At 32.7% G+C, this 72089-nt stretch overlaps 7 protein-coding genes across 7 annotated transcripts; 4 read left to right on the top strand and 3 right to left on the bottom strand.

Moving 5' to 3' along the window:
* Positions 1-18103: 18103 nt before the first annotated feature.
* Positions 18104-19292, bottom strand: LOC122586168 (DEAD-box ATP-dependent RNA helicase 42-like). The gene is made up of 2 exons (XM_043758276.1): positions 19237-19292; positions 18104-19012 (listed from the first exon to the last, which is right to left on the bottom strand). The coding sequence occupies exon 2, from the start codon at positions 18750-18752 to the stop codon at positions 18222-18224; it is 531 nt and encodes a 176-aa protein (XP_043614211.1). The 5' UTR covers positions 18753-19012; positions 19237-19292; the 3' UTR covers positions 18104-18221.
* A 4524-nt stretch (positions 19293-23816) lies between these two features.
* LOC122585141 (autophagy-related protein 8f) lies at positions 23817-28211 on the top strand. The gene is made up of 6 exons (XM_043757246.1): positions 23817-23924; positions 24713-24753; positions 24860-24915; positions 25229-25281; positions 27348-27466; positions 27932-28211. Exons 2-6 carry the CDS (start codon positions 24717-24719, stop codon positions 28024-28026), a joined length of 360 nt encoding a protein of 119 aa, XP_043613181.1. The 5' UTR covers positions 23817-23924; positions 24713-24716; the 3' UTR covers positions 28027-28211.
* A 4854-nt stretch (positions 28212-33065) lies between these two features.
* LOC122609981 (L-lactate dehydrogenase A) lies at positions 33066-34716 on the top strand. Its single transcript, XM_043782948.1, has 2 exons — positions 33066-33707; positions 34089-34716. The coding sequence occupies exons 1-2, from the start codon at positions 33099-33101 to the stop codon at positions 34530-34532; spliced, it is 1053 nt and encodes a 350-aa protein (XP_043638883.1). The 5' UTR covers positions 33066-33098; the 3' UTR covers positions 34533-34716.
* A 1344-nt stretch (positions 34717-36060) lies between these two features.
* On the top strand, positions 36061-42547 carry LOC122582684 (NADH dehydrogenase [ubiquinone] 1 beta subcomplex subunit 8, mitochondrial). The gene is made up of 4 exons (XM_043755113.1): positions 36061-36333; positions 36425-36511; positions 36595-36690; positions 42293-42547. Exons 1-4 carry the CDS (start codon positions 36196-36198, stop codon positions 42347-42349), a joined length of 378 nt encoding a protein of 125 aa, XP_043611048.1. The 5' UTR covers positions 36061-36195; the 3' UTR covers positions 42350-42547.
* A 1875-nt stretch (positions 42548-44422) lies between these two features.
* Positions 44423-44937, top strand: LOC122585546. The gene has a single exon (XM_043757674.1). The coding sequence runs from the start codon at positions 44626-44628 to the stop codon at positions 44815-44817; it is 192 nt and encodes a 63-aa protein (XP_043613609.1). The 5' UTR covers positions 44423-44625; the 3' UTR covers positions 44818-44937.
* A 4129-nt stretch (positions 44938-49066) lies between these two features.
* On the bottom strand, positions 49067-49786 carry LOC122584854 (14 kDa proline-rich protein DC2.15-like). The gene has a single exon (XM_043756924.1). It carries the CDS (start codon positions 49671-49673, stop codon positions 49317-49319), a length of 357 nt encoding a protein of 118 aa, XP_043612859.1. The 5' UTR covers positions 49674-49786; the 3' UTR covers positions 49067-49316.
* A 19110-nt stretch (positions 49787-68896) lies between these two features.
* Positions 68897-69247, bottom strand: LOC122585582 (14 kDa proline-rich protein DC2.15-like). The gene has a single exon (XM_043757706.1). The coding sequence runs from the start codon at positions 69245-69247 to the stop codon at positions 68897-68899; it is 351 nt and encodes a 116-aa protein (XP_043613641.1).
* Between the last annotated feature and the right edge of the window lie 2842 nt (positions 69248-72089).

Below are 72089 nucleotides of genomic sequence, written 5' to 3'. Positions count from 1 at the left end.
AAAAGGTATAAGTTCTAATTTTTAAGAACTCGTTGTTTACTGTTTAGCTTCAACTAATTTTACCAACCATGGTTTATATATATTCAGAATTAGTGTTAGAATTTAACTGACAAGTTGCATAAAATCTACTATTAAAGAATTAGAATATTAGATAAGCTCAGAAAGATATGTATTACGATGAGCCCAAATTCTATATGAATGTTTGCATCGTTTCAAGAGGAAAACTAGTGTCAATCGATATTAAAGCTTGTAAACCTTTTATTGTGTATTAATAACTTCACTAGATTTCACCTAATGTTTTTGATCGGATGTTTTGCCTGAACATTTCCATTCGGGTAATGATCACTCCTCCTAAATTATTAGACTAAAAATACTCCTAATTAATAGGATTGTGACATGTGGAAAATCAGGGGGTGAGATTAGAAAATAGAATTATTGGATTCCATGTGTTAACAAGTAGATATATTATGAGGATTTTTAGGAGGATTGGTTAGGAGTATTTATCATTTTCCTTTCCATTCAAGTGGCTCTTTCTTTTTGTTTTCATACTTATATTGTTATGTTATGTAAAATTCATAAATTGAATGAAAGTATATATTATATCGTTAATTAAAGTTATTTACTTTTTTGTTTTGTCATAAACATAAACTACTTTCATGGTTATCTAGTACATATCATTTTGAAATCTTTACAAAAGGTTTTATTTTCTGTATAAGTATTTTCTTTAAAAGCAAGATCTTTTCTTGATACTCGCCCAATATTTTAATTTACAAATATCTATAATCCCTTATAAAATATCTTATACTCCTTATTTTAGAAAATTTAGCAATCTTTTCATAATTAGACAAATACCCTACCAAGATTTAATTCACACATTACTTCTAATTTTATATTTCTAAACATAATCAGACAAACACCCTACCAAGATCTAATACATAGTCACCGACTCACTTCTTTCTATCCTTATTATTTACACACACACATATCGATTCCTCTCTCACTTTTTTATATTATCATCACCGTTTAATTGCCGCAACGCGCGAGCACCAAAATCTATGAATATTTTATGGTATGTTCACTATGTTGAAAGTATTCAAAATAAATTTACCCAATGATGTGGGGCCATAGTAGTCAAAATGTGTTGTCAACATTTAACCTGGGGCCTGTATCATGGCGCGTTGGTCAAGACAAAGTCGTTGTGGAAAGCAAACAACGGGACCAAAAACTCCGTTAATCTCGTTTGCTTTACAATTACCCGCTAAAATAATACCCGTCATATTGTACTTTTGTATAGCCAGCAGCAGAGTAGTAATATATGATATTTCCGGGCATTGCAACGAAAATAAATATGTTATAGTTTCGTGATTTGATGTGTTACTTATCGGATAATAGTATAATACTGTAATAAAGTTAAAATACTTTATGTATATAAAATTACATTTAAACCTTTTTTTTATCTAAATGTGACGTTCAAGTTTAATATTGGACAGATTTACATGAAATTAATAATTTAAAGTAAATATTTAAGGGTATAACACCTGATCGGCTGATCTTAAAATTTTGAATTTAACAAAAAAATAGTATTTTCCTTTTACTATAAACATATTATCTTACAATGTACGTATTTAAATTATTTTGGTGAACATGCATTTCATTGTAAAAAGAGTTTTGGAGGTTAAAATATAGACACGATTTGATTAGGAATGTTGTGTTTAACATAATTATACGGGCGGGGATTTCCACTAAAAAATAAACACAAGTGATTTTTTTTACAAACTCATTGGAAAAAGATCTACCACCCAAAACCGTCAATTGTTTGGTCTCTGGTTGGAGAAACATGCATGTGTGTGGATTTAACAGTAGTCACTCATATTGTGGCTTAGGGTGCAACTTCACATCCGGTCGTCCTGCTATAAAAGTTGCTTCATGATTTCATGTAAATTGGTCAAACAGAAGAAAGCATGTCTCGACAACGAACACATGTTTGTACACGTTTTGCATTATTTGATATCTTTTATTTTCTTGCACCTGAGGTAGGGCTACTTGGAATGAGCCAAAGAGTCGTGCATATTTGCTATACAAAGAGGAGTGACGAAGCAATTTGTTGCCCATCTGCCTTTTATTTTTTTGTAATGACTTATGCCAAAAGTTAGAAGAAGAATAAAAGACTAATCTAATTTATAAAAATATTGACAAATTTTTATATTGCAGTTTCAATATAACCTACCTAGAGGACTATGTACTATGTAGTGTTGTCACTATAGAGTACAAAATGTAATGTTCGAGATACTGATGATGCACAAAGCATTTTATATGGCTTGGGAGTGTTGTTGAGTACCGTAAATTCCTGGGGTATAATTGTAAAAAGCACAATAAAATAAAATATTGACCAAATACTATGATACCGTGACAGATAAACTTCGTCGCTATTATTTTACTTGTTTTTTGCATTTGCTTATTATCACTTTTTCTGTAAAGGTCTTGGGACAGTTAAAAAAAATACACCAAAAGGACACTGTGTAAGTGAGGATCTAGCGGGGGCGAGGGGCCCTATTCTTATTTACATAATAGCCTTACTGTATAATGTATTCACAGGCTTTTAGTCAATTTGTGTATACTTTTAGGGGCTTTCCGGTCATTTAAAAGACATGAGTAAAAACAGAATTAAACTAATTTTTTATCCGGGCGTTGCCCCGGAAAATTTAACAATACGTAAAATTTGTAAAGCATATAAGGTGGTTCATACGTATAAGCGATAAACGTATATTACAAAAACATATCATAAATCTAAAAAAGCACAACACAAAAAAAAGAAAAAAGTAGTGTAAAAGTCTATTTAAAGTGTATAAATCAATTCTAAAATTTAACGACACGTAAAATTTGTAAAGCATATAAGGTGGTTGATACATATAAACGATAAATGTATATTACAAAACATATCATAAATCTAAAAAAACACAATGCAAAAAAGAAAAAATTAGTTTAAAAAGTCTATTTAAAATGTATAAATCAATTCTTAAAATAGCTATACTATCATCGATCTTTTACATGAGTTAAGTTTACATTAGTACTTACACCACTCGTTGTCGCCTCCATCACCACACCACCACCACTACCACTATCGCCGCATTAAGTTAAAAATACCTAAAGTTTACTATAAAAAGGTAGAAAGTAAATAAAATAAAATAAAAAAGATGGTAAAAATTAGAAACCTAAAAATAGGGGTAGAAAGTAAAAAAATAATAATAATTTGGTGGCCAAAGTTGAAAAACCCAAAAACTTGGTGGTAGAAATTAAAAACCTTCAAAGTTAAAAGTGAAGTGACAAATTTAGAAGAAACTAAAAGCTTATGGGCCAAAACATAAAAACCTAAAAAGTGGTGTCCAAAATCAGAAACCCCAAAAGTTTACTGTAGATAGGAATGTCCTAAAATGTATATATATTATAATATAATACACAGCAAACTCAATAGCGTTAAAAAAATTTTTACTCGTATATTATAATAACATAATTATTTATACTTCTTCTTCCATATTATATATAAAAAAAAAACTCTCCTTGTTAAAAGTTACATAAAAGAAATTGTCCAAAATGACCTTAATGTTTAAAGTACACTACGACGAGTCATTTATCTTTCAAAATATCTTTAGTAACCCTTTACATCATCAATTATGTATACCACTCAACAACACCTCTACCACCAATAGTCGCCTACACCACCAGACCGTCGTCATCATTATCACCGCCGCATTGCGCGGATAACGTGCCTGTAATGTATATGTTTAAAAATTAATCTAAAAATGAAAATAATATCTGCAATCTACTTTTATCAATCTTTGGTTTACCATTTGTTGCAATCTATTTATTGACTTATTTTCAAGCCTATGTTTAGAATTATTCAATCATGTTCATTGAATAAAACACATACTATTATTATTATTATTATTATTATTATTATTATTATTATTACATATCAAGTCTTCGATCAGTTATATATATACATGTTTTCACAACAAAAACATTTAAATTAAATTATATATATATATATCAACCTTCACCAACTTTTTTGCAATGATGGTTGTACGAAAGTGTCGAGCAAATAAATTAAACTTGTTATATAAAATCCATTGTACAAGTATTTTGTTAAAGCTTTCAGTTTTAACGAATTAAACTACGTCATTTTAATTGGTCCCATACAAAAATATTGAAAGTAAATAACTTTTTGGTCAAAAGAAATACGTAAAACATAAAAGAGAGTAGGAAACCAAAAAACCCCAAAGGATATAAACAAGTTGTAGTAATCAACTTTATATATGTATTCAAAAGGAGACATTTAGGTTGCAGGCCACAAAACTTAATTCCAAAATAAAGATTCTATTATATTCTTATTTTTATATAAATAGATAAATTAATATATTCTTATATTTTCACAAATAAAAAAGTTTATAAAAATTTGTTGAAGTTACTTGAAAATGAGATTTTTTTATTTTGGTCAAATGGCAGTGCTTTTTTGAAAGGATTTTACGAAAAATGACATTTTAATAAACCCCTGAAAAACTTAAATACCTTGTGTTTTTAATATCGAGCTTTGTTGAACAATTAAACACCGAGGTATCAACTTATGACCTTTCCACATGGCATGTATTCACTTTATAATTACACTTTTCATCCCTAAAGTTGACACGTTTTTCACTTTTGATCCCTAAACTTTAAAAATTACAATTTTGACCCTAAAGTTGGTCAATTTTTTCAATAATCGTCATTTGGCCTTACGGCATTAAAAAATGGTCGTTAACGTACGCACGTGCTAGACACGTGAGGGCACTAATGTCATTTCACCTTACATCGAGGGACGAAAAGTGAAAAAATAGCTATTTGAGGGACGCAAAGTGAAAAAATAGTTACTTAAGGGACGAAAAATGAAAATCATACAAATAAATTTATTCTTCCATTTTTTCTTTTCCGATCATCTTCTCCGATCATTTTTACCGATGGAATTTTCGACTAGACATTTATTTTTCGATGATACCTAATAAAAACTCGACTTTGAATCCAAATCTAAACTACAAACAAAATCATTTACTCAAATTCATGACATTCAAAACACAACCAATCAAACAAATTATAGTTCAAACATGTCAGTCATCTTTTTTTTTTCTTTTCTAAATTTTGATTGTAATTGAAAGCGGGACGGTGGATGGTGGTGATTTTAGGTGGCGGCGGTGGTTGGTGGTGATTCTAGTCGGCGGCGGTTGGTTGGTGGTGACTGTAGACGGCGGTGGTTGGAGGTGACTGTAGACGGCGGTGTTTGGTGGTAATTGTAGGCAGCGGTGGCTGGTGGTGATTGTAGGCGGTGGTGGCTATTGTTGATTGTAGTGGCAGTGGTTGTTGGTAATTATAGGCGGCAGTGGCCGGAGGTGGCGATGGGTAGCAGCGGCGGTGGCTGGTGTTGGTTACAGACGGCGGTGGCTGGTAACGGCGACTGTGGTTGGTGGTTATTAGGTGGTGGTGATTGGAGAGGCTTGGAGGTAAAGGGAAAATAAATGTCTAGTCGGAAAATTCATCGGAAAAGACGATCGGAAAGATGATCGGAAATGAAATAAATGTCCCTCAAGTAGCTATTTTTCATTTTACGTCCCTTAAGTAGCAATTTTTTCACTTTTCGTCCCCCGGTGTAAGGTGAAATGACATTACTGCCCTCACGTGTCTAGCACGTGCGTACGTTAACGGCCATTTTTTAACGCCGTAAGGCCAAATGAAGATTATTGAAAAAATTGACCAACTTTAGGGTCAAAATTATAATTTTTAAAGTTTAGGGATCAAAAGTGAAAAATGTGCCAACTTTAAGGACAAAAAGTATAATTTACTCTTGCATTAATGTGCATAAGTGAATGGTCAAATGTCATCTTGATAACCCCGTCGTTAAAAACACATGTTTTTGCAAAATCCTTCCAAATAAGCTACTTTCTCAAAAAATCATTAAGACTAGCACGGCCGTGAAATGTGGCGGAGATGACGGCGGCGACTGGTGATGATTGTGGCGACTTTTGGTGATGGTGCCGACATCGAGTGATGTAAGTTAATGTAAAGGTCATGCTGGATAAATTTTAAAAGTTACTCGTAAAACTTAAGAGTTTATGCCGTAAATTAGTAAGATAAATATTTAAGGTGTAATTAGTGTAATAAAAGTAATATTACGTAATTTCTTATAAATCTTTTTTAGGGAAAAAGTTCATTTTTAAGGTCTCATTTTAATTATTTTGAAAAAGAAAGAAAGAAATTAAACTTTTATAAAGTAGTATAGATGAAGAACTTTTAAGTTTGATATAAAAATATATATAAAAATCATGACATAATCAAGATTTTTTGAGAGTTTTCAAATCTTTTTCCTATCAATCCATACGATAATTACTTACGAAAGAAAAAAAAAAAAAAAACCTTTTATGCTTATATTAGGACCTCATTACATACATTGATGGTGATTATAATTTTTTTTATTCGTATCTTCTAATTTGAGGGATTCAATAATATATGTCAAATACTGGCTCAACAAAAAAAAAGCAGAAAAAGATTAGAAAAAAAAAAAACTTACAAGGCTAAGGCCGCTAAGCTATGATAAACTAGATATTGAAAGTTCTGGATCTAGATGTTAAAATATTGGAAAGGTGGAAATATAGGATTAGCGCCTTAGCGGCTGCGAGTTCGTTAAAAAGTAAAACTAAGCTGGGAGCATTTGCTCTTTTAGAGGGGGTAAAGTTGATTATTTGTCTGACCAATTTCTTTTTCCTCTGTTTTTCACTTTCTTCCCTGCAGATTTTCAAATCACGATACACCCCTTTACTTTTTTGCTCTGTTTAATGTCTACTTTCTCTAAAGAAAACCTTTATATTTATTTAATTTTTTACTTTTTGTTAAAGCAACAAGATCTTAATTTCTGTCACATGGAAAAACAAGTTAAGACTTTGTAAATTAAGTTCACAAAATTTGAATAATGGTTTAAAACAATGAGATCAGGATTTCTATGTTTATTAGTAAAGTTTATCTATCACCTAATACAGAATACTTATATATATAATTTTTGGATAGATCAAAAAGAAATTTATCGGGAGATTTGGATGTCATGATTATATAAGTGGCATTTAACAAGAAAATTTCTTTTAAAAGCAATTATGTTAAGTGATAAATAAATATTAATTGAAAAACTTGGACTTTATGGCTGCGTAAAAGATCAAGGGAGTCCGAACGTCAAAAAGAAGATCGAGTTCACTCCGGTACTCCCCATGACCTAAGAGCAATACAACCGGAAACAACGGCAACAACAGTATGTGCGACAACACTCTACTTATGCAAGCTACTTTGGTTTTTATTTAACCAAAAAATTAATTGTTATCCGGAAAAACTATTTGGGTTTTTCTTAATCAACCCAAGATGTTTAAACCTCAATATAATGGTCATTTGAATGAGACTCGTTACCCAACTAAGTTCTTATTGTTATCTCGCTGTAATGAAATAAAACGTAATCATAATATTGATTACTAATGTTTGTGTTCTGAGAAGATCATATATATTGAAAGTAATCATATTTCGTGTATTGTCATAACTTTTTTAATTCACATGTAACTCCATTTTAACTTGAATTTTTTTTTAGAACCAAGTTTCAAACCACAATAATGTTTTGCATTGATAAATTAAACTATAGGATAGGTCAATACTCAATAATGTTGCGTATATACTCCCTTTAAAAGAGTGTCAAAATGGTTTACGAGTCTGTATTATAAAAATATCAAATTGGCCACCAATCATTGTTTCTGTTAAAACCATAGGATATATATATATATTTATTTGTTTTAGTTGCTCATACTACATTTCGGTGTTTTAGTAAAAGTACTAATTTTTTCTTATTTACAGATGGTTTTCATATCGTGTTATTACTTAAATAAATAAATAATAATATAATCTCTATATATAATAAAACAAGATTGTGTTTATAGGTATTTTTAGAAAGTTTTTGATGTGGCAAATCCATATTTTACCTTAAAACTCTTTTTATTTAATTATGATGTTATATATAAATAAAATAAAAAATATCCTTTTTTACATGTTTAATAAGAATATCAATCATTTATATAAAGAATAAAAATAAAAATTCTCTCTTATATAATATTACAAACAAAATGTTTTTTTTTTATTTAGTTGATTTATTAACTAGATAATTATTGTGTTAATAGAATTATTAGATTTATATCAAGTTATAATGTTTTAAGAACAAACATTAAATAAATTTTTTTAATATATTTTATAATTTTTAAATTTTAATTAACATGTCCGGGTTAAACCCGGGTTAATTAACTAGTACGAGTAGTACATATGAATTCCTAACCGTAATTTATACACTTGTCGTTTCAATTGACAAGTTACTTTACTCGTGTCACACTATCTATTTTGAATTTGTAATGAAAAAAATTACAGAGTAATGAACTAATTAAAAGTTACATACTTTTTTGTATTTTCTAATAACCATAATTATTATAGCTATATATTGGGGGAAAAGGAATATCAGGTTGTTAGGTATTTAAGTTTGGTGAAAAACTCCTCACAAACTTTTTTTAAACCTTAAAAATCATGGGGGTCATGCATTTATTAAAAATATTATAAAAATAATATGTGAAGGGGTTTTTTTTACCCAAATTGAGTGCATAACAGTCCCATACTCACTTTTTCACTATATATTATAGGGGGAAATCGAATATGCTGTTGACTGCAGCTTCCATGGCTACAGTCACACACACATACAATTAAATGATTGATCTATTACAAAAATGCTGATATAATTTTCATGGTAAAAAATCAACTGTGTGTATGATGCAGCCCGCTGCACCAACCTTTCCCCATATTATATATGTAGAAAAGGTAGTATATATCTTAAGTCTAGAATATAGAAACATTGACCTACAACAAGAGGTGCCCAATTGTCTAAGGCATAGGGGCAAAGTAAGTGGATGGCAAGGGGACATGCTTGAATTGTTTAGGAAAAAACATGATTGATTTGTAAAATTTTTGTATGATTGAGGGATCCCCCATGTGAGGACTAACTCGTATATGAAGTTGATTCTCATCAACACAAAGCGGTTTACGAATAATAAATGTGTTTTTATAGACTATCAAAAAGTGATCATTCCGTGTAAAATGTACGTTCTAGTTGGTGATCACTAATACATTATTTGACACTTGTATTCATCATTTGCCCTGCTTATTCCAATTTATTCAAACTTGTCATGAATCACGATTATCTTGTCGACACAATCTTAATTATATTTTGTAGCCACAAATATTATTACTTATTACATTTTATGATATTTATCATTATCTCTATTTAAACCATTAACCATCAAAAACTATTTGAGTGAACTTATTATATGGGTATTATTTTATTACGACTATTATGTTAAGGAAGAGCAAAGCAAATAGATTTATATATATACTCGTAATAATATTTGGTTTTAAACTTTTGAAATCTAATTCCGAAATGGTGATGTTGAATTCCATGGTTGCAATTTATCCAAATATGGGCAAACATTTAAGCCATTGAAAGAGACGGATCAACACAATATTTCATCAACGACTTGTAACCATTCATGGTGGTGTCACACCTTGGCCAATGGCCAACATTTAAGGGCCTAGAGTAGTATAGCACCCTTTTTGACATCCATTATCCTTTTTTTTTTTTTTTAATATATACATATATAAATATAGATGTGGGTCGGATTAGGGTAAGATTTAAGTATTTATGTCAAATCGATGATGGGAGGATGTTGTGACATTTTTGTAATTAACTCGCTCGAACGTTAATTTTTCTTTCATTCTGTCGAGTTCTTAATCGTCACAAAAGGTTGAGTTCAGTCCATGCATTGATCACTTTGTTTTAATCATCACATTTACAACATTTGTTTTATGTTATAACGACCACTTTCGGGCGTCATCAATTTACCATCCAAGTTTATATGCTTTTAGGCTACTTGATTGTTCACCTCCAATATAGTGCTAGTTTTGTAAATTTGAAGGATAATAACCTGATCTCACATATTGTCATTTAAAAAAATAAAAAATCAATAAAACTTTCAACATCTCGCTATTTATGTGTAAGGGATGAATTTTGGATTTTCCCATATTAGTATCAGTTGTGTATATGTTGTTACTATATATGGATTGATAGAACTAGCATATGTTGAAATCAATCTAATCTATCATTTTGTCTGTCCGTCTGATATACAAAACCTTGTTGAGGACTTGAGGTTAAGATATAACATGTATTATGATGATGTAAACGAGACGCCACACTTAAATTCTCAGTTACAGTTTAGCACAGGGACGGAGCTAGACTTTTTGTTAGGAAGGGGCAAATTTAAAAGTTGTATGTCATTTTATCAAAACCGTATAGTATATATTTTATAAAAATTTGTAGCTTGTCTCGAGGAAAAAGAAATGGACCCTAAAAATATTGTTTTCACATAGACAATTTTACTTTAAATACTATACTACGGTATACTCTAAGTTACATTAACTCTTTTCAAATGTAGAGCTTACATACATACATACATACATATAGAGAACAATATATATGTGGCTGTTAGACATTAAACTCAGGTATATAATACCTTACATATTAATTTTATTAATATTTATTCTATAATATATAAATAGTTGGCCCCTTGTATTTTTTATGGATTAAAAAATCGATATCTGATCGGTTTTACACCTAAGCTTATGTTTTCTTATATTCACTTTCTTCGTGTGTGTGTATATATACATAGTATTACTTTTAAATAAAAATGTAAAAAGAATATTAAAATTTGAATCTAATGAAAAATGTATGGCTAATAAAGTTTTGATTGAATTTCTTTATTATACGACTCACAATTTGATAGTAAAAGACAAGTTTGAACAAAGGGCAAATTAGTAAATAAGCGTTTCAATCTTCCTAATACATTTCACCTTGTATCTGCAAATCAACAGATCTAGAAATATTTGTGACATCCGTCACCAAAATCGACAATTTATTATAGTCTCTAACTTACATTTCAAATTTTTTGACTAGTCAATAATTCTATGTAGTATAACAAGCATAGAAATATGGTGATCGTTCCAATATGTGGCTTCTATTACTTGGATTCTAAAGGTTTAGGATTTAGTCACTCTACGTTGATATTTAGATATATAGTTATATGTCATTCATATCGAGACATTGATAAATCTCTATACCCTACTTAATGAGTTAAAGTCTATAATCATCAAAGTAAATGATAATATGTAATAGAAATAATAACATTTTCTACTTATAAGTTAAATAGATAAATAAATAAAATAATTAAAAAGAACATATGCAATTGATCTTATATCAAATATCAATACACATTTTTTTTAAAACCTCATGGCATGATTACGACTAAAGGAATTACAATCCCATCCCATTTACAATTCTTGTATACAATAATTTATCAATTCTAATTATAAGTCAATTCAAACACTTATACACATATAAAGTATAGGCAATCTTAATTATTAATAATTTAAAACAAAACTCCTCCTTTCTTAGCTCTGCCGTCGAACAAAGAGGAAAACACCACCACAAAAACAAAATTTTTATCACACAATTGTCAAGCATTCATCTCAAAGGATTTTAAAAGTTTGGTAAGTAAATATAATTTTCATTATGATTTTTTTAGAGGATCTTTTATATAACAATCTACGATTAAAATTCTTATAGATTATATTCTATTTGTCAAAGTATTTAAGGAGTGATAATCAATCTTGGAGTAAAATTACTTATCTTTTCATATATATATATATATATCTTTATATTGTTGATCTTTTATTATAAGTAATCTAATTGATGAATATGTATTATGTCAAAATTTACAAGAACTAATAAAAGACTTTTTAAGGTTGAATCAAGAACTTGGAATTTAGATCACATTAATCATAAAAGTTTACGTATTAATTTTAGTGTAGTAATTAATATAATTTAGGGAAAACTAATTATGGTACCATGGAAATCATAATAACATATTTATATAGGTGTTACACAGATTTAAAAGTTTATATATGAATATTTAGTTGTAATAGTTTTTAAATGTTAAGTTGGAAGTACTTCAGAATTTGGACATATTCAGTTTGTTAACTTTGAAAGGTCGTATCTTGGTCATGAGAGATGGTTAAGTCACGTTTTGGGTGTCTAAAATTAAGTTCAGGAAGTCTACTTTCTGGTGGAATTGGTTTTGTGTCAAAATATGAAGTTTAAGGTTGTCAAACGAATTGTTTAACAAAACTGCACAAAGCTGAGTTTTCCGAACAGATTTGAGTTGACTTCAAATAATTGTAACTTGGATAATTTTAAGATCTGGAAGTCTATGCTTTTCCAGGAACATGTTTGAGGTGTTAAAAGTTTATAGCAAAAAGAATGGATTTTTTTTGAAGCTTTAAAGGTCTTTAACTTTTATAAAACTTTTCCGTGCGCAAACAGTGAATTTTCTGACTAGTCTGTAATTATGGAATTTTTAAAAATAGTTAACGTGCCAAATAAATTATGCAAAAAATTCATGTAAGTATATAACACTCTAAAGTTACAGTGGTTAAGATTTGGAAGCTTGAATTGTTCGTTTCATCCTAATAAAAAATAGATAAAGTTACCAAAAAGTTTTAGTGAATATGAACTTGTAGAAACCAATGGTACATCATTAAAACAAATACACTATATTAAGTTATGTGACTTGTAACTTAATAATACATGACAAAATCAGTTGTGAATATTTTAAAAGTAGCCATATATGTATATCATCAAATATGGGTTACAATGGACGATTATTGTAACTTGTTCATATATATATATATATATATGTTGTGTAGATTCTAGTGATCTTCTTGGACTTTGCACAACTACTTGCTTGTTCAGGTGAGTTTCATGGCTCCTTTTTATTTTATTTCTTTGGGGGAAAATGATGCTCAAAACACTTTTTCTTTTACTAGCTGTGCCAAAACTTGTTTGTTTTATTGGACAAATACATGTAATTATGAAATGTGTATGCTAGCTTGCTTGTGTGTATTCCAATGATGCAATAGATGTCTGTCGATATCTATTGAAGACTATTTGATAACTATTAACCAACTTTATACTCCAGTTGGTAGTTTGTTGGTATTACAATGTGTGATTGAGATGTTGGCAAGTATTGATGTGATTGAGTTGTTGGCAAGTAGTGATGAGTTTATGTTGTTGGATAACTATGATGACATTGATCAGTATTTGGTATGCATACAGGCTACTACATGTTTATATTTACACTATTGTCCATACTTCACATATAGCAAATTCATTTAGTATTACATTAAACCTACGAACTCACCAACATTGTGTTGACATGTTCGAGCATTCATTTTCAGGTAATAACAATGCTTAAGGAGACTGAGCATAAAGACTTTAGGAAGACTAATAAATAGATCATTCATGGACTCTTAGTTGCATTTAAACATTGAACTCTATTTGCTCTTTGCTACATCTTTTGCTGTTTGAGGCGTGTTGCCTAGACTTATCCTGCTTGTGGGAATTATTTTTATTTGAATTTCATTTAGTATGACTCTATTATAAACTCCATGTGCTATGCTATGTCATTTCGTCATATCATACAATTCCGCCTAAGGTGGGGTGTCACAATATCCTTCCTCACAAATCGTAAGGCCACCACAACCACCACCAGATCCACCAGTCCTCCACTGCAGCTGCGCAGCAACCACCTTCACCATCAACATCCTCGAATCCTAAACACTCCGAATCCTAAACACAAACCTTTCCACTTCATCATTGTCACACCCCACCTTAGGCGAAATCGTAGGATATGACGAAAAAATATAGCAATAGCACATGGAATTTGTAATAGAGTTATACTAAATGAAATCCAAATAAATGTAACTCCCACAAGCGGGATAAGTCTAGGCAACACGCCTCAAATAGCAAAAGATGTAACAAATAGCAAATAGAGTTCAATGATTAAATGCAACTAGGAGTCATGAAGGATCTCTTTATTAGTCTTCATAAAGTCCTTATGCTCAATCTCCTTAAGCATTGTTATTACCTGAAAATGAATGCTCAAAAATGTCAACATAACGTTGGTGAGTTCGTAGATTTAAAGGAATACAAATGAGTTTGTTGTGCATGATATATGAGGTTTGGACATTAGTGTAAATATAAACATATAGCAGCCTGTATGCAATCCAAATACGGATCAATGCCATCATAGTTATCCAACAACACAATCCCCATCACTCCTGCCAACAACTCAATCACATCACTTGCCAACAACTCAATCACACACTGTAATACCAACAACTACCAGCTGGAGTATAAAGTTGGTGGATAGATTTCAAATAATCTTCAATAGATATCAACAGACATCTATTGCATCATAGAATCAACACAAACAAGCTAGCATACACATTTCATAATTACACGTACTTGTCCAAGAAAACAAATATGTTTTGGCACAACTAGTAAAGAAATGAAAAGTGTTTTGAGCATCATTTTCCCCCAAAGAAATAAAATAAAAAAGGGCCACGAAACTCACCTCAATTAGAAAGCAGTTATGCAAAGTCCAAAAGATCACTAGAATCTACACAACATATACATGTACAAGTTACAATTATGGACATGGTCAATAACTGTTCATTGTAACCTGCATTTGATGATATACATATATGGCTACTTTCAAAATATTCACAACTGATTTGTCATGTATTATTAAGTTACAAGTCACATAACTTAATATAGTGTATTTGTTTTAATGATATACCATTAGTTTCTACAAGTTCATATTCACTGAAATTTTTTGTAACTTTATCTATTTTTTATCAGGACGAAACGAAAAATTCAAGCTTTCAAATCTTAACCACTGTAACCTTAGAGTGTTATACACTTATATGAATTTTTACATAATTTATTTCGCACGTTAACTATTTTTAAAAATTCCATAATCACATACTAGTCAGAAAATTCACTGTTTGCGCGCAGAAAATTAAAAATTTTTACTGTACACTCTTAACATCTTAAAAATGTTTCTGGCAAAAACTAAACTTCCAGTTCATAAAATCAACCAAGATATGACTATTTGAAGTCGACCTAAATCTGTTCGGAAAACTCAGCTCTGCGCAGTTTTGTTATAAAATTCGTTTGACAACCTTAAACTTCATGCTTTTACACGAAACCAATTCCACCAGAAAGTATAATTCCTAAACTTAATTTTAGACACCAAAAACGTGACTTAACCATCTCCCATGACCAAGATACAACATTTCAAAGTTAACAAACCGAATCTGTCCAGATTCTGAAATAACTCAACTTACTGTTATAAAGACTATTACAACTAAATATTTATAGATAAACTTTCAAATCTTTCTAACACATATTTACATCTGTTATTATGATTTTCATGCCTTCATAATTGGATTTCTTTAATTACATTAATTATTATGCTACAATAAATACGTAAACTTTTAATATTAATATGATTTATATTTCAAGCTTTTGATTTAACCCTAAAAAAAACCTTTCATTCATTATTATAAATTTTTGCCATAATATATATATTTATCAACATAGGTTACTTATAAATAAAGATTAATAAATAAAAAGATATGCTTATATATATATATATATAAAAAGAGAAGACAAGTGATTTACCCCAAGATTGATGATTTCCTTCTTATATACCTTGAGAAAAATAGAATATAATCTCTAAAATTTTATTATTAATTGTAATTTAAATCAAGATTCATAAGAATTATAATTAAGCTTACCAATAAATTATAGCTTTGATCTTGAGAGGGTTTCCCTCTTTTTTTCTCCCTGGGTCGACGCAAGAAGGAGAAGAAGGAAAAAAAAATAGTTTTATTTTTTTGTTTAGGTATTTACTTATATTTATTATAAGGATAAGTGTTTTAGAGTTTGAATGTAATTAGGATATATTAATATATAATTTAAGAAGAGTTCTAATATAAATACAATTTCTCTTTTCTTTCCTTTTTTTTTCTTCTTGGTCGTCCCTCCTCTCAAGTATATTCCACCTTTTTTTTTGTTGCTTTATTTATTTAACTTTTAATTTATTAGTATAATAAAACTATTATTAGTATTACTATATATATAATTATTGAAATTTATTATTATAGACTTTAAGCCACTTTTCAACACTTGTTATACTATATAGGCTCATTGACTAGTAAAGAAATTTGGGATTGAAGTTAGAGACTATAATAAATTACCGGTTTTGGTGACGGATGTCACAATCACCCTCTCCCTCATCTACATCCAATGTTCCAAACACTCTGAATCTTAAATCATATATTCATAAAAAATTTACTTCATACCAAATTTAAATCCGTCCCTCCGACTATAGCATGTATATGATACGGCACACTTAAATTTTTCTTTTGCGTATCAGCATTGTAGTATGATGTAAAACAGTATAATGATCTTATCAATGTCACATAGCATTATAGCAACATTTGCTAATGATATTAACGTTTTACTTCGAATATACTTGCACCTGCTTCCTATACGTTTCTATAAAAAAGAAAAAAAAAAAGAAAAAAAAAAGGTTATAGTGCCTAATGAAGAAGTTAGTATGTAATACAATGATGTTGTGTTTTATAATTTCAAACAAACTTGAGCATATGTTTGACCACCTTTTTCTGGACAAGGTAACAAATTTCACACTCGAAATGTCATCCTCTCCACTCAAAGTCACAAAACACCTTAAGTAGGCCTGGTTAGATTTTTATAGTTGAAGCCCAAAGTTCTAAGTGGGCCATAATGACCCACCTTTTTAATGATTGCCGAAATAGAAGTAGCAAAGTATATAAACAATATAATTTAATTCAGTGCCTTTACCTTTGTTCAACAAAAGTCTATTGTAACCAAAGGGTAATAAACTGATTGGCCAAAATAACTAAAATTGAATTGAAAACTAATAAGAGCTCAAAAGGTCACGGGAAATGTATTAGCTGGTATATTGCCGAAATAAAAGTTCCATTTCATACCCATTTTTTTGAAAATAGATTTAAAAACATGAAGAGCTCAAATGGTCATGGGAGATGTATTAGCTTTATTGGTATATTTAGGAATGTAGTATAGTAGACTGAATTGTAGTATTGAAATGTAGTATATTGGTATATTTTGGTATATTTAGAAATGTAGTATATTTAGGTTGGGTAAATAAATTGATGTAGCAATTGACGGAGTGTTTTGTCTTGTGTTCGTCCAAGTGGTGGTGTTTGCTCATTTGTGTAATAAAACTTAAGCAAACAAACATGAACAAACGTGAGTTGTATTAGTTTGAATTTTTCACAGCCTTAATAATATTCATTATCACATAATCTATCTCTCAGCTGAGAGTCTGAGACACAAGGCTATTAATATTGAAACCAACTACAGAACATACAATAAAACATTGTACACAAGTAAGATTTTTGTAACATCTAGACCTAGTTGGCTAGTTACAATGCACTTGTCGAGTTATCAGGAACACGGCCTACCCAGATAGCTAATAGCCAATGATTTGAACCCCTCAAATGAGTTAGTTTATTTAGCAAAAAAGAAAGAGAGAAACATAATAATAGCTCATACATCATCTGGATCAACTCATTGTGGGCGTCGAGCCTGCTTTATTGCTTCTATCTTTTTCTTTCTGCTTTACATCCGTCTTCTGTATTTCTCCTCAGTTTCTGCACCGTGTGGTTGTTAGTTAAAGAGAAGAGCGGGTCTCATTGGCTTTCTTCTACAATCCAAGGGGAGATATTGCCATTGAGGCAGCCAAGTAAATTGAATAAATGTTGTAGTTGGTTGAATCAACGCATTTACAAGTTTGAGTTACTAACATGTGGTAATGATTTTTTGTGGGGACGACTATTTATTACTCGGGTTGAGACCGAAGATGGCATGACATGTAAATGGTTTAAAAGTATTCAAATATAGAAATATTATTTTATATTTTGCTACTCATACCCGGATGGTTATCCGGTTGATTAATAACATATACGAGTAATAAGATAAAAATATGGCAAATTCAACAGATATCATCCCGAATTGAACAGATATCATAAATGCAACATGTTTATGTAAAACAAAATAAAAGAAGATAAATTGCATAGAATGAATGAACTACGTCAGTTGGGAGATAGAATTAAGCAAATGCATGGGGAGGAGGCGGAAAATCAAGCCAATAAGTTTCATAAAGACTTTTAAATTCTGGTTTTAAGGGTTTGGCAATCTCATGAACCCTGGCCTTGAAAGCATCGGATAGAGCCATCAAATCATCAGGGACAGCCTGATTAGTCAATTCCAAAGCCTTGACAAGATGGGGAGCATATCGTTCCTCTTGCGTTGATAAGAAGGCGACGGCACAACCATTCCTGGCTGCATGTCTCACTTTACGAGCATAATTATAATAACAAGACGAAGCCGCATCATCATAATTGATCACAAGTTGAAAAAAATCCGCCAGGCCCCTAGCAAAGTGCATAGGTGTTGCAATCACCAGCTGCTGATTGCAAATGTTGTTTTTGATATCATCGGTAGAAGAATTGGACAGCCAAGCTGGAGGAAGCAGCAAAGAGGGATATCCATGTTCCAGCAAATCCTCGCGAAAAGCATCAGCGTGATGGGATTTGAGAAATATCAGAATCTTTGCACCCGCTTTTAATTTGATCATCATACCATTCTCCAGGTAGCTGCAACAATCTGGAAAAGCGTTCACCGCCACCAGGCCTCACCACCTCCACCAGCTGGGTTATGTTTCTATCATTTATTTCGGATACCAAGCCAGGTATATGGTCTGCTAATTTGGCACCACCGTCGTCCACGTGATGAACATTAATATCTTGCTCTAACCGCACATCCCACTTACTCTTCTTCAACTGCGGATGGGACTCCTCCTCAGATAACCTATGCTGCTTCAAATCTTCCATATATGTCCTAATAATAAAACAAATTTAATAACTAACAAATTAACTATCTTAAATATTTATGATCTTAATGATATATGATTGAGCGAGCGTAGTTGTTAACTTTGTACAACAAATAACTACATATATATATATTCCAATTCCAATTAATAGATACTTCAATTCAATCCAAAAAATTATATATATAGATCGATCGATATATATATATATATCTATAATAGAATTTCGAATTACCTAAATAAATAGAGAAGAATTGCTTTGCTTCCTTCGATGCCAATCGCAGATTGCTCAACTATCTAGGCTTTTTTGATTTATATGCGGTTAGAGATCCGATCCATCCCGTTTTATAGGTTTTCTCTATGTAGGTTTTGTAATTGGTTATAACTAGGAAAGTGTTTCCCTGGGCTTTGGTTTTGTCGGTCTAATCTTTTACTTATAAAAGCCCAATTTTAGGAAGCTGAAAAGTTTGAGTTGGCCTTTTGAGAATAAAGAAAAGAAAAATATAAGTTTCGGAGAATAGATTTCTTGCTAGTAATTATAACCGCATATTATCACGAAACATAAGATCAAAGTTTTGGATACAAACGATATGTAGTATATTAGTGTAATACAGATAACAAAACGTGTAACAATAAAATCTACCAACCTATATACAACATTCCAAAACCTTAATCTCCAATTAATTAGCTCAAATGTTGATTATCAACTCCTATCTCGATGTAAAAAAAAAAGGGTTGATTATAAATGCTTCCCTATATATTTCCACTACTACATATTGTTGACTTTTTTTACTTAACTTTTACAAGAAATTTGCATTCCAATTCTTCTTTATTCATTTATTAACCCATTATCAATGGGTCATTAGGTTGTACCTGTAAGATTTTACAAATGGACACAGTGTCCACGAGTCTTACCCAAACCGTTTCAGCATGCACTATAATTTAGTTGTTTCCACTTATGAACAACTATTTCAACTTGCAAACCTTGAGGGTTTAATTGTTACTCTGATAATATGATAAAATCGTCACTCTCTGTGTACAAAGCAGATTCCAAAACTCACAATTTGAAACATGTATGCCTTTGCTATCAAGCTTCATTTAGAAAGCCCATCTAACAACAGCTTTCTCCGCTTTTTCAGCATCTAAATCAAGATCCTTTAACAAATAATGGTCCACAGATCCATCATCTTCACCAGCATGTATTTGCCTACGCGCATACCTAAACACAAGTGAATAGTCGCATTATCGGAAGCTGATTTTAAACAAGACAAAATAAACACAACTCAAACAACCACATCAGCTTAGGTGACAAATGGGTAGCCAGGGTTCTTTTTTGGGCAAAAGGTTATACCCCGTGTGAATTATATAAATTACTCAAAAACGTTGAGACAATATGACATATAGTCATATTGACTCTGACATATAGTCATATTGACTAGTACATACAACTGCACCATTGTGCCAAAAAAAACTATGGTACCTAATTTGCCATGCCCGCATAATCTAACCAATTGCAAACACAAACTAGGGCATCACATTAACCTACTTTTCGTTAACAAGAGAATAAGGAAGATTCCAAACTTCAAGAGCCTTCTCAACTTGGCTCGTTTTCTTGAATCTAAAAGTAAGCAACTTAAGACGAATGGTATTCAACACTTCCTCAGCCAATTGAAAGCTTGCTTTCTTTTTCTTTTTGAAGATCCTATCATTCCTTTCTCGCCATAAGTAGTAGACCGACGCTGCAAGAACCAATTTAAAGATGATGACACGAACAACTCTTTTCCTTGGTAATAAACTAGCAATGGCGATAATAGAATCCCAATTAGAAGATAAACCTTGTATACCAGTTTTTTGCGTGACCAAAGTCCAAACCCGAGTGGAGAAACTACACTCGAAAAATAAATGAGGATGAGAGTCAGGCATCAGCTCACAAAAAGGACAAACCATGGGTTCATTTTGAGACCGATGCTGCAGATCCCAATGACATAAAAGATCCTGAGTTTTGAGCTTCTTCTTCATTACTAACCAAAGCATAAAAGCGTGTTTAGGGATACATTGAGTGAACCAAACCAAATCAAACCAAGGAATAGGTGTTTGACGGGGCTTAAGATCTTCTCATGCAATCCCAACCGTAAAGTCATGTACAACTCCATTCTTGTCCCTCCACATAATAGCAACTTTTTTGTTTTCAACTATATAAGGAACAACAACAAGTGGACATTTGGAAATCCACTTCGGGGGCCATCTCCAATTGCCATTCTGAATAATGTCCGAAACTCTTGCATTCAGTTGAAAACCGGCACTAGAAATCATTCTAGGAGTTAAGCAGGTTATTAAAGGGCCTTGGGTACTCCAAGTATCGAACCAAGCAGAAGCTGTCTTGCCATCACCAATATCAAACCAAAAAAAATCACGAACAATCTGCCTAGCTTTTAGCAATTTGCGCCAGCTCCATGTCATGTTAGGGTTCTTCGAATCAGGAGGTTACCTTTTGACCCTGGAAACAAGCTACCTTGGTTCTTTTTTATAATAAAATCATGTCTGTTGTAAAATATGATTACTGAAGTCGGATTATATCAAAAGTTGATGAACATGAAGAAATACATTGTAGCCAAAAGGAAACCAAAAAACAATAACATGACTAAAGGAGAAACATATAAATAACTATACAAAAAATCAAGATAAAAAATCCAAAGAAAAGAATGCATAGAAGTTGATTAATACTGAGCGAGGCGCAAAGGACTCAGCATATAAACTAGAAAATAGACAACTTATCAACCCTATTAAAAAGTCATGATACCTTCACCGATAGAATTCTACCAAATTTTGAACATTCCTCTCGAACATCTGCTTCTAATTCAAATTCAAGGTCCGGATTAGCCTGCAATTATTGAGAAAATTAAAGGAGAATTCTGATATGTGAAACCTCACATAAATTGTAAGTAATTCGGCCCACGTACTTATAAAAGGGTTGCTTTAGGTCATGTTTCAAAACATATAAAATTAAAAAACATATAGCTAACTATAGAACTGTACGAGTGTTTTTATCAAATACATCGTTCTTCATCGCTTAATCAGATTTTAGATTACTGGTATGATATCTAATATATTTATTTATTTATTTCTAAGAAAACAATCAAGGAAATGACACAAAGATATTGTAAGTCACGAGTTGTTTTGTCCTGAACTAAAACCTATACGTATCGACCCCTACACAACCCGCCACCCATTTTTCCATCTAAATTACCTCATGGCCAGGGTTGAATAGATAAGAAAAGTAAAGATGTCTACTAAACATTACCCTGATTTCTGGAAGAGAGAACATATGTCTGAGGACAACAGTTGTTGAAGTCGGACATTTTGAATCATCATTGCCACCTAAATCATATAAGATAATGATGTACATAACACATACTCTTGTTCATTTCATCATTTCACGCATATATATACTCACATATAGCATTTATAAACCTTCCACGATCAAGTAAGTTGTATTCAAAGATTCTTAGGTCGTGTTTAGGAAAAGAAAACACTGCTAGCTTGTTTCCTAGAAACTTTTTCCAACAAGTATATATTTGGACATGCTTTCGAATTTTCTGATATGAAAAATGAAAATCGCATATTCTAATGCTGAACACGTTTTCATAATTGTCCTTTATTTCCATTTTGTAGAAAATTGGAAATGGTCATTTTCTACAACTATACGCAACCTTAAGTTATCTCTTCTTTTTGTTGTCCACTGTGTTTGCTATGAATTTCTCCAGCGTGGAAAACAACTTGAAGTTCACAACTAGAGTAAACACGGTGCTACAAATACCCCCAAACATGAGCGAGAAGCTTGAGAGTTAAGATCTTTTTCCTATTCACCATATCCCCCACTGGCTTAGCCCCATTTCTATTTGTATTTCTGATACTATCGATTATAAAAAAAAAAGCATACTATTCAATTCATTTCTCTTTTTTTATTTTCAACCTCTAACTTTAAAATATATATTCTCATTTCTGAACTTTGGACCCTCTTACTTTTAGGCACCTCTAATCTTACCTTTCTGCTTAAAAATAGCTCGTGTAACTGAAATAACCTTTGTTTGGAACATCAGTGAATTATGTTAATGATAGAATGAAATAACCTCTTACTACTTTTAAATAATAAAGTAATGGAAATAATGAGATACAATACATCTTTGTCTAGCCTAGAATACTTTAAACATTCACAACCTCAATTATGTGATTTCAATGTTTTTCAAGGAGTGAAAAAAAAAAAAAAAAAAACCAAACTGACAATTAAAGCCGGACATAAATTAAAAAAAATTAACCACAAAAACCCAATGATAATTTAGTTTAAACTGATTATTAATCACTTGAATAGAACTATACAAAGACTCAATAAACATGAATGTGTCTCTTATAAACAATCACGAGTATACTTGTTTGCTATTTTTTTTCATTTTCATCAAACACATAACGTAAACAAACATAAGATATCTGAAGTATATATAATGTTCGTTTCGCTTTATGTATTACTCCATACTATGATATAAAAGAAGAAAAAATTACATGTATAAACTTATCGAACATTCATTTACATAAACAAAAGAATGAGACATATGGTCGTGTTCGGTACGAACATAAGTATGTTTTTTCATTAACTAAAACATTCCACGACATCTAACCTGATAATTGGAGGGTCTCGATGTCAAATGGCAAAACACATAATCCAAATTCATAAAAAGTTGTAGACGACTTGCACTAAAATACAAATATAACCCCTTCAATCTCTTTCTTTGGAGTACAAAAACAATCTGATCAAAAACCAAACTAGTTTATTTATATATATTCTACGAGTAATATTTATCCCCAAAAATCAATTCATACCCACTATCCAGTTTCTCTCTCTAATCAAAATTTCCTATTTAAAAAAAGGTTAGTTTTTCTTGATTATTCGCTGCAGAATCTTAATTAATTACTCTAATCAACGATGATAGTATTATATGTAGTCTCTGTTTGTGTTCTTGTTGAGCAAAAAAATTGCATAATTTTTGTTGGGTATTTGTGGGTTTTTATAAAGTTAACATCTTTATATAATAGATGATTGAAAGTTTTAATTTTGATGTATATAGAGTTGGCGAGTTGCTTACTTCAAAGATTACTATCAGCTTTTTTTTGTTTGTTAATTTTATATATGAATATTTTGTATTGTATATTTGTATGTATAAATGAATTTGTATGTATTTGGATTATGAATTTATGATGATGAAGAATTGGAAAAGATTATACTCAATTTAATATAGATTTTTGCCATTTTTTTTTGAAGGTGTAAATATGGCTGAACTTTGATCGTGATAAAAAAAACTGTGTTTTGTTAAAATAACTATATTAGTAAAACGGGTAAATGTAAGAGGTTGTTCTTGTTCAGGTTACATGGGGCTGGGGAGGATAAGTCTTTGCCTAATATGTGGACGGCCTAACCGTAAAAGTCTTTGACTGTTTTGTCTGTTTCCGAACGCTTTCCTCTCGAGGTGATTACTTAGGAAGGTTTGAAACTGAGACCTCTTGTGACGTCGTTAGGACGCTCTGACCATTGGTGATGGTTAAATGTAGTTTTTAAAATTAAGTTTTGAACCAAATGCTTGATTACAGAACCTATATTCCCTGTTACGTGTTTGTGCATTGATATGTTTATTATAAGTTTTATTTCTGTTTGACTATAGGGAAATGGCAAAGAGTTTATTCAAGCAAGAGCATGATCTTGGCAAGTGTTCCATTTATTAATTGTTCATACATATTTAATTTTTGTTTTTTGTTATTCTACTGAGAATGATCTCAGTGAAATTGAGTTGTATATCGGTTTGTTTCAGAAAAAAGGCGTGCAGAGGCTGCTAGGATTAGAGAGAAATATCCTGATAGAATTCCAGTAAGTATTGATCTTTCTTTAGATATATCATGCTTCTATAGATAATTTTTGCTTAACCTTTTTTAACTTTTCCAAGCTAAAAAGAATAGTTAATTCGAAACATTTTCTTCTACCAAAAGCTAATAAACTGATAATTAGTTCACGTTCTTCCAACTGCAACTTAAAACAGGGCGGAAAAAGTATTAGTCTTTTTAGTCAGTTTGTTGTTTGGTCTTCTTTTGTTGAAGAAAGTAATTTTTTGTTTGTGGGCAATATTTTTTAAGTAAACTTCTCGAATTTGGTTTGTCCTCAACCTTGATTTGGTCATGTTCAGGTGATTGTGGAGAAGGGGGAGAGGAGTGATGTTCCCAACATTGATAAGAAAAAGTACGTTACATGCTATAACTTTTCCTACTTCAATCTTCATTTACATAAGAGTGTGCTAATTGCTAGATTTAGGTTACATTTAGGTTTTTTGCAAAATGGTTGGTGTACAACTATGTTGAATAGAATGGAACGCAAATCGGATAAAATTGCAAGCCTTTCTTCCTGAATTAGTAAGGGAGGTAGGATATGTAACCAAAAAATTATATAGAGCAATGCAACCTAAAGCAAACATAAATAGGTGAATCGTTTGGGTGTTTGGGATTTGAATACGTATGTCTGGTCATGCAATCTTGAGTATGCACAACTTTGTTGGTTATATACCATTGTTGAAGAAAGAAACCATCTCTTTTCATGGTTTTTATGATTTTATCTAAAATGTTATGATGTATGTGCATAATCCTATATGAGGGGATGTCTCAAAGTTTTTGGTATACCAACATAACAATATAAGAAAAACTAGCATATGTGATGAATTAAGCTAGCCTGATACTTAGTAATAAGAATTTTAGAACCGCCCGGCTTACTTGATATGAATTACTGGTAATAGACTTATAGATTTAGGGGAGAGTAATGTCTTATTTTAATAGAAGATACTCTATTTTGTTGGTTTTTGCTTTTCTGGCTTCCAATACTGCATGAAAATGAGGGAGCACACTATGTCTACTAAGCTCACAAAAAAGAAAATATGGATAAACTAATATACGCGTTAGACAGTTGACATCTGTTATACATACAACTATCAAGTCATGTTCTTTTTCTTCAACTTCGTTCTCACCTTTTCATGTGATAGTAATAAAGGGACTATGTTACTGCTGATTCTGATTCTTTTAGCGAAACACTTCTCAGGAATGTATAGTTGGGTTTACATACGTTAGTAAATTAGTACTGTAACATGTTATACTAAAATGTTATCTAGGGGTATACAGTATTTGTTTTGGAACTGAAAACTCAATAATTGATTTGAAATCGAGTTCTGAAGTTCAAATTCATTTCTATGTCTTGAGGAGTGTTCGAGTTGAAATGGAATTCAGCTTTTGGTTTGGGGAATCCCTGTTCCATATGCACGAAAAGTAGTTTTCTCACCAGGACCCAAACTTACATAAGTATTCTATATTTGAACTCGAGTTCTGAAGTTCAAATTCATTTTTATGTTTTGAGGAGTGTTCTTCGGCTTTTGGTTTGGGTGATTTTCTTCAGACTGAATTAAATACCTGATTAATATGCCACTCACACGAAAAAGTGGTTTTCTCACCAGAATTTCATCTTCTATAATTATTTTATATTTCTATATATGTATATTGTTTGTTTTTCTAACATAAATTGGTATATTATATATTAGTAGTCATTTTTTAAGGGAATCCTAGTTTGTTTGTATTGGATCTAGTTTTATTCAAACTTAATTGTATTTTCTTGTTCAAACTTTACTAGACTGATTATGAACAGTATGCTTACTTCAAGTTCAACTTTAATTAATTTCTATTTGGGTTGAAGAACCCAAACTAAAGAGTCCAAATGAAGAAACCTAATTTTTATCTGATGAACACCCTTAGATTTTTATATACTTGTTCATTGTAGGTCGAAGACTTAATTTATATGTATGTAAAATTCAACAACAAAGCTGAGATTAGATAGTATTAATAGAATGGTATTCTTCGTATGGATGTTTCTGACAAAATTACCGCTTGGTCCTCATGAAGTTATCAGGCCACTTTATTTAAAATTACACATTGCGGAAAGGTTCTAGCCAAAAATTATCCACAAAAACATGTTTGTTGAGGTCAAATGACATGTACATTTGCCAGTTCAAATGACATGTACATTTGCCAGTTCAAAAATAAAATAAAAAAATGACATGTACAAAAAAGTTAGCGAACATCATCGTTAAACATAAATATACGTTTACTTATGTTGAACTTCAATATAAGATATGCAAAATCTCTTGCATCCAAATATGATACCCCTTGAAAAGTAATACAAGTGGAAACGAATATGAAAAAGAAGTTAATAGGAATGACAATTAGGATATGTTTGACCTCGGAGTCTGACTATGAAGTTAAATATTGCAGGTACCTTGTTCCAGCTGACTTGACCGTTGGTCAGTTTGTTTATGTGATACGTAAAAGAATTAAGCTAAGTGCTGAGAAGGCTATATTTATATTTGTTGATAATGCTTTGCCACCAACAGGTAATCCTTGATGTACAGTTATTTTTTAAATTTTATTCAATGCAAAATCCCTTCGTGTACAGTTAATGTTCTACGCTGCTTAGGTTAAGTAAGATGTTCATTTTGAAGATTATGAACTTTGAAACTAATTAAATTTTAGATCATTTACTTGAAACGAGTTAACATGGGACTATGAGAGTAGTACATTGTTGGTTTTGTTAAGAGTCTAAGGTAGTTAGTTTAACCTGAAAAGTCAAATAACAAAGGGGAATGATATATCTACAACAATTATTTGTCATCTACAACAATTTATGTTGTACGCAGTTGTAAGCTGTGCAATAAAACATATACATTTGTTGTAAATGGCTAATAATTATTGTAGATCTATCACTTCCCAATAACAAAAGGGTGTAAAATTTTCTGTTGTACCTATTTTCTTAATAAACGAGTATATCTGATTTTCTGTGCTATTTTGGTGTTTTTTAGGGGCAATTATGTCTGCCATATACGAAGAAAAGAAGGATGATGATGGTTTCTTATATGTTACCTACAGCGGAGAGAACACCTTCGGAGAACATTGACATTTTCGTTCATTTTATGTTTTCCTGTGGTATTTTCTTGCATTTGATTCGTCAATCAAAAAGTATATTTCATGGGATCTTGTTCTTTTATCAAGATGTTAATCGCAATAATACAACTGCAATACTGTATATAGTTTTTAATCTGGAGATTGGTTTGTTGATAAATCATTTTGCTTTTCGTTAAATTTGGTTTGGTGGTCTTCCAGTTGATTTAGGGGTGCTCTTATCTACTGAATTTAAACCGTTTATAACAGGCAGGCGTGTATAGTTCATAGACTGATTGAACGAGAAAGAAGTTGTTAATAGCCGTCATGGCATGTTGTGCTGAACTAGACCTATTGTCAGTTTTTGGAAAATGATACTGGCATGAATAATCGAGTTCTAAAGAGTAAAGTTGATATTAAAATTTATTGATACAAAAAGGTGGTGTTGAAATTAATATCTTTTTGATATTAGAAACACAAATAGTTGAAACTAAGCTCAGATAATGTAATAAAGTCCCTTACTCCCCCTATTAGATAAATCTCAATATACTTCCTAGTTATCAAGTGAGAAGGTCTTGAACTTCAAGAATTGGGAAGTACATAGGAAGTCTTTTTATGAAGTCTTGGCTTGAGTATACCCAGGTTTAAGTCTGAGGAGGCAGGGTTTACACCTATTGATCGTCGTGTTTTCGGGCGGATTAGTAGGGGGTTTTCCCCCCATCGGGTATTTGAAATAGACATTTCTACTTAACGCGAACCCGATTAAGACAACGTATGTTAGACCTCCCACTGTCAAATCGCGATACGAAATCCTCAAACGAAATTCAAATCATATCTAATCTCAATATATAGGCTGTCACTTTATTCAAATTTCCCATTTGCAAGTTACAAGAAATAAAATAAGCAATATCAAATCATATGTTAGAATATGAACACATAAAACATACAAGATCACGAATAAGCGCAACGGAAAAAATCAAAACATATATGTAATCACATTAATTAACAAAGAGAGAATTGAAATGTGTACCTTATATGCAAAGATCCAATTGAGATAATAATAATAAAATTATTATTAATAATTAGGGTTTAAAGCAAAACCCCTCCACGATCGCACACTAGACAACCCGAATAATGTATGCTAGTACCCCGATCACGAACCTAAACAACCCTTTGTTTAAAAACCCTTAAGCTTAAAATCGAAAACCGAAAACCCTTTGGAGAGGGTGTTTCGGCCGAAACAAAGAAAAGAGGGAGAGAGGAAAAGATTTGCTTTGTGAATGAATGAAACCCTTGGAATTAACCCTTGTATTTATAGGGTAATATTAGGTTAACAATTACTTGGAAGTTAAGCAAACATCAAGGCTTTGGAAAGCCTTGATGTAGCCGTCCCATATCATGGACTTAGGTCCAAGTCCACTTTCCAATTTTCACATTTTAATCCTCCTTTTTAATCAATTAAATATAATTAATCCTTTAATTATGTTTAATTAATTATTTCGTGATCAAACTAATTAATATATTACTTTAATATATCAATTGTTATTATCGAGTTACCGTGTCATTTCGTGTGACCCTGTAGGCTTAAATTATTCCCGGACATGCGACTTATAATAATATGATCATATGCCAACAGCTCCCACTTGAGCATGTAATTATAAAAGCAATAACATTGATTGGCGTCTAGCAACACTCCAATGCTCCCGGAAATATTTAAGAATAGATTCTTAAATTGCCAAATCGAAATGATTTAGTCTTTAATATCCCTTTGTTCAGATACCCTTGTTAAATATGAATATGGATCAATGTCATTTCATAATTTTAACGATTATGTTTCTCATTTCTACAATTAATCAAGATTACCAAATTAGTCAAGACTCCTCTTGAGTTCATTTGGGTATGGCCATACAAACACCTTAATTAATTAATGAGGGCGCCAAATGGTATCATACTTCAGTTGCAAATTGAAGGAACAAATCCTATATTGACTACAAGTGTCTGGCCATGTCGTTTCTCAACATTTCTGAAAATAGCCCTGTATTACTGCCTTGTTCAGGACAGTTAGGAACTATATCAAGAAATGCAATCCACACATGCATAACTCACTTGTATCTCAAGTCAAATGATAAATAAAGTAACCATTTCACGAATTTCATTTAATGACGCCGATCCATAAAATGATAATTCGTTCTGTGGGGTAAGTCTAATATTCACCTTTTGAATATCATGTGAGTTTGGTACGATCCACCATCTTCAAAATACTTCCTTAAATATTTTCACCAATCTCTCACAATTGTCTTACTTTAATTATATTCCCATATAATTAATTGACAATAGACTTTTAGAATATTCAACTAATATTCATGGATTTAAACATGCAAATATAGGACACAATTATTATAAAAATGAAACCACTTATACCGCGTATAAAAATTCATTTATTGAAAATAACAATTGTTTAACATCCCATTATCCAAATACTAATCACAAATTTACATGAAATAACTTAGCAATATCTAAGATCTAAGCCTTCTGCATGTTTGTTGAGCTTTCCCTTTGACGATGCCTTTGTAAAAGGATCCGCCAAGTTATTATCTGTGTGAACTTTGAGTAAATTGATTTCACGTGATTCGATTTGCTCTCGAACATAGTGATATCTCCTTTGGTAATGTCTGACACCTTTTTGAACCCCAAGTTCATTGGCAATGACAATTGCTCCAGAACTGTCACAGTACAGATCCATAGGTGTATTATTTGATGGCATCACATCAAGCCCAGAAATAAACTTTCTGATCCAGACAGCTTCCATTGCTGCATCTGAAGCACCTATATACTCAGACTCTGTAGCAGACATAGCAACGATAGATTGCTTCTTGCTCTTCCAATCTATTGCTCCTCTATTTAAAATGAAGACATATCCTAACTGAGACTTGGCATCATCCTTATCAGTCTGAAGTCCAGCATCACAGTATCCAGTGACTTTAAGCTCTTGATCCGGATTTCCTCCATACACCAAAAACAATTCTTTAGTAGCACGCATGTACTTAAGAATGTTTTTCACAGCAGTCCAATGATCTTCTCTGGGATTTTGCTGATATCGGCTTACAATATTTTGCGCGAACGCAATGTCAGGTCTAGTGCATCTAACCGCATACATGATAGAACCCACCGCCGAAGCATAAGAGACTCTCTTCATACGCTCCACCTCTTCAGGTGTAAAAGCACCATTCTTGTTGGATAAATTAAGTCCTTCTTGCATAGGCAAGTTCCCGCGCTTAGAATTTTTCATCTTGAATCTCTTCAAGATCTTATCTATATATGCACTTTGACTTAATCCGATCAACCGTTTACTTCTATCTCTATAGATTTTGATTCCAAGTATGAATGCTGCTTCACCCAAGTCTTTCATAGCAAAACACTTTCCAAGATAAGATTTAACGTCTTTCAACATTAGAATGTGATTTCCTATTATCAATATGTCATTGACATACAAGACAAGGAAAGTAACATTACTCCACTAGCTCTGCGATATACACATGGCTCATCAGGATTCTGAACAAAATCAAACTTACGTCTACGTATATGACTTGTAGAAATTTTATCTCGTAACTGACGTCTACGTATTTAAATTATTAATTGACTTTTTGTCAAATCGAATACTTGTCAGATCATGTACCATAAGTTTGCCCATTGTTTTGCTTGAAGCATGCCATGTATTATATGCAGTATTTCGAGTAAAAAAAATTATTTATACAGTATTACGGTAATAATATCCAATGAAATATGGTTAAGACATTTCCGTCAACAAAAATTATATCACATTTTTTTTTTTTTTTTTGAATCTCATGTATATTATTTTTACATCATATATTCATTTTCATGTTAATTTCACATAATTTTCTTTTATAAATTTTTAACTTCTTATTGAAGATACTCTTGATAATGTCTAGAATGAAAATAACCTAACCAATACGTGGGACTGTTTAGAACATAGAATTCAAAGTCCCAAACCTGAAAAAGGGTTTTCCAAACTTGCTTTTAAGACCAAGAATCGCTAGTATTATTTTAATGGAAAATGATAATGACAACCCTAAAGGCTGTTACTAACAACATATTACATGCTTAAAAATTTGTACATTATATATTAAAAACCGCCCCCTGATTTTTCTAACAGCAAGGTACAAATTTTAATGCACCCAATTAGTTTTTACTAAGAGCTGTCACTAACAAAACCCTTATTTAATTTTATTGAACTTATAATAAGTTTATCAAATATATTAAATAGAAATATATATTAGACATATATCTATAAAATTTTTAAAATAATTATGCAATTTGTTCATGCACTAAAAATTCATAATATGTTACTTGATAAATCACCTCAAATAATACTATTACACTAATGATCCTTTGATTTTATTAAATCATTTAAAGTTTTTTTCTTTTTTTTTCTTTAAAAAAAACTTTCTTTGAGAGAATGCTCCTTGTTTTTCTAGAAAACAAGTTACATTTTAGACTTTTGTAACACATATCAAATCTAGAAAAACGTTCCCCAGGTTCCATTTTGGCATTTGCCTCACATTTTCATACAAATTTTAATGCAGTGCGCCTAACGTGACCGTACCACCATGTCTCCAATTTACCTAACCATTTTATCTCCTTTCAAAAACTTTTTCTTATTCTTTATCCTATAAATTTATGATCTCTATTTTAAAAGACATAAATTTTCGTTAATTGCTCAATACCTTATGGTATTTCCAAAATTTAATTTCATATATTAAAGAGTAAAAATACATATGATGACTAATTAATAGGCTTAAAAATATGTATAAAATTTTTGTGATAATAAGATTTAAGACAAAATTTACATAAAGTCGTTGTTTTCATACGACTTACAAATATCAAAATTTCAAACATATTTATACGTAGATAACCAAATTAGACATATTATCATTATTCTACATTAAAATATCACAACTTTGAAAATCGCCAACATTTCTATATCTATGTATATCTATATAAACCAACTTCGAGACATAAATCTAGCAACACACACAAAAGAACAAAAAAAAAACAGTTTCTCCAAAGATGCAAAAAACCGCTTCATCTTCAGCTTTAGGTCCAGATGGACTAGACATGTCACAATCATTTTTCAAACCGATCCAATATGCATCCCCACCATCACCTAATAGTCGCAACACCAAAATTTCGGTCATAGGTGTTGGTAACGTTGGCATGGCTATAGCCCAAACCATTTTAACACAAGGTCTAGCGGACGAAATTTCCCTAGTTGATGTTAATGCCGACAAGTTACGTGGCGAAATGCTGGATTTACAACATGCCGCAGCATTTCTGCCGCGTACAAAAATAAGTGCGTCAGTTGACTATTCTAGCACCCTCGGTTCTGATCTTGTGATCGTTACCGCGGGTGCTAGACAGATTCCTGGGGAATCTAGGTTGAATTTATTGCAAAGGAATCTAGATCTTTTTAGGAAAATGATCCCTCCTCTGGCGGCGGGATCACCTGATTCTATTATTTTGGTTGTTTCTAACCCTGTTGATGTTTTGACTTATGTTGCTTGGAAACTTTCCGGGTTTCCTTCGAATCGGGTTATTGGGTCTGGTACTAATTTGGATTCTTCAAGGTTTAGGTTTTTGATTGCTGATCATCTGGATCTGAATGCCCAAGATGTGCAGGTAACAGTTGGATCATATTCTTCTTTATTACTAGTTGTGTTAATTAATAATAAAATGTACTCGTAAAAAGATGTGTGGCTAATTTTTAACCTGCATTTGTGGGACCATGTACCTAACCAATAGACAATTTAGCCATATGAATATATGATTTATTTCATCGACATCCTACAATACTCGTATTTGTTACTGTTATATTTTTTCTTTTAAAAAAGGGAAATTTGCCTAAAAGGAAACGATAGATTACTGTTTGTTCTAGAACAAGTGTCACGACATTATTTTATATGCAAATGATCACTATTGTTATTGATACAAATGAAGTATGTCGATTTGATTAAGTTTTTTAATGTTAAGAATTGTATGTTATGTGATTTTCCCGTTTAGGCTTACATAGTGGGGGAGCATGGGGACTCATCGGTGGCATTATGGTCGAGCATAAGTGTTGGAGGGGTACCGATACTTAGTTTCTTAGAGAGGCAACAAATCGCTTACGAGAAGAAAACACTTGAGAAAATCCACAAAGAAGTTGTAGACGGTGCATACGAGGTTATAGGTTTGAAAGGCTACACGTCGTGGGCTATTGGGTACTCGGTTGCCAGCCTAGCTCGAAGTATACTAAGGGACCAACGAAGCATCCACCCTGTTTCGGTCTTGGCTAAAGGGTTCTATGGCATTGATGATGGAGAGCCATTCCTTAGTTTGCCGGCTCAGTTGGGGAGAAGCGGCGTGTTAGGGGTAACAAATATACATCTTACTGATGATGAGGTGAAACGTCTCCGCGAGTCTGCTAAGACCATCTTAGAGTTGCAAAGCCAGTTGGGTGTTTAACTTGTTAACACAACTTTTATATTTTTGATGTTTGAATAAGTCATGTGTTACTTATAAATCTAGAGAAATGTCATGTTATTATCATATGATCCATGGTGAACAAGATGGTGTAGGCTGAATTGGTTTGTTTACACTTTTTTTATGTATTGTTTATTTAGATTTACAGATAAAGATCATTTCTGCAGTTTGGTGATAGTTGATACTTTGATGGAGATAATCTCGCTTTCCTTAAATAGTACTGTATTTAGAGTCGATCTAAGCGTGTAAGGCTACACAATATCTACTGCAACAATATGCAAAGAAATGTAAACCCAGATCTTAAGCAAAAAAATCATAACAAAAGGTAAGATTTTGAAGGTTTTAGCTGTAATTTTAACAGGAAAATACATTAAACCAAACCAAGAAAAAGTTCCTTAATCATCCGAGATGTTAACCATCATAGTAGTCGACTCGTAAATCTCGTCTCGACTCGAATTTGATTTTTCGACTCGTGACTTGATTCGTAAGAGTCATGATATTTGAAAATATGGTATATTTATAATTATGTGTAAGTATTTGAAAATATGGTATATTTATAATTATGTGTAAATATTTATTGTAGACATTTTGTAATGTATTAAGTTAAAAATAGAAAATACTATTAATAACAAATCAAATTTAAAAGCATATAATAGAGTTATGTTTAAAAAAAATAAAAATATTTTGTGACTCGTGACTCGGAACATGACTCGGACCGACTCGCACCACAAAACACGAGTCATGTCATGAGTCTGGAGTAAAGCGAGTCATCCCATCGAGTCGCCTCGTTTTCCCTTTGTTTTGACTCGACTCGTACGAGTTTGACAACTTAGGTTATCTTAATGATGGTTAGTTTCTAGTCTATAAACTTATTTTTTTTATATCTAAACCTGCTAAACTCTAAAAGGAATCCCAAAAAACTACTTTTCCTTTTCCCTATCAAACACATCTTAGCGGGTTTGTAATGGTTCACAGGTGGTGTGGTGTGACACATCAGCAACACACAATTACTTAGCAATTAAACATCCGTAACAATACCATACCATACCACACCATATAAAAACAATTATAAAAAAGGAGAAAAATGGAAAGACACAACAAATATCCAACGTTGATTTCTCCACCTTGAACATTTCACACGAAAAGGAGGACACTGATGTTGTACTGGTTACCACATGGTGCAGTCAAGGTTGTCTACGCCGTTCATACCATGTATCATTACAATTGCTCTTATATATATAAACATACTATAGAACACATGGATATTCAAATTTACTTGTAATATATTTACAGTGATATACAATTACTTGAGGTAATTTTGTTTTTTCACAATATGTTATTCCTATTGGGTATATGACTGCAAAGTTATTTTTTTTTTACAGCTACGCCTACACTAGTACACTAGACAAGAACAAAATATTGTCTATGAAGGGTATATTGGGCTGGGGCGCTGGGCTATTGAGACCAAACCCACTAACAATTCCCAATTTATTTTTCATTTTTTTTTTCAAGCTGATTTACTCATTTCATTGCAAGTAAACAAGTACTGTGAAAGAGAACCGATCTCAAAACTTTCTCATTTCATCAGAAATCAACTTGAAGCATCTGATCCTAAATTTAATTTTATTATTAATAATAATAAAAGATGTCCAGAAGATTAAGCCACGTGGCATCTCAGATAATGGGCGGAAACGGCGTCGTTGGACGTTCCGTCGCATCCTCTCTCCGTCAACGCTCCGGTATGGGTTTACCCGTCGGTAAGCATATCATTCCCGATAAGCCTGTAAGTTTTTTTTCATTATTTTAATATTTAAATTCATTTATCAATTCAATAGATATTATATATAATGTTATTATTGATTGTGTGAAATTAGTTACCTGTGAATGATGAGCTGGTATGGGACAATGGAACTCCATTTCCGGAACCGTGCATCGATCGAATTGCCGATACCGTTGGAAAGGTAAAAACATTAGGGCCTTACCATTTTTGAAAGTGAAATTGTAATGATGTAGTCAAGCTAAGTGTGTGTGTGTGTGATTACAGTATGAAGCACTTGGTTGGTTATGTGGTGGATTAGGGTTTTTCGCAACGCTTGGATTGATGGCTACTTTGAACGACAAAGCTTCTAAGATACCGTTTGTAAGTTTACACAATCCTGATATAGTATGAGGCCTAATTGGGTAGTTGAGTTGTATATAGTTTTTGCATGTTTAATTTGTGATTATTTGTGTTGTTGTTACAAAATGGTTGCGTCGCAAGCAACTACATGATGCACTTTATTGAATAGTGATGTTTGTGTAGACTGTAGAACCATTTTCTAGTATAACACTTTATAAAGTTTCATTCTAGTTGCAATTATCTTTGAGTAAAATGCTTGATATATAGAGTTTTTGTATCTAAGTTTAGTTCTAAGAGCGGTGGGTGTAGCACGGATAGGAGAGAGCGACTATACTAGTAAAGCGCACCAATAGGTGTAGTAATCAGGACAGCTCACATCTGTCCTTGTTTTATGATCCCAATTCATATGGTATTTACTAGGTTTATTTGGGGTTTGAAGAATCTTGAAGTTCCTGTTCATAAAATTAGACAACGTCATAGATTTTTACGAGCATAGTACCCGCGCAATGCGACAACAGTAGTGGGGAAGGCGGTTTGCTTTATTAGGGATTTTGGGTAGTAAAGAAAAAAAAACAAAAAAGTCCAAGGGCAAATAAGGTATTTCAAACACAGAAATATTTAATAAAAGGGGGGGGGGGATTTGCTTTATTAAGGAGTAGAGATATTGGTTACTATAGTCTTTCTTTCTATGTCAACTTGGTCATGTATGTAGACAACCTCATTAGTTTGTTGTCACAGACCATGTATTCTCCTCGGTTTTGATTATAGTGACCTCTTGCTAAGCTTTGACGGGCTTCTTAGCTTTTTAAGTGTAGCATTAGGATGTGGATCTACTTATGGAAAAGTATTCATGCTTTACTTATGACTTAGTCATCCTTATAATTTTATTAGAAGATTATCTTTTGTTGCTATCTCATTGTGAATAGCGGTGGATCTAGTAATCTGCATAAGGGTACGTTATTCACAATTATAGAAGTTAATGAAGTTGTAAATAACAATAAATTATCAATATTATTAGAGTAAATTGCATTTTTGGTCCCTGTGTTATCACCCAATTTGCAAGCACAGTCCAAAAATACTTATCGTGCAATGGTGGTCCAAAATACAGTTTTTCGTTGCACTCCCGGTCCAAAAAATGATGCTCATCTATTTTTGACCGTTTAGTACATCATGTGCCCCTCATGTGAGGGGCAGCATCGTCGTTTTCTTTATACCTCATGTTTTATTTAATATTAATCAAAACCACACACTTGTCTCTTTCAACAATTTGCATCTCCACTTCATCACCATCCCCATATATCTCTGATCTATATATACTAATATACCTACAATATATTTTTTTACGGATAAGGGTATGTTTGGAGCTGATAGCTGATAGCTGATAGCTGATAGCTGATAGCTGATAGCTGATAGCTGATAGCTGATAGCTGATAGCTGATAGCTGATAGCTGATAGCTGATAGCTGATAGCTGATAGCTGTTAGCTGTAACCAGTAGCTGTGGCTAAAAGCTTTTTGGATATATTTAAGTATTTGGCAAAGTAGCTGTAGCGTTTAATAAAATGCAAAAAATGACAAAAATAGACAATTAAAAAAAAAATTTACTTAAATCTAAACATAGTAATATATGTAATTATTTATTTTAATTTAATATTTGTTTTTCTCAAAATCAAAACCTATATATATTTAAGTTTCACGTAATAATATGTTGTGTGCCTTTAAAAAAAAAGTGGTATAATATTAACTTTTTATATTACATTACAGTGTTGTTAAAGGCGAGTGCCTCTTGCGCCTAGGCGCAAAAGGCGGGCGAGGCGCACCTCCAGCGCCGCCTGAAACCCTAGGCCCAAGTCGACCATGAAAAAGGCGGTCAACAACGGTCAACTGTGGTGGTCAACGACAATCAAAATGGTTTAATTGGTCAAGATTCATTCAAGATCCGGCCGAATCGTGGCTAGATCTAATGAGTGACCATAGTCGTTTAAGAAGATAAAAGAAGATAGTGAAAATATAAAATGGGGGGAAGAAAAAATTATGTTTTTTTTATATATGTTTATAATAGTCTAATAATTTGAAGTTTTTGGTGGAAAAGTTATTTTTTGAATGATATTTGGTTTTATAACTGATATCTGATTTTTTTTTACTATTATTTTTCACTATATATAAATATTTACTCAGTGTGCTTTTTTTTCCCGGGCGTGCGCTTTTTTTGCGCCTCTCGCCTTCGTCCTATCTGGGGTCTTTGCGCTTTGAGGTCGCCTTCGCTTTTGACAACTATGTCATAAATAGTAGTATATTTCAAATTACATTACAAATGGTGTAATATATTATATATGTTTTATTTTATACTACGTAACATTGCTAATTAATTATGGAGGTCACAAGTAATTATGCATTCTAAAAGTTAGGAGCTTTTGGCCAACGCTACATATACAAGCGTTTAGATTATGAGCTTTTTCAATAACCTAAAAGCTTGAAGCTCTTTTAACGAAACGAAGCTTTTTATTAGGTAAGAACTTTTGCTTAAAAGCTTGAAGCTCCAAAAAGCTCTTTGCCAAACACACCCTTAAACTACAACTACAATATGGGTATGTTTGGCAAAACTAGCTGGTAGCTGGTAGCGGTAAGCTGTTAGTTGGTGGCTGTAGCTGAAAGTTGTAACGAAAACTTTTTAAATATATTAAAGTGTTTGGCAGAGTAGCTGAAGCTTTTAATAAAATGCATGAAATGACAAAAATAGACATAAATAAATAATTGTAAACATATATATATATATACACATTTTTAATATTAAAAAAAAATATTGAACATACATACATATATATCATTTCTTAATTAACTACATAAAATAAACCAAATTGTTTTATGTAAATATATATAAAAGAAGAATACTCTAACCTACACATAAAAAAGTACAGTGATAAATAAAAAGGCATTACACCTTACTTGTTAACATATTTGAGTTGCATGGCCATGTTACCTATCTTTTTCTCATGTAATAAATTAAAGGGCTGTATAAGTAATTAAAACATCAAAAGCTAGAAGCTTTTGTGAAACGCTAGACATAACAGCGTTTAGATCACAAGCTTTTCACCAATCATTAAAGCTTGAAGCTTGTTTAATCAAACGGAACTTTTTATTAGGTAGGAGCTTTTTCCTAAAAGCTTAAAGCTTGAAGCTCCTAAAAACTCTAAAAAGCTCCCTCCTAAACATACCCTATATCTATTTCATTACATATATCTATTTCGAATACAACTGCAAAAGAGCTGTCGTGGACAGGGAGAAGAGAATAAACAAATAGTCGACTCTTGCACGGCCAAAACGGCTTGGGTTGATTTCTCGTTGATGACCTCCGATGGTTTGTAGCGGACTAGCGGTGGTCATCAAACTGATAAACCATATCCTCTTTGCCATGAAACCTCGTGGGTGATTTCGTAAAACCCACTGGATTTGTAAGTTGAAAATGGTTAAACAATTAGAAACTATTTTAGTGCGATTGTTGGAAGTCAATTATGAAGGCTGTCAAATTATTTTGGTAGTTTTGAGATGTTCCTTTTGGGATAAATGAGATTAGTTCTTTAGCATAATAATGATACATACATCGATTTTTTTCCTTTTTTGGGTTCGAATTTCATTTAGCTTGTGGGTTTGATTTTACTTTGGTTTGTCAGGTCGATTATGTTATATATTAAAAGTGGGGTTGATTTCATATTGAAAGTGGATATTTTGTTAGGTTGAAATAATGAAAGATAGATAAAGAATATTTTTGAGAATAAGATGGTTAGGAAGACAAAAATGCAACTATAAGGACCATTTGTGTCTTTCTATATTAAATCGCATGAATGGTCCTCTTAATGTACTTAACAGTCAAAAATAGACGAGCATCAATTTTTGGACCGGGAGTGCAACGAAAACCTGTATTTTGGACCACCATTGCACGATAAGTATTTTTGGACCATGCCTGCAAATTGAGTGATAACACAAGGACTAAAAATGCAATTTACTCATACTATTATATAAGGCATCTACCTGGGCCACCTGGCTAACCTTCCTCCTTTTTAAGATTAAAGAGCTCAAATAGGAATGCACCATATCAACATCTTTTCCCAACCAAGTGAGAATGTGACACACCACCCTCTCCCACCCCTCTTACATAACGCCACTCCATTAGGAATGCAGCTTTCTTAAAACATGACTGCTACATGAATAGATGATGCGAATTTTTATTGACTACATAAATTTTAGATGATACTCTCCCAGTCTGAGAGTTTCTGGTTTAAAACATGAAGATTTTCCTACTTACCTTCGCAGGATTAGAGAAAGATCTTCATATAAATAAAATTAAGCAACAAATCAAAAGTTAAAGTATGTGAGAGTGAGACCATACATCAATTTACATGAGAGATGGTGAATACAGTTACCTTTGATTATTGACTAAAAGAAACTTTCAAGCACATTGTCATAGATTCTAATATTAGATGTGTTGGTATTTGATAGTTTGTTATGTTCATTCTCTGACATAAGATCGTGACTATAAAAATGCTATGAAGCTAGAATTTGGTAAAAGTATACATCCCCTAATGGAGATCCCCACCCGACTTGAGGCATGTGGTGGTGGACTTCAGTTTTATTGATATAGCACTGAGCATGTCAATTGTTGGATACCATGATTACAGAAAAGCAAAAAACAGAGATAGTGTCCAATGATGTTAAAGTTGTGAACATAGCTATAGACAATTGGTCAAGATACGATAAAGAGTTCGGATAATGTTCTTGAGTTTTTATAAAGAAAGAAAAGAAACAAAAAGAATACAATGGATTACAAAATAAGTAAGTAAACTTCACTTCTAATCTTTTCCTTTCTTTTATAGAATCAAAGAATTAAAAAGGGCTAAATGACTAAATTGCATATATAATAATTTAGTACAAATAATTCGATATACACTTTATAAGCCAGAGGTATTGAGTATTGCTGTTGTTATTTTTATATTTATGTGATAACATGATACTATGTTCTGACTTAATTCATGGTCTTCACTTTTGAGTTTGATTTTAGTTTAAAAAATCCGAGTTTGTGTTTGGAGTTGGACTGATGGACTGATCTATTAAGCCTAAGATATCCACAGGGCTAATGCAGTGATGCAGTGATGCATACTTTGTAAATAAGGGTTTTTTGGGTACACCAATAACCATTTTCACAGGGGATGCATATGCATTCCATGTCTTTCAACAACTTTCAAGTAAACTGTCCCCTGTTTATAAATTGTCCACAGCTCCATGTATATGATGATTAATGATTAATGATGTGGGCTGTGGCATATGCCAAATTATTAGCTCTACTCCATGGTTTATTCTGCATACATAAGGGTCTAATCACTTGGACAGGCTTGTCCAACCAATACCGTACTCTTTTTCTGCCTAGGTTGATTGATAGCATATGTTTCAGTTTACTGTTGACGAGGATTGGTGATTTTACACTGCAGTATCTAATCTGTATTATGTACGCGTCTTCTGTGAGTCCAACATTATAGGACTGCTTAATTGTCGTTAGCATTCTATCAGTAATAAGTAAATGAGTTATATCGAATAGTGTCTAACCACCGATTTTTTTAATTATATGAACAGACACCAAAAGTTTTTCCATATGACAATCTCCGGGTGGAGCTTGGTGGAGAACCATAGGACATCGGATGCTACCACACCTATCATCTGGTACACTGTGCGTGTCTTTATCTGTCTATTTGTTTGCAGTTGGTGTTTGGAATTGGACTAGAAACTAATAATGTATCATCTTGAAATTTGAACAAGCAGCTGAGATTATTTGTGGTGTAACTCTTTTGTAATGACAAAGTTGGTTGTTTCTATGATCTTTTATATGCACATATTGCATCATATAAACCTGCTCTGCGATTTGGATGCATTAGATATCAGTTTATCACTCATGCCATGATTCATTAGCAAGGTTCAAGTTGTCTTTTATGACAATTGTTTGATTAGTGAGGTGCTTTAACATATAGCCAAGAGTTGCTGGTCGTATAAGAGTTTTAGGTGTATGTGGTGTTTAAATGGGTTTGGGTTCAGATTGGCAATTACATTTTTGTGCGGACCATTGCCGTGTTTGAGTGCTCTATCTACAATTCTACATATTATTACTGACAAGTTATATAGGAGTTTTTTTTGTTATAACATTAACGATATAGTTTTCCGGATTTATGATATCCATCATTATTCTTTAGCTTTTAGTAGATTAGAAGTGGAAATCTGAAGTGTCAATGGCTGTGTAACTGTGTAATGGATCTGAAGTTGGTAACGTTACAGTTTTGTCATTTCATTTGCAGTTCTCATATTATATTTACAAGAGAACATGATCCAATCTTCTGTTCAAGTAGAAATTATATATATCAGATTGTCATTAAGCACTGCTTAGTTGTAGGAAATAAGGTTGGGTACAATGCAAGTGTACCAAAATGGACGGGTCAGGAAAAATGTTAAAACAGGGGAATTTTTGTACAATGGGTGGGATTGGGCCCCAAATAGAGTTTCTTTTGGAAAATTAATGTCGAGTATAATTGCAAGTTACACTTTCCTTGATTAGACTTGGGAAGTTTTATGTAATTAGTAATCGATAACACTTTGGGATGCTTTGGATGTTTTTGAGTTGTCCAGCCTATTTGACTCTTCCTGATATTTTAGAAGTAACTTATATATGTGAAGACTTCTGTATGACCGTGTGAGTAGTTTGCATTCAAACATTTACAAGTATCAACTGCGAGTTTTTATTTATAAAGGAAAGTAATTGCTCTCGATATAAAAGAAAACATTCAAAGCGAAAAATTATATGTTTCGCTAACAAACAAATGCAACATAGTTTTATACGGTTCACTTGAAATATGTAACGTACCAACGTTTATCACAAACCTAATATGCATATTACAATTAGTATTAGTAGTAATAATATAATGGAATCTCTGGTCGCCGCGTAGAGATCTCCTCAAGTTAGGGGTAACTTGAGGGGTAAAAACTTGAGGGGTAAATTTGAGTAGATCACGACCCTTTAATTAAAATTAAGAGTTAAAACTTATATTTGATAATTCAATCATAACCGTTAGATTTTTAATTTAAGGGTCAATAATATTTTAATTTTACCTTTAATTTGAGGGAATCTTTACCCCATGTCACCACAATTTACAAGTATTTATGAAGTTTGTTAAGATTTTAGAGACAAATAAGCGTTTCTTAATCAGAATTATGTCAAAGTTGTTCCACTTAGTACCAAGTATAATTGTACAAAGCAATTTTGGTATAATCTTGTCTTTCTACCGGCTACTCTACTCATATAATTTTTAGCTTTGCACATCTAGATCTGTTAAAGTTATAAATGGATAATGGACCCATTGGTCACACACCTAATTTGGTCTCATGACTTTTAATATTGTGCAGTATGGTTAGAACATAGGGCTGGATATGAACTCATAACCTTAACATTTAATATTTAGATTGTATATTCCTAACACCATGTTATCGTTGTTGGGACAGTTTTTTAAACTTTTCTGACTAGCGGACAATTTTAATTGAATTGAAAACTAACTTTTTATATAACCAAATGATAAAGTTAAATATCTATAGAGGAACATTTCGAGGTACCTTAGCAAATAACACATCCATTTTCCCTTTCTCCGTTACCCAGAAACTGAATTATTATCAAATAAAATATCAAAGGACCAAACATATATATCAACAAAACTCAGGGACAAATTTAGTCATCTACACACACCATAATCCAATCGATGAACTTTTCATGATTCCCTCTTTTGCAAGCCATCTTGGGAAACAAGCTACTATTAACCCTCAATTATAAAATACCAAAAATCCAACTATAAAAATCCCCAAATCTCAAATTCATATCAAACCCACATCAAATCAGTCATCAATTTCCAAACTTGATACCAAAATTCAAGATGGGTCTAATCAAAATTGGCTTTTCATTCATGTTAGGCACAACTTTTGGGATCTATGTTGCTCAAAACTATGATGTTCCGAACATAAACAAGCTTTACAAAACAGGGCTTGTGGTTGCTAAACACTATGAAGAAAATTATCGAAAACCCAAATCAAAATCTGATGTCGTCGATGACCGGAGTGACTCATGATTAGGCTTTTATATTGAAATGTTATTGTAATGAAAGTTGATTGGATCATTAGATTAGATTTAGGATTTGGATTTTGTTATGATAATTAATATCGTTCAATGAAGTAAGTTTCGTTGGAAATTTTTGTTATCTCTATTGAGAATATACCCACTAAGGCACTAACAATCCCTAATTTTGTTTTTATTTTTATTTTTTCAAGCTGATAACTTTTTTTATTCAGTTTATCTATTTTAAATTCATTTATCAGTGTTATTATTGATTTATTTATTTCATTTTGGATTTTATTTTTAAATTATTTAAGTTTGTGTGAAATTAGTTCATTTCCGGAAAACGTTAGGGCTTTACTATTTTTGAAACTAAAAAAATGAAATGATGTAGTAGTTTATTTGTGTTGAAGTTGTGTGTGTGAGTGATCACAGTATGAAGCATTTGGTTAGTTATGTGGTGGATTGGGGCAACGCTTGGATTGATGGCTACTTGGAATGACAAAGCTTCTAAGATACCGTTTGTACGTTTACACGATCCCGATACAAAAGAAGTTTACAAAAGAAGTTTTTAAGTTTTTTTTTTCCCTCGTGGCAGGACGGTTTAGTATATGGTTTAGTGGCCTAATTGGTTAGTTGTATATGGTTTTTGCATGTGTAAGTTGTTAGGATTTGTCTTGTTTTTATGAAATTGTTTCGTCTCTGCAAGCAACTACGGACATAATGCACTTTACTAAATAGTCATGTTTATGCAGAACCGTTGTGTAGATATAACAGTTGATCAATCCAGCCTTCATTTTAGTCGTAATTTCCTTTGAATAGAATGCCTAATTTTTAGTATTTTTTTTATTTAAGTTTAGGTTTAAGAGGGCGTGGGGGTGGCACAGATAGGAGAGAGTGACTATCTAGTAAAGCATAGCTATAGGCACAGTAATTAGGAACGTCCCACATTTGTTCTTATTTTCATGAACTTAATTTCAGATGGTATTTTCTTGGTTTATATAGAATTTGAAGTTTTTGTTGGAAGAATCCTGAAGTTCCTGTTCTCAAAATCAGATGAGGCCATGAAATTTATTTTAGTTACAAAAGGCTTTCTATGTCAACTTTGTCATGTATGTATAGTTCAAACAACCTCATTAGTCCCTTTTCACAGACCATCTATTCTTCTCAACTTTTATTATAGTTACCTCTTTCTAAGTTAAGTCTTTTACATGTAGCATTACTACGTTGATCTACTTATGGAAACGTACTCATGCTTTACTTATGATTATTGATCCTTATTATTTTATTAGAAGATTATGTTCTGTTGCTAACTCAAGTTGAGTTAATAACCCATTGTGAATAGCGGTGGATCTAGGAATCTGCATCAGGGTTTGAACTGCAAATTTTCCATAACAGTTATACAAGATAACAAAGTTGTAAATGACAATGAATTTCGGTACTATCATATAAAGCATCTACCTTTCCCCCATTTTGAGATTAAGGAGCTCAAATAGGAGTGCACCATATCAGCATCCTTTCCCCACTGAGTGAGAATTTGACACATTACCTTCTCTGCAGCTCTTTTAGAACATGATTACTCCCTGAATAGATGATGTGGTTTTTTATTGGCCACACATATCTTGGATGATACTCACCCAGTCTGAGAGTTTCTGGTTTAAAATAAGAAGAGTAACTACTTAGCTTTGAAGGATTAGAGAAAGATTTTCCAATAAACAAAGTTAAACAATAATTTGATTACATACACTTTATAAGCCAGAGGTATTAACTATTGCTGTTGCTATTTTTTTTTTTAAAATAATAATTTGGTAACATAATACCATTTCCTGACCTAATTCTTGGCCTTCACTTTTGAGTTTTGATTGAAAAATCTGAGTTTTGTGTTTGGAAGGGGTCTGATGAACTGATCTGTTAAGCCTAAGATATTCAAAGTGTCAACTAAGGGATGCAGGGATGCATACCTTGTAAATGCATGGTTTTTTCAGGTATCTTAATGACCATATTCACTGGGGATGCATATGCATACCATGTCACCGTCCCCTGTTTTTGAATTGTCCATGGCTCCATGTATATGTTGATTAATAATGATTTAATGATGTGGCATATGCCAAATTTTAGCTCTACTCCACAGTTTATCCTGTATACGTGAGATTCTAATCGTCGGGTGGAGGTTTTAGGCTTGTCCAACCGTACTATTTTTCTGCCTAGGTTGATTGATAGCATATGTTTCAATTTACCGTTGACAAGGATTGGTGATTCTACACTGCAGTCACTGATCTGTATAATGTACCGTCGTCTGTGAGACCAACATTATATCGTCTGTGAGACCAACATTATAGGACTGCTTAATTGTACGTTAGTATTCTACCAGTAATAGGTAAATGAGTTATCTCGAATGGTGACTAACCACTGTTTTTTTAAATTATATTAACAGACTACAAAGGTATCTCCATATGACAATCTCCGAGTGGAGCTTGGTTGAACTATAGGACATCGGATGCTACCACACCTATTATCTGGTACACCGTGTATGTCTTTACCTGTCTATATGTTTGCACTTGGTGTTTGGACTAGCAAGGAATAATTTATCATCTTGAATTTTAAACAAGCAGCTGAGACTATTTGTGATTTTACCTTTTAGTAACAACAAAGTTGATTATATCTATTATCTTTTATATGCATATATTGCACCATATAACCTGCCTTGCGATTTGGATGAATTAGATGTGAATCATGCCATGATTCATTAGTAGGGTTCAAGTCTTGTCTTTTATGGTAATTGTTTGATTAGTAAAGTGCTTTAACATATAGCCAGGATACTGTAACTTTAAGAGTTTTAGGTGAATGTGATGTCTGTGTGGGTTTGGGTTCAGATTGGCAGTTACAATTTTCTGTGGAGCATTGTGGTGTTTGAGAGCTCTATCTATATAGTGACAAAGTGACAAGTAAAATAGGAATATTTTTTTTACATTATTAACGATATAGTTTTCCGGATTTCTGATTTATCACTTCCTTAGCTTTTAGTAGATTTAGAAGTGGAAATATAAAACATCAATGGTTGTGTAATGGATACAATTTTGTCAATTCATTTGCAATTCGCATAATATTTTTACAAGAAAACATGATCCACTCTTATGTCAGGTATCTTAATATATATATGTGTTATATATCGGATTGTCATTAAGCACTGCTTAATTGTAGAAAATAAGGTATGGTACGGAGCAAATGTGACAAATTGGACGTGGTCATGAAATATGTTAAAAACAGGGGAGTTTTTGTACAACGGGTGGGATCGGGTTCTCCCCAAAAGAGTTTTTTTTTTTGGATAATTAATATGTTTAGTATAAATGCAAATTACACTAGTACTAACTAATAAGTTTTTCCTTAAATCTACTTAGGAAGATTTTTGTGCTCAGTAGCTCTCTTGATAACACTTGCCTTTGGGATGTTTTTGACGTGTTTAGCCTATTTGACTCTTCCAGATAATTTTAAAAGTAACTTATTTATGTAGTTTGTTCTTGCTACTCATACTCATGACAGTTTTAGCTTTGCAACTCTGTAAAAGGATTTGTTAAAGTTTTAAATGGTTAATGGACCCGTTGATTACACAGAATTTGGTGTCACGACTAACAATCGTGTAACACACTGTCTAAGGGACATAGGGCAGGATATGAACCCATGACCTTAGCATATAAGTTGTATGTCCCCAGCACTAGGTTACCATCATTGGGACAATCTTGTAAGCATTTAGGCATCGGTTCTAAACGTTCGCAGGTAATTTTTAGTATTAGCATTGGCATTTTACACATAAAATATTGAAGTGAAGACCACAATATAGAAGTGCACAAACTGATTTGTACGATCACAATCACTGCCAAACCCTCTAGCTGGCTCCACCAAAAAGCTATGTAAGTTTCATGCTTACTGATAATGGTTATCATACATATATGATAACTGATACAGAGACCCTTATAAAGTATGTCTCGAATTTTGTATGCTGTCTTAGTTTTGAACCATCAACTATATCATTGATAGCATGCGGCATCTGCCTTACATTGGTTATTTTTCTAAATAGTTGATATAAAAAAAGTTTAATGCTTGACGTTAGATTAAGGACTTGCCCATTTATATAACACTCAACTGGTAATAAGCTTAACGCCTTTTATGATCGTTGGTGGCATCTGTTTAGTGAATAATGATTAGAGTATATACACCTCTGTTTTCTTTTTTTTTTCCCACACATTTAAGCACTTGATCTCCACATATTGGATCTTAATTTCATATTGCATTTTCCATCTGAAATTACACCCGAAAGATGAAATAGAGATTGCATACGTGATTATCACACGAGATTAAAATGAAACAAGAAATTACAATGGTACAAGTGAAGTTTGCTAGCTAGCGTTTCACTTCAACCCCAAATACATAAGCCAAAATTCACCCAAACACTCGAAAATCAGATACAAGAGGACATGAACAACAAAAAGAGAACACGCTTCCAAAAACCGAAGATTCTTATGCGCATTGGAAACCAGAAGGGACCTTCTTTCCACAGTAGTTAACCAACAAGCTCAAGGATACCGGTACATTAAGGTTGATACCCAAAATATTAGCTTTGATGGCAGTGCAAAGGCATACTGCTGCCTCGAGGTCAAGAATGCCCTCAATGAGCGTGCAACACGGAGTCACGGGCGGGTCACCTATAACGACTCCGTGTATCAAGTCTTTTAGCACGTTGGCACAAACACCTAACTTGAGAGCATCAATAGGGCAAGTGGCCTTTGGTAAAGTTGGGTTTGAACTTACCAAAGTGAAGAAGAGAAGGTTGAGAGTGAGGAGAAAAGCAGTTGATCCCAAAGCCCTTGAAGCCATTTGTTATAAGTGGTATCAGGAGTCTAAGTGATAACTAACTTACTTGAAAGGATTAAGAAGTAGGAGCTAGTTTGGTGTGTAGATTGATGATATGCCCAATGGTATTTATAGAATAGATTATGTAGTTTATTCGTATTTTTAAATAAGAAGAAAAATGTTACAATACATATTAGTAAAGTAATTCATATGCCTAAAATATGCTTAAAAAGAGAGGAAGACACGTGTCTAGATTGAGGGTGGAGACGAAGAACGTGAATTCGTGAATGAACGAAATCCATGTGTCAAAAGATGATTGATTTAGGCATATTTAATTAGTCCTATTTAGCATTACTCTTTTTAAAAATGAATTATCAGCTATAGAGGATCATATCACGGGCCTTCACATTCACATGATAATATTTTCCCTTAGATTGTTTTGTTAGTGTTTGGGGGTTGAGTGACTCTATATTTCTATGTTGAAAATCAATCTCTATGGAGAGGGCGCTTGAGTGCCTCTGTGAGGTGTTCCCATATGGAGTTGTAGTTGGTTCTACTCTACATGGTCTCTAAACATCATCTTCATTTGCATGACTTGCTAGCTTTTAAGTTTAAAGTGGTTGTTTTAAAATTCCTTAGCTGATGCTGTCATCTAACCGATAGTACTTCAGCAGTTCAACACATATATGTTGCAGAAAGCCTTTTTGTGCTACAGCTAATTAAGAACTTTTACGAAGATCAAATTCACTCAAAGATCTTCAGTTTTTTTAAGGCTTTCCTTTACCTTTGAGCTGTTCAAAAGAAAATGCCTAATACATGTGTCAAATATGGGTAATTTATACATATTTTCAGCTAGGTTGACTTTTTAGCCATATATCATATGCTTGTTGGACTACTATGAAAGTAGTGTTTCTACCATCATGTTTAATTGTTACTGTCTAGACCATAATCCCTCATATTCGACGGGATTGAGTATTGTTGTTGTTTTAGATAGATGTATCTTTTACTCTATTAAAGTACTAAATGACCTTAATTTGAATAAGGGAAATGATAATGGTATAATTTCTTTTAATTAATTTACTAATATAATGTATTAAAAGCTTGTATAATATGCTTTAAAAATTGTACAGTATGGTAAATTAATCAAAAGAGATGGTACGGATATCACTTTCCTTTGAATAATAAGGGCATGAATATTATAGTCATTAATTAAGCTAATCTGAAATCATGCAGGCTTATAATGCATTTTGACATGTAATGCTTCTTAAGGCCCGTGAACCAACAATATTATACTTAAAATATTGCATCAGGTGGGCTTGGCCTTTTGTTTTGATGCCTTCTAGCTGCTTAAGTTATTGGCATGTCGATATCATTTGGAATTAGTTGGTTTTAACATCTTATTGAAGGCATAAGATCGAGGGCCACTGTAGAGAGAGAACATGTGAAATATGTAATCAAGTTGTAACGTACACCTGTCTTTTTAAATGTCATGATTTCTGTACAAAATTTTTAAAACATCTTCTAATTTGTCAATGACTTACTAAGCTAGTTTTTTCATCTTAAACATTTAAAGATATTGTTTTGAAATGCTTAATTAATTAGTTGTTATTGGTCCCCGATCGACGTACGTAGTAGCTGAGCCACATATATGTGTTTCATAAAGCCTTTTTAACAATTCACGTTCATGAAGATAAAATTCACTCAATGAACATTTTATCTTTTTCGTGAAAACGCCTATTACAGTGATACACGCACTAGTGTGTCTTATAGCTGTTGGAATATGATCACGTAAAATGAACATATGTCCGAAAAGTATTTAAGCCTATGGGGTCACACCTCAACGTGAATGTAACTATAAATTAATTAACATATTAAATGTAATTTATTGATTAATTTGATCATGAATAACTAACGGAGATTCGTTAAAAGAGTTAAAAGTTAACGGTACTTAGTTAACGAATTTAACGAAGAAGAGTTGGAATTAGGAAACAATTAGGAAACCCCTCTAGAATGTTCTAGGGGGGGACGGTCGACCAAAGGGTTCCAAAACCCTCAAGACTTGGCCATTAAGTTTCCTAAGCCTATAAATAGAAGCCTAGGTTAATTGTTTTTCACACACAATTAATTAGGTTTTCTAAAACCCTAAAAATCTTTTTTCTCTCTCTCCCCTTGGTTCGTTCGACTACCATAAGAAGAAAAGGGTTTTTGGTTTTTGTTTGGGTCGAAATTCAAGAGTAAAAACAAAGGGTTGTTCGGTTCGTGATCAAGTACTAGCATACATATGTTCCACCGTTGAGTGTGTAATCATAGAGAGGTTAAGTTAAACCTTGTTCTTATCTTCAATCTCTCTATAATAAGGTACAAATTCTATTCTTTGGTTAATTAGTTAAACTACATAAATTTTGTCTTCCGTTGCGTGCTTTGTGATTTGTTGTGATAATTAGTTATAAAACCCAACAATAGCATAACTGGACAAGGACAGAAATGTAGTTAATCTGAAATCGTGGGGGCTATATAAAGTAAAATTTGACATTTGTAATAATTCTTACGGCTCGTGAACCATCAATATAAAGTATTATAGTGGATAAATCAAAAACACATAATGTTTACGCATAAAACTCATATAGATTACTGACATAAGTTGTCCTTAAATAGCCTTACAACCAAGCAGTTACACCCATGATCAAAAACTGACTAGAACATGTGCCAATGACCTGGTAAAGTGGCAAAAGACTCGGACAACATAACTACCTAAAACTGGAATTAACAAACTGGACAAACCAAAATAAGTACTGGACTAACACGACTAACACAAATATAAAGAGCCCAACAAAATAATGACATAGGATCAAAACCCCTAAGCCCATTAAGTTGACCTACTTATTTGACCCACAAAGACAATTAAACAAACGCCATCAAATCCTCCCCTAAACATAAAATCAATATTTTATGTTTAACACCAATCACTTTTCCATCACTCTTCATCTTGCTCAATCTCTGCAATTCCAAAAACATCTCGAATGCGACTGAATGTCTCCTCCTTTAACGGCTTTGTCATAACATCAGCTAGTTGCTCCTTAGTACCACAATACTCCAGCTTTATAGTGTCTTGATTCACAAGCTCACGAAGATAATGGTACCTAACATCTATATGTTTGGTACGACGATGCAATACTGGGTTTTTCGATAACTTTATCGCAGATGTATTATCACAGAAGATAGTAATTGCTTCCTTCACTTTCTCTTCCATATCGCACATCAGTCCCTTTAGCCACACACAATGGCACGCACACACAGCAGCAGCGACGTACTCTGCTTCTGTAGAAGATAGAGTCACAATGTCCTGTTTTCTTGAGCACCAACTAATTGCTGCACCACTTAGGAGACACACATAACCCGAAGTGCACCTTCTATCTTCAATATCTCTCGCATAATCACTATCTGTATATACTCCCAACTTTCCCTCAACGAGTTTGTTGTAACATAAGCCATAGTTGTATGTTCCTTTTACATACCTCAAGATTCGTTTAGCTGCCAACAAATGATCCTCCTTTGGACAAGCCATAAACCTCGAAATTAGACTCACCGCATACATTAAATCTGGTCTTGTGACAGTCAAGTACATGAGACTGCCAAAAACTTTTATAAACAGAGTCGTCCACCTCCTCCCCTACACCAGATTTGGTTAGAATAGTACCTGGTACAATAGGCACCTTAACCGGATTTGACTCCCACATCTTGAACCTCTTTAAAATCTCCTTGGCATACTGACTTTGGCACATTGTAATAGAGTTCTCATTCTGTTGTATCTCCACTCCAAGGAAGAACTTCATCTTGCCCAAATCTGTCATGTCGAATTCTCTTTTCATTGAATTCTTAAAGCCTTCACACATCATTACATCACTACCTGCATATATTAGATCATCCACATATAAACTCACCATCAATGTCTTATTCCATACCTTTTTTATGAATAAGGTATGATCAAAGTCACTCTTCTTGAATCCTTCTCTTTTAAAATATGATTCAATTCTGTTGAACCAGGCCCGGGGTGCCTGTTTTAGTCCATACAAAGCCTTCTTCAACTTGTAAACCTTCGTTTCCTCCCCTGATTTTATGAAACCAACAGGTTGTTCCACATAGACGGTTTCCTTTAGCTCACCATGTAAAAAAGCACTCTTTACATCTAGTTGAAAGACTGTCCACTTTCTTTTTGCAGCTACTGCCAAGAATGTTCTGATGGTATCCCATCTAGCTACAGGAGCAAAGACTTCATTGTAGTCCACCCCTTTCTTTTGAGCATATCCTTTCACTACCAATCGGGCTTTGTATTTCTCTACATTTCCCTTCTCATTGAGTTTGGTTTTATAGATCCATTTAACACCTATGGGCTCAACTTTTGGAGGAGCATCCATTAGCTCCCATGTATCATTCTGTTCAATTGAAGCCATCTCAACTTCCATAGCTTTAACCCACTTCTCATCCTTGCTGGCCTCCTCATAAGTTGTGGGATCATCTAATGAGCTAAACATCACATATCCCACTTCTTCCTCTGTCCAACCTGTGTAGTAATCTTCTAGCCACCCCGGAGGTTTTCTAGCACGTGTTACAGATGACTCGGTTGGCCCAAACGCTTCAGTTATTAGTTCATTAGGGGTAGCATCATTATTAATCATTTGTTGACCTGTTGAATCAACTATTTGGCTGATTTGCATCGGTGATTCCTCATCATGAGTCAATGGTGAGTTACTATCACCCAAATTAGTACCTGTGCAGTTTTCTTCACCTTCACTTACACCCCCTTCATCTACAATCAGATTCTCCTTATGGTTGTTGTTCTCTTGCCAATTCCACTTTCCCTCTTCGTCAAAAGTGACATCTCTACTAATAACTATTTCATCTGCAACTGGGTCATAAAGTTTATATGCCTTGGATTCAGTACTTATTCCAAGAAATATACACTTACGACTTTTGTTGTCCAGTTTGGTTCTCAATTGAGTTGGAATGTGGGCATAGCAGAGGCACCCAAAAACCCTAAAGTAGTCAACTTTAGGTTTGTTTCCCGACCAATATTCTTCAGGGACTTTGTCATCCAGACTTCTACTAACACACCTATTCAACACATGGCAGGACCATTGTACGGCTTCTGACCAAAAAATCCTAGGCATGGATTTTTCAACAAGGAGACACCTCACCATATTCATAAGTGTCCTGTTCCTCCTTTCTGCCACCCCATTTTGTTGGGGTGTATATGCAGTCGTGAGTTGCCTTTTTATGCCATGCTCTTCACAATATATCTTAAAATCATGTGAAGTAAACTCACCACCCCTATCACTTCTTAAGCATTTGATTTTTACCCCTGTTTCATTCTCAACCATAGCTTTGAACACTTTGAAGTGTTCAAATACTTCAGATTTCATGGCCAAACAATATATCCACGTTTTTCTAGAGTAATCGTCTATGAAAACCAAAATATACCTCTTATTTCCTTTTGATGCCGGCTTGATAGGTCCACATATATCAGTGTGGACTAGCTGCAACCTTTCAGTAGCTTGCCAATTGCTGAATTTTGGAATTGCTTCCCTCTGTTGCTTCCCAATTTCACAAACTTCACACACCTTAGTCTTCTCAACAATCTTGGGCAAACCTTCAACCATTCCTCTGTATTGCATTGTCCTAATTGCCTTGTAATTGACGTGTGCCAGTCTCTTATGCCACAATTGAGAATCATTATTGTCACTAATGAGCATACAATTAGCCTGCTCAACAGGTGTGGCATATATAGGAAACATGCGATTCTTTGTCATTTGGGATGTGAAGATCAAGCCCCTTTCAGAGTGATATGCTTTACATACCCTGTTCTTAATGCTGAAAGCTACATTTTTATCCTGAAGTTGCCCTATACTAATGAGGTTTGATGTAAGCTCAGGGGCATAATAAACATTAGATATTACCTGCACAGTTTTGGCAACTGTCATCCTTATATCTCCTATGCCTCTGATCTCCATCTTCTTATCGTTGCCAAGCTTGACAGCATGTGTGAAATTAGTGTTCAGCTTGCTAAACCATGTCATGTTTCCCGTCATGTGGTTAGAACAGGCCGAATCGAGGAACCAGACACTTTCCTTTCCTTGCTTATTTTCTTCGGTTTTGGTCATTAACATCAACTCTTCATTCTTATACTTCTCTACATCAATGACAACTTCTTCTTCCAACTCCGTTGTTGCATCCTCATCTTCCATTTCAACAACAACCATTAGAGCTAATTCTTCATTGTCATCATATTCAGCATAGTTTACAGCCCTCTCTTCATTTTGGCATTCATACTGGAAATGTCCCATCTTGTGACACCTATAGCATTCCACCATGGACTTGTCAAGCTGACCTCTACCACGTCCACGACCTCTTCCTCTCATTCCACCGTATCTGCCTCTCCCTCTGCCCCTGCCATAGTTTCCTTCATGCTCAACCTTTAAGACTTGATCTTCTGAATTTTTTCTCACAATTTTTTGCTCATGTACCAGCAATGAGCTTTCGAGTTCATCAACTGACATCTTGTCTATGTCATTAGACTCTTCAATTGAACACACCACATAATTGAAATTTTCAGTCAATGTTCTCAACACCTTCTCAACGATTTTAACATCTGTCATGTCTTCTCCACTTGTCCTCATATCATTGGCTATTACCATGACTCTTCCTAAGTAGCTAGCAACAGATTCTCCTGACTTCATCTCTAACATTTCAAACTCCCTTCGAAGCCTCTGCAACTGTGCCCTTTTTACCCGTGCATTGCCTTGACACTTGATCTTCATGGCATCCCAGATTTGCTTTGCATTGCTTTTCTGGGTGATGGTTTTTAATACTGTTTTGTCAATCGATTGGAACAGGTAATTTCTTGCCTTGAGATCTTTCAACTTGTTTTCTTCATTCTTTTTCCTTTGGGCTTCTGTCACTTGTTGTCCCTCTTTAATCTCCTCATACCCTTCTTCAATCACTGTCCAGTATTCTTTGGACCTGAATAGATTCTCCATGACCATACTCCAATGGTCATAGTCCCCATCAAATTTGGGTATGCTAGGAGCTTGGAATTTTCCAGCCTCTTCTGCCATTACTTACACTCGTCTTCACTTATTTTAGCCTCACAACCTGGCTCTGATACCACTTATAGTGGATAAATCAAAAACACATAATGTTTACGCATAAAACTCATATAGATTACTGACATAAGTTGTCCTTAAATAGCCTTACGACCAAGCAGTTACACCCATGATCAAAAACTGACTAGAACATGTGCCAATGACCTGGTAAAGTGGCAAAAGACTCGGACAACATAACTACCTAAAACTGGAATTAACAAACTGGACAAACCAAAATAAGTACTGGACTAACACGACTAACACAAATATAAAGAGCCCAACAAAATAATGACATAGGATCAAAACCCCTAAGCCCATTAAGTTGACCTACTTATTTGACCCACAAAGACAATTAAACAAACGCCATCAAGTATTCCATAAGATATCGAGAACAAGTGTAGAGAACATGCATGTGAAATATGATTTTTGTAATAAGCAAGTTCTATCCACACTTCACAGTTCACACTTGTTTTTTAAAATGTAATAACAACTATCTTCATATGCAATACTAACAAAAAAAAAAAAAACCATCAACCGAGTATTAAGTCCGCATAAACGTATTAATAATTTGTTAATGCTCAATGAGTCAATGGTTAGATATTTGTTTTAAAAGACGATTTCACTAAAGAAGCTCAGCTCTAGCAAGACACTAGCACTTAAAGTGGACATGTATACATACAGTAATACTGAAGCGAAGTTCATTTGCTGGTCGGCTAGCTCTTACATAATTTATCACCCTCGCACAAAAGATGTGCCTCAATGGACAAACAAAATGAATGTTCAATTTTTTCTTTATGATCTTAGATGGTCCATTTTTTGTTTTTGTATAGTTATTCTGCTATTTCTAATTAATCATATCCTTAGGTTTTTTTTTTAGTGAAACTTGTGAATTATATTACCATCCAAAAACAATGTACAAATATACAAATAAGAATCTTGGACATACCCAAATACCACAATCTATCTCTAAACTGACATCTAAAAACATACATAAAAAAAAAAAAAACAAATATAGCTAAATGAATACTAGCATGCAGTATATAACACTGCCAAACAACCCATGCAGACCAGCTATACCCCAACCCATTCTCAGACACAAACCAGCACCAGACCATACCATCTCATGACTGCATCAGTATGGGACCAAGTAGTCCCATCTTGCATGACTCACTATTCCCATACGCAAATGCAGTCACTAAAACACACCTCTGCTTCATTACTAAACTCCTGCAATCACTCCCAATCTTGAACTCCTACTCAAGATTTGGCAGAATTTCTTCCATATCTCCTAAATACCACCAAACTCTAACTAAACAAATCCTCCTGTAATGATAATCCTGAACTTCAGAAAGCAACCAATCGATTGTTCCTCCATTTAAGGGACCATTTTTCAGCCATGAGGAACATATTTACAGATTTCCTGACCTTTAAGGATAACAATTTATTCCTTATGCACTCCTGAATATTTTTAAATAAAACTTCCCAACTTCTTTCTTTTTTCTTGAATAGTCTCCAATTCCTTTCCTGCCATATAAAATAAACTGATGCAGCCACAACCAACTTGTTAATAATCAACCAAATATTATTTTTAGTCTTCACTGCAGCAATATCAGCCACTATCTCATACAAAATTTTCCCATTTTTCATCCTGAAAGTCATATCCTTCATATATCTCCACACCTTCTGGGCATACTCACATTGGAAAAATAGGTGTTTATGATTATCAGCCATGCTTTCACAGAAAATGCAAAACAAATTATCATGATTACCCCATCTGCTCATCTTATCTTGTGTCATAAGCCTTTCATGCATGGCCAGCCCCAAAATGAATGAATGTCTAGGAATCAATTGACTATACCAAACCACATGATTCCAGTCCACCATAGGCCAGTCAACCCTTAAGTCCAGCCAGACATGCTTTGTTGAAAAATCCATTTTTTGATTTGATCTAGTAATCCACTGGACTTTATCCTTCTTATTGCCTTGAATAATTGGACTGTTAATTCTATTTAACACTGGAAATTTCTCCAACCAACCATCAGGCCAATTTATACTCCCATTCAAAACTATATCAGCTACCTTACAATTATTTTCCAATCTGGCATCATACAAATCTCTTTTGGTTATGAACTCACTCAATGGGCCTTCATTGCTCCACTTATCATACCACATAGACACCTGTGTTCCATCTCCAATTTCATAAACAATGTGCTTTTTAACTCTATCTCTTATATGAATCAAATTTTTCCAACTCCAACTATTAGTGCTCTCCACAGTAATCTCCCATATACTTTTGTTCTTTAATTTAACCACATTAACCCACTTAGCCTAAAGAGACTCCTTATTCTCCAATATTTTCAGAAATTGTCTTATTAATAGCACTTCATTCCAATTTTTCAAATCCTTGATACCTAGCCCACATTGGGCCTTAGGTTTACAAACATTCTTCCAAGAAATTCTGGCCTTTCCTTTAGCAGATTCCCCTGAATTCCACAAAAAATTTTTAAACAAACCTTCAATCTCTTTGATTACTGCATTAGGTAAAAGAAAAATAGATGCCCAATATGTTTGAATAGAAGCCAAGACAGAAGTAATCAGTTGAATTCTCACAGCATAAGATAACAACTTGTTCCTCCATCCTTCTATTCTATCCTTTACTTTCTCAATTAACACCTTGCAGTTCTTGATTCCCAACTTTTTAGCTAATAAAGGCACCCCCAAGTACTTCACAGGCAATTTACCACATCTGAATGGTAATACATGCAACAACTCCTGTTTGTCCCTTTCAGAGATGCTACCAAAAATATAGTACTCTTGGCCAAGTTTGGCACCAAACCAGAAACACTACTAAACTCATCCAAAGACTTTTTAATAACCATAATAGAGCCAACAGTCCCTTTACTCAATACCAGCAAATCATCAACAAAACACATGTGAGATAATCTAATTTCCTTACACCCAAAATGATATTTAAACTCACTAGACTCTTCAATATTCTTCTTCAAAATTAGATTAAACACCTCCATCACCATAGTGAACAGATATGGAGACATGGGATCTCCTTGTCTTAATCCTCTACCACCTTTAAAATAACCATGAGTTTCTCCATTTAAACAGATGGAAAATTTAGTTGTAGTCACACATGACATTATCCATCTCACCATCTTATCATGAAATCCAAATCTTACTAAAATATCCTCCAAAAACTTCCAACTAACAGTATCATAAGCTTTCTGTATGTCTATCTGTATTGCATACCTCTTAGGCCCATTTTTCCTGTTGTATCCCCTTAACAATTCTTGAGCAATTAAAATATTATCTTGTATATGTCTGCCTAGTATAAAAGCACTCTGATTGATATTAACTACCTTTGCAATCCCTTCCTGAATTCTTTGAGTAATAATCTTACTTATGCATTTGTAAATCACATTGCAACAAGCAATTGGCCTAAATTCAGAGACTTTGTTAGGTGTACTGACCTTTGGAATAAGAGCAATCAATGTGGCATTTATCTCTCCTAGCAGTTTGCCATTAGTAAAAAATTCCTTTTTGTCAAACACACCTCCTGTTTCACCACATCCCATGCTTTTTTATAAAATTCTGCGGTATATCCATCTGGTCCAGCAACTTTATTGCTATCTATACCAAAAATAGCTTCCTTAATCTCAAACTCAGTGACAAGTTTAACCATGACTGCTGCATCTTCACTACTTACCACATTCATAAAGAGCCCCTCCATTACCGGCATCACACAGTCAGTTTTCCCCAAGAAATCTTCAAAATGTTTAACAAACTGTCCAGGGACATTTCCTCCTTCATATCCTTAGGTTTAGTCCATATATCATCGACTATTTTAAGCGATCATTCAATCACATCGTCACACTTTTATTTACCTTTAGTTAAAGAGTATTATTATATAATGATACATATGGTTCTGGTTCAAAGAAAAGTAATAAACTAAAAACTCATATCGCTATACATCAGTGTATTAGTATATTTATATTTATGTTTTATGAATCTTCATATTTTTTATCACGATCCAAATGTAAAATTTTTATTTATTATTTTAAAATTTGTTTTACAATAATTAGTCTCACATATTATTTAAATATTATTTGGGTCTAATACTAAACCTCAATTACATAACGTGGATCCGTATATACAATCTTTAACTTTACAATGTCTTAGCCATACATCTATCTATTAGGAAACTAGATTGGTGCCCGCACAATGCAACGGCGGTAATAATGATGGTGATGATGTGGTTATTGACGTAAAAGTAATTTCATTGCGGTACATGGGATATGAAAGGGGGGAGGAGGGGAGCAAATTTTGAGTTAGGGTTTTTGCTATGTGTTTCTGCGTGAGGGAAATATAAAGATTGAATTTTTTTAAGGACATTTTAGTCACAATTTATAAAATAGAAATAAGGATGTATTAAAATGGATGATAAATATGTCATTTCAGGTTCTTAAAATTATAGAAAGGGGAAAAAAGTTTGTTTTATAAAAGAGTATAGATAAAAGCTTAGATAACCAAGTAACTCATTTGATATTGCATATTTAACTTAACGATTTCGGATTTTTCACTAACTAACGAATTTTGTAAATCTTATCTTCAAACCGCTTGGAGACGCTTTTAGTATAACTTAAATATATTGGGACTGTTAATAAGACTAGTATTTATAATTTTTAAATCCAATTACAATTTAGTATTTTGTTTAGTTAATATATAATAAAATCTTGATATGTTAAGTGTAAAATCTGAATATATGAAGTATACCAATTTCAATTAAAAGGAACATGAGTATAAAACTATAAATTTAAGACAAACTGACTCCCGAATTTCCCATATATAAAAATACATTTGGGCTTTGGTAGTGTTGAACGACTAGGCTCGATTGGTAAGTTGGACCCATGCATTAGAAATAGATAACTGGAGCCCATGATTTGAAGATTAAATGAAGTGCCGTCTTGTCCGTTTATCTTTCGCCCGCGTATGGTCCATGGTCGTATATTATCGAACGCTTGAAGTTATATAAACCTTTCTTGACATTCTAAATCTTCTAATTTGACTATCAGTTTGATAGTACTTTGGTTTATAAATATTTATGTTATATAATATTTGATATAAATATATAAATAAATTGAATTTGAAATATAATTGTCATTGATACGATTTTCATCAAATAAAAAATATATAATGAAAGACAAAAATATTTAAGGTCAACATAAAAGAAAAATACTTAAAAACTAAAGTTAGAATATTTAAAATGAGACTGAAATAATAATAGTTAATAACTAGTTTTAATTTTTAATATAGAATAATTAATAAATTATACGATAAACTAATATTTATTTGTGTAAAACTATCTAACTCTTATATAAAACAAACTATCCATCATTCTTTTTCAATTTTCAGCTTTTAAAATATTTAAACTATCACTATTCTTTATTCACTAATTTATATATCTTCACCTAATATAACTATCATACCTTTAATGAAATTATATACAACATAGGTTTCTCAAAATAATGACAATACTCTCCTTTAAATCAACTACTGAATACCAGTCTAGTTTCATTTAAATGAATCCAATTTATCTTAAAAAAGCAGCTTTTAATGACTCAACAAGATGGAAAATAATACTTTAGAGACTGGTTTAATTGAAAATAGTCTGTTAATTTTTAGAAACATATATGGAAAAGTATGTAGTGATTATAGACAATTAACATATATACTAAACCTATTAGGTAATAACCACAGCATGAAACGATGCTAGACGTAATAAATATAATGATCAGAGAAAAAAAGTGCAACTTTATTTTTTCTATGTTTTACAAACATATGGGTTTTTTTAAAATGCATAATTCTAATATTCACAAGCTTTTTAGTAAGATTTGGAGGAGTAAAAGTAATATAAATTGATAATTAATTACAAAAGATAAAGCAAACCATAAATTTGCCACCAAGATAATAATTTCATGAGCTGCTTCGAATCTTGTCCTGTTCTACTTTGTAATGTAATCGTGGATTGAGGTTTTTATCTGTGGTGGGATTAGGTCTTAATTAAGTTAATCCCTTTTCCTTTTCATTTTTCTAAACAAACCATATGTCATTTTTTTTATATATATTTCTATTATTATAGTGATATTATTTTATCACCCGGTTGATCATTATATCAGTTTTTGTTTTGTTTTTTTTTTTTCTTTTCTTCGACAAGCTTTACAGATTGAAAAGTTATACGTATAGCAATTCTATAATATAATAACTAAAAGATGTTATACAGATTTAACTTTGTATAGATATTATAAACATTTAATAACACATGGTCGGTCGTTTTAAAGGCGTCGTGAGGCCTACAAAGAATGATCTGTTTAAGGTTTGTAGAAGTGACGAAACTACACGTTGTTTTTAAACTTCTAGAGTGGCGCGCATCTATATTCAACATGATTACATGAACAACCCAAAACGGGTAAACAGATGAAATTTTCATTATTTGGGTTATCTGGAAATCGAGTCTTGTTAACTCAATGTAGGCTGTTAATTTAACCATGATATCCGTTACTGTTTCCAAAACTTTGGAGGTGGTTTCAACTAGACGTGGGCAAAATATCCGGTTCCAAAAAAACCGATTTGGATTATTTAGGAACTGGAACCGGTTCCTCGAGAACTGATAGATAGGAATCGGTTCCACTTTCGGATCCAAACGGATCCAAATTGGCTCCAAACCGGTTCTTGGACAAAAAAAACCCTAAAAAAAGGGTCAAACTTTGACCAAGAACCGGTTCCGGTTCCGATCTTTTGCCCACATCTGGTTTCAACAAGAATAGTCCGTGACACTATTTACCATTAATAAATGATCGGTAATCTCTATCTCTACTATTATCTATATCTATATCAATACTACTATATTATAAAGCAAATAAAGTTTCAACTTTAAAAAATGTACACATGATAATGCATGATTTACCATACATCAATGCTCCACAACTTTCAACTTTCATTTTTATCTCTCTCCTCAAATCTCAACCACTTATATTTTTTTCCTTTCCTCTATAAATCATTTTATTACTCTAATTCATTAAAAATCTTTTATCTCAAAAACCATATATCGATTAATCATAAAATTTATATGGGTGTTCTTAAAATTTCATGTTCTTTCATTAGAAATGTCATTCGATATACTTTCGACGAACTTTTAAATCAGAGGGCGGAGCCGGTACGTGTAAGTCATTTGGCTATCACACTCTATGATCTATCATCTCCTATGAATTATCACACTCTATTGCCTATCACCATCACAATCTCACCGTCGCAACGCGCGAGTACTTTCTCTCGTTGTGTTAAGTCTATTTGCTTATTCTCTTTATATAAATACAAAAAAATCTTAACAAATATTGATCGACACATATGGATTGAAATCCTCTAAAGTTATTATTAACTTTATAGGTAAAGGTGAATGATTTTGACCTTTACATTAAAATCAAAGGTCAAGATTTAAATATCAACTTTGAATCTTAACCTTTGATTTTAATCTAAAAATCAATATTCTCTCAACTTCACGTATGAAGTTAATAATAATTTTAGAGGATCTTAATCTGACACATATACGTACCATGGTGAAACTGGAATGGAAAATAATTCATTACACAAATTTCATTATTAATTTACGTTAGTTTTGTAACAAGAAAGGCTAAATTTTTACGAGTATGATTTTTCACGGCTTTAATTTTAGGTATATGTAGTGAGTTTTTAACAATTCTGTGCATTTTTTTAACCCTTTTCGATCATTAATTCCCCATCTGGTTTTTGCCTTATGATTAAGATGGTATTGGTGATAATATTTTTTTTTTTAGTTTCATCTTCTATATATAGTCGTTACCCACCCAAAAAGTGCGTAGTTGGTTAGTGCCTCCTTAAGGGGGCTTAATCAGGGGGCATTGCGCGCCCATTGTAGCAATATATATTCTCTTCGAGCTAGCTAGTATGTATGAAAAATCAATAAACTCATCATGTAGGTGACTCATGTCAGTGAGTAGCTAGATCAACGTCGTACGTTCAAAGCTGACTACATGTGACGACCAAGATGATATATATATATGAGCAGGCGGGGTTCATGCATCGATGAGTTTGGCATGGTGATCATCCACCATGATACTAATAAGTCTTGTGCTTATAAAGGTCAGCTTCTTGGAGCTTCTACCTTGTCACATCAGCATCATATAACTCAGGACTCTTCTCAGAACATCCACTGTCTATAAACAAAAGATTCTTGGAACTTCTTTACACATCATCAATTATTTTATAATTTATCTCACACACACAAATACATATATATATATACCTCACACATATATAAAACAAAAAAATAATAATAAAAAGTTGCTTGATCCTACCATTCCTACCGTCCTTGAATTTCTTGGTGGAGACTAGATATAGTGGGACGTAGCCACAAGGACGACATCCCTCAATAGCCGTCCTCGTCTTTAAGCTTGAAGGACGCTCATTAATTAGAAGATGTATAAGGACCGGCCTAATTAAATCAAGACTCATTAGACGTACACATGGTCGTTTAAATTCTTAGGTGCATGTACGTTCAACGTTCTATATATATGTCGTAATATATACTTGTCCATCGCTGATGATATCGAATGTACATATATAATACATTGTAGTGATCATGATAGTAGTAGGGTTTTTTCTCTTGGGTAAAAGGCTTTTTTATCACCCGGCCGGTAATTAAATATGCATGGATTATGTTAAAAATGATGACGCCTTTTTTATGAGACCTTGTTTAATAATTAGCATTAGAAGTGGAGAGGTTCATATATAGTCAAGTATTGAAGAGCTAGCTAGCTAGTACATGTGTATGTGTTAGGATCTTTCACGTACTATATAGGTAGTGAATTGTTGTGATGAATTTTAGAGTACGTAGTGAATAGAATTTACTTTCAACTACATAGATACGGAACATTAACATGCATATATAATCTATCTATCTTCAATTAAAAATACTCCAAATTATTTGTAGGCTAGGTGACCCAAAAGTAGGCCAAAAGATTGTGACGAATCATAAAATCACAAACTAAGAACAATATTACATAACTCAATAAATAATACAGACCAAATTAATCCCAAACAAATCAAAATCAATGAAGATCAAGATCACACAAACAAATTATTTAAGAACAGAATTGAATGAAACCCACCCCTTGCAAACCTTCAAATATAATATACTCGTAGTTATTAACATTGGAAACCAACGGGGACCTCCTTCCCGCAATGGTTAAGCAACAAACTCAGTCCGACTGACGCATCAAAGTTAACACCCAAAAGATTAGATTTAATGGCTTTGCAAATGCATGATGCCGCCTCCAAGTTAACGAGGCCACCAAAGAGGCTGCAGCAAGGTGATGTTGGTGGTGATCCTACCGAAATGCCGTTTAGCAAGTTGTTTAGTACGCCGGCACAGACACCGTAGTTGAGACCATAAGAAGGGCAACTGGCCCCTTGTGGTAATGGGTCTGAACTTGCTAGAGCAAAGAAGAGAAGGTTGATAGTGAGGACACATGCAATTGCCTTTAATGCCATTTTTGAAAAGAGAGGAAATTAAACTAGCTAGCTAGCTAGCTTGACTTTAAGTACGTAATGATCACAAGTAATATATAGCTAGTTTTTGTTGTGTGAAACTAATGAAGTGCTTAGTGGTATTTATAGCTAAGATGATATACAGCTTTCCCTTATTATTATTATTTTTTCCTTTCAATTCCTTTCCTATAATTGGGGCAATATATACCTAATATTTTGTTATTAGCTTTTAGCTATTAATAACATGCATAACCGAAATGATTCCTAATATATACATAAAAAAACTCACCCTTTAAATACAATGTGACGTAAATTGTTTTTTTTTATAAAACTGCAAAACATCCATGTGGGTTATTAAGTTTAACTATGACAACTTTATATGTGTTGAGTGAGCAAATTTAGGGATTTAGGATTATATATATTAAAGGAGAAAATTTCTAAAAGTTTCATTTTTTACCCCTAAAACTACTATTACTCTAGCTTTATTATAATCTGTATATGTAATCATATGTATATGACTATTCACAAGATCGATTAAAATATATCAGCCTCATTGCTAATTAACTAGACCATAATTGTAAATTCTGACATAACGTTTTTAATCCTGATTAAAGTTATGTCACACTGAAAATAAACTTCACTTTCAAAGCAGGTTTCTGAACAAATTGTATTCCGCTTGCATAATGATCACCAATTTCCACATATAAATGCAAATATTATGTTAATGACCTTTTGACTTCTATGTTTTACTATTTTTGCCTTTTTAAACTTATAAAAGAACATTTTTAACAAATAACAAAAAAAAAATACTGAATATAAGAGAAATAAAAAAATAAAATAAATTTGGTTCAATGGATAGTAGAAACTTTACGATGATCAATATTTTTATGCTTTGAATTTGAAATCGTATGCATCATTCTTATCTTCTTACTTGTCCTGGTATATATATTGAGGGGCGGAGCCGGCCACCTTATGTCAACAGGTGCAACAGAATTCATGCCACTAGGCTATACTATTAATTGAAGATCAAGTTACTAATCAGTAGTTAGCATTTTCAAATAATCTTCGTATATAATTAGTACTTATATAAAATTATGGCTATACGAACCTACTAACTTTGCAGATAAATTTTATAATTTTAGTTTTAAATGCGCTCGAACAAATTGCTAGCTTTGTCTCTGTCGATATTCATGCCACTAGGCTTATTAAGCAATTGCCGATATTCATGATCTTAGAAGATCATTTGATGATGAGCATTAAACTCTTTTTAAACACATGTCCTTTAAACACATTTTGTGTTAACAATTGATATAGACTAATATGAGTAAGACTGTAAGGCTTATACAGCCTTTGATATGAGAGGGAGATATAAGACTACATTGTGTAAAGTTTTGTTATTAATTTTGATATATAGTGAATACATCTTTGAGCTCCTATTTATACTATAATTTTGATAGATAAATAAAGAAATAAAATAAAACAGAATCGGAGCTTTGATCTCTAGCTTGTAGCCAAAGTTGAATTAATCTTCTTATTTTGGGAACCGCAATCTTTTCATTCTAACATTTTGTTGGGAAAAATTCAGGTCTTTTAACCAAATAGCGTAATAAAAACAGGGTCAAGATTTAAGTAGTTAGGCTGGTGCTTATAAGAACTTCTCCGGAGAGTCCTTTGAACCTTGGACGCAAGACATCATTGGTAGGGAGCGTCTTCGGTCGAGCGTCCTTCCCAAACTTCTTCCCCAAAAAGTTCACAGACGCATATATGTGAGACCTTTCTTTTGATTTTTTCTTTTCTATTTTACACCATACATATATATATATATAAGTTCCAAAAAGCCCGCCTTTATAGCTAGAGAGAGTCCAGAAGGGAGTCCTAGGTGATTTGGCGTTGAGGTGACAACCAAGAAGTTCTAAGAAACTCTCTACAATAAAAACCGCCCTTAATAGTCAATAAACGTACATATATCTTTTGAATTGTCAGTCTAAGATTAGTTAACAAAGGCAACAAAACCTTATATTATGCTGGGCAATAATTTTTTTTTTCTTAGGATAATTTCAAAATGAATATTCTTAACTTAGATAAAATGTAATATAATGGTTTTCATGAAAATAACTAGATTTTCTCTAGAATCGGAATTAAGTACTGTATATGAAAAGGCAATGCAAAAAAAAAAAAAAAAAAAACGCTAGGTTTGCATGTGGTGGTGGTGATGGGGGGTGGGGACACAAAATTGTACAATGCACAATACTAAAGAATTTGGAAGACATGCATTTAATTAACTAGGATAAAAATGATCCAAATCACATCATTAAGTATGACGGGAGCTAACGTTACAATGGCAGTAGCGAAGGTGGCTAGCCTTTACTTTAAGTAAAATACCAAAACAAACCATAACACTTCAAATCAACCATAAACACATCAAAAAAAAAAAAGATGGACGTGAACTCAAAAGATAATTAAACACGCTTGCAAATTTAAGAGTACTGATTAATTATAGATCCCTTGATTAATTAATTAACACTGGAAACCAGTAGGAACATCCTTTCCACAATTGTTAAGCAACAAGCTTATGGAAAATGATGCATCAAGGTTAACACCCAAGAGATTAGCTTTAATGTCTTTGCAAAGGCATGCTGCTGCCTCGGCGTTAACTAGCCCAAAAAAGAGGCCGCAGCAAGGTAAGGTTGGAGGGGCTCCTACAACGATGCCATTCAGCAAGTTATTCAGCAAGCCAGCACACGCACCAAAATTGAGACCGTCTCTAGGGCAAGTCGCTTGTGGTAATGGGTCTGAACTAACAAAGGCAAAGAAGAGAATGTTGAGAGTGAGGAGAAAGGCTGTTGTTCTCAAAGAGCTTGGAGCCATTTTTATTAAAGCTAGCTAGCTTGCTTGCTTTCTTTCAAGTATATATATATATATATATCAAAACGCAATAGCTAGTTTAATTTGTGGTGTGAAAATAAAGAAGTGCTTAATGGTATTTATAGATGAATATGATATGATGAATGCATGTTTTGAAGGGCTTTTTCTTTCAAGCTTTGATATACGAGAGGAATAATTATTAAAAAAAAAAAAAAATTAGCATAGAACCATGTGGTTTTAATTAGTATAAGATGAACCTAATCAACAATCACTAGCATGTTACATGTGTAATGCGGCGATGGTCATGGTGGTAACAATGTAATGGTGTGGAGGTGTCTGTTGATGGTAGAGATGACATCAAGTGATGTATAATTGATGTAAATATATAATTAATGAAGATTATTTGTTATATAATAAAAGATTGATAATGTAATTTAACCATTAATGTTACGGGTAGTGTATGTGAAAATTTTTTAAGGGATGTTTAGTAAAAATATTACATATTTTTCAAAATTTTTAAAAATAAAATGTTATTCTTTTATAATATCTTTACTCCTTTATAAAGCATTTTGGGTTTTTTATTTATGGTATGTCTTAAAAATTAAACATATTTTTTTTCCAAAAAGCCCCTTTCAGCACATTTATGGTTTACAAAATGTCCCTCCACACATTACAACACTAAATTACCACATCTACCTGTTGAGTCATGGATTCGCTGAGAGACTCAGCGAGGCACTTCATCAGCGAGCTCTCAGCGACCTACATTATCTTCGAGTTAAAGGATAAGTTCAATGACTCACCATTATATTTGTAAGTCAAATATGGGCGGGAAAATGAAGATAAGAAGAGTGGTCCTAAAGACACGTATTGATCAAGAAGATTGAAGACATGTGATCATGTACCAAAACGGTACCTGAGTCTTTCTCTCTCATACCGGATTTGGAAACAAACAAGATGAAGACAGAGAACCCTGCAGATCTGAGAGATCCACCAATATATGGTTGACAACCTTGAGGTGTCAACATCTATTGGGTTTTTATGTGATTCTCATCTCTGCTTATATAAGGAATCACTTGACCTAGCCGCAACCCTTGTTGGTGTAGTTCTGCAATTGTCACTTTGTGTGTTCATTATTATTGTAGAACATTTAAGTTTTTGTGTGTCAAAAACTTAACAAGTATTTTTTTTCTTTTTCTTCTTTGTAAACCAACCATGTATTCACTGTTTAATTAATATATACATATAGTTAAACGTGTTTACTTTCTTATCTTATATTTCTTGTTTAATTTGTTTTGATCGTTGCAAACTTGGGACTTTCACTACCCTTATAACAAATTGTCACTCCTAAAACAAAATTCCGCTGCAACGCGCAAGTATTATATATGCTCGTATTATAAATAAAAGAACGGTAATAATTTATATTTTTTAGATAGGATGAAGAAGTTGATTCTTATTAAGACCATCAATGGTATTACGCATATCTTTATAAGGTGTCACATCATATTTTAAAAATTCTTAATTTTACTTTAAGTCATATAAAACATTCTTACGTATTATTACATTTTTACATCACTATTTATACATATTTTATACAAAAGTACAATAAAAATAAGGATACCTAAGGATGACATCTTTGACTAACGAAATCTAACAACAAATCTTTGGTTACTTTAATGGTAAAGATATCTAAGAATTCTTAAACATATCCTTAAACCACACTGTTCTTATGGACGGTTTAACCAAAATTATTTAGCGAGCATAGTATCCGCGAGTTACGATGGAATTTTATAACTATTTTTGTGGATGAACACATTGATTATATAATGTGTCAAACATATAGATTATAAGATTTTATCAATTTTTTTAATACCATATTGAAAGATTAATATTAATTAAATTATAATCAAAGATCGGTTTATACTTGTGGGTTTAATTTTTTTGTAAAGGTAATTTCGATAGTTAGGAATAGGATGTGTAAAATATAAAGTAAATGTAGAGGGTAGTATGAAAATAAAAAAAATGTTTAAACTTAATTTCAATACTTTTATAAGGGTTTACAAATATTCGCCTTTGAAAACTGAAAAGGTCCAAGGTAGAGTATAAACTACAATAAAACCTAATATGGTACCATATAATTATATATAAAGCTCTAAGGTGATCAGTATACAAATTAACATAAAAATCTCTAATGTAAGTATGAAGTATCTTAATAACTCTAACGACGTGCGTCTAATTCCATATGTAATAATATTTGTATTAATCATACCGTTAAGACAGTTCCATCTTTCCCAAATGTCCCATATCCCAACTTAGACATTTTCAAATGTGGATATATACGTTTTGGCGTAGTTAGATTACCTAGATTCCAATTAAGAAGCTAATAGCTAGCCCAACTTTAAAGTACTCCTGTTAATTTTGAGGACGAGCATTGTTACGAGATCATATCTGTGATGCAGGCTAGTATTGACAAGGCTTTATAAATTTGATGACAAAGTTTGGGATACCAGCTAGTTTTCCACTTCAATAGTTCGAATAATTCACTGATTAATTTTAAAAAATCGAAGTGATATCATCCTAAGCCACCAATGATAATTGTAAAAGGTAACATTACATATTTTTAATTCGCTCGACAAGGCTTCGGTCAAGTGTGACGGTTTTATGCATGCATATATGGTCATTAATATACAATGATATACCGATCGATATCCATTTATCTGCTGTGTTAATTGCTTTTCAAAAACCAAAACCAATTAATGAAACTTTATTGTTGTAAAATTAACGCTATTATTTTTTATTGAAAAGAAAACATTAATTGCCAAAAGACAATTTGTTCTTCATATATTTT

This window comes from Erigeron canadensis, chromosome 1, assembly GCF_010389155.1.
Source record: "Erigeron canadensis isolate Cc75 chromosome 1, C_canadensis_v1, whole genome shotgun sequence".
In the NCBI taxonomy this organism is placed as follows: Eukaryota; Viridiplantae; Streptophyta; class Magnoliopsida; order Asterales; family Asteraceae; genus Erigeron; species Erigeron canadensis.
This window is presented reverse-complemented; position numbering and strand designations above follow the sequence as displayed.

Excerpts from the sequence above, each read along its gene's own strand:
- LOC122586168 (XM_043758276.1), bottom strand. The coding sequence starts at position 18,752 with ATGATGATCAAATTAAAAGCGGGTGCAAAGATTCTGATATTTCTCAAA.
- LOC122585141 (XM_043757246.1), top strand. The coding sequence starts at position 24,717 with ATGGCAAAGAGTTTATTCAAGCAAGAGCATGATCTTG. Across the intron at positions 25,282-27,347 it reads CCCAACATTGATAAGAAAAA|GTACCTTGTTCCAGCTGACT; the intron begins GTACGTTACATG and ends TAAATATTGCAG. Across the intron at positions 27,467-27,931 it reads TAATGCTTTGCCACCAACAG|GGGCAATTATGTCTGCCATA; the intron begins GTAATCCTTGAT and ends GGTGTTTTTTAG.
- LOC122609981 (XM_043782948.1), top strand. The coding sequence starts at position 33,099 with ATGCAAAAAACCGCTTCATCTTCAGCTTTAGGTCCAGATGGACTAGAC. Across the intron at positions 33,708-34,088 it reads TGAATGCCCAAGATGTGCAG|GCTTACATAGTGGGGGAGCA; the intron begins GTAACAGTTGGA and ends TTTCCCGTTTAG.
- LOC122582684 (XM_043755113.1), top strand. The coding sequence starts at position 36,196 with ATGTCCAGAAGATTAAGCCACGTGGCATCTCAGATAATGGGCGGAAAC. Across the intron at positions 36,334-36,424 it reads ATATCATTCCCGATAAGCCT|TTACCTGTGAATGATGAGCT; the intron begins GTAAGTTTTTTT and ends GTGTGAAATTAG. Across the intron at positions 36,512-36,594 it reads TTGCCGATACCGTTGGAAAG|TATGAAGCACTTGGTTGGTT; the intron begins GTAAAAACATTA and ends GTGTGATTACAG.
- LOC122585546 (XM_043757674.1), top strand. The coding sequence starts at position 44,626 with ATGGGTCTAATCAAAATTGGCTTTTCATTCATGTTAGGCACAACTTTT.
- LOC122584854 (XM_043756924.1), bottom strand. The coding sequence starts at position 49,673 with ATGGCTTCAAGGGCTTTGGGATCAACTGCTTTTCTCCTCACTCTCAAC.
- LOC122585582 (XM_043757706.1), bottom strand. The coding sequence starts at position 69,247 with ATGGCTCCAAGCTCTTTGAGAACAACAGCCTTTCTCCTCACTCTCAAC.